General features: G+C 38.6%; 1 protein-coding gene across 1 annotated transcript; it reads right to left on the bottom strand.

Moving 5' to 3' along the window:
* Positions 1 to 14,635: 14,635 nt before the first annotated feature.
* Positions 14,636 to 55,740, bottom strand: LOC104086720 (chaperone protein ClpB4, mitochondrial-like). Its single transcript, XM_070196299.1, has 10 exons — positions 55,373 to 55,740; positions 50,473 to 50,691; positions 50,162 to 50,399; positions 29,213 to 29,408; positions 24,782 to 24,836; positions 19,011 to 19,161; positions 18,011 to 18,319; positions 17,443 to 17,708; positions 16,421 to 17,350; positions 14,636 to 15,340 (listed from the first exon to the last, which is right to left on the bottom strand). Exons 1-10 carry the CDS (start codon positions 55,598 to 55,600, stop codon positions 15,032 to 15,034), a joined length of 2,901 nt encoding a protein of 966 aa, XP_070052400.1. The 5' UTR covers positions 55,601 to 55,740; the 3' UTR covers positions 14,636 to 15,031.
* Positions 55,741 to 72,089: the final 16,349 nt, after the last annotated feature.

The raw sequence follows: 72,089 nt of genomic DNA, 5'->3' as shown, positions 1-72,089 counted from the left end.
TCTATAACAGAACAAACTTAAAAAATAGTAAGAAAATTTAGTTTACTGTGTCCTCTTTCGATTTGGCTGCCGCAAAATGACTCACATGCATTCTAATAGAAAGTTTGAAGAAGTGGGAAAGAAAAGATAAATTGGAATGTAGTTGGGAACTCTTGGAAGCAAATGGCAAAACACAACAGCTACAGCTGCACCTAAATTAAAGCTCATTTTAATTTTTTGAAATAGTTATAAGATGATGATTGGAAATTTGTGGAATGATATATATATAAGACCTCTATAACAGAATAAACTTAGAAAATAGTAAGAAAATTTAGTTTACTGTGTCCTCTTTCGATTTGGCTGCCGCAAAATGACTCACATGCATTCTAATAGAAAGCTTGAAGAACTAGGAAAGAAAAGATAAACTGGAATGTAGTTGGGAACTCTTGGAAGCAAATGGCAAAAGACAACAGCTACAGCTGCACCTAAATTAAAGCTCATTTTAATTTTTTGAAATAGTTATAAGATGATTATTGAAAATTTGTGGAATGATATATATAAGACCTCTATAACAGAATAAACTTAGAAAATAGTAAGAAAATTTAGTTTACTGTGTCCTCTTTCGATTTGGCTGCCGCAAAATGACTCACATGCATTCTAATAGAAAGCTTGAAGAATTGGGAAAGAAAAGATAAATTGGAATGTAGTTGGGAACTCTTGGAAGCAAATGGCAAAAGACGACAGCTACAGCTGCACCTAAATTAAAGCTCATTTCAATTTTTCGAAATAGTTATAAGATGATGATTGAAAATTTGTGGAATGATATATATAAGACCTCTATAACAGAACAAACTTAGAAAATAGTAAGAAAATTTAGTTTACTGTGTGTTCTTTCGATTTGGCTGCCGCAAAATGACTCACATGCATTTTAATAGAAAGCTTGAAGAACTGGGAAAGAAAAGATAAATTGGAATGTAGTTGGGAACTCTTGGAAGCAAATGGCAAAAGACGACAGCTACAGCTGCACCTAAATTAAAGCTCATTTTAATTTTTTGAAATAGTTATAAGATGATGATTGAAAATTTGTGGAATGATATATATAAGACCTCTATAACAGAACAAACTTAGAAAATAGTAAGAAAATTTAGTTTACTGTATCCTCTTTCGATTTGGCTAAATGACTCACATGCATTCTAATAGAAAGCTTGAAGAACTAGGAAAGAAAAGATAAATTGGAATGTAGTTGGGAACTCTTGGAAGCAAATGGCAAAAGACAACAGCTACATCTGCACCTAAATTAAAGCGCATTTCCATTTTTCGAAATAGTTATAAGATGATGATTGGAAATTTGTGGAATGATATATATAAGACCTCTATAATAGAATAAAGTTAGAAAATAGTAAGGAAATTTAGTTTACTGTGTCCTCTTTCGATTTGGCTGCTGCAAAATGACTCACATGCATTCTAATAGAAAGCTTGAAGAACTAGGAAAGAAAAGATAAATTGGAATGTAGTTGGGAACTCTTGGAAGCAAATGACAAAAGACGATAGCTACAGCTGCACCTAAATTAAAGCTCATTTTAATTTTTCGAAATAGTTATAAGATGATGATTGGAAATTTGTGGAATGATATATATAAGACCTCTATAACAGAACAAACTTAGAAAATAGTAAGGAAATTTAGTTTACTGTGTCCTCTTTCGATTTGGCTGCTGCAAAATGACTCACATGCATTCTAATAGAAAGCTTGAAGAACTGGGAATGAAAAGATAAATTGGAATGTAGTTGGGAACTCTTGGAAGCAAATGGCAAAAGACGACAGCTACAGCTGCACCTAAATTAAAGCTCATTTTAATTTTTCGAAATAGTTATAAGATGATGATTGGAAATTTATGGAATAATATATATAAGATCTCTATAACATAACAAACTTAGAAAATAGTAAGAAAATTTAGTTTACTGTGTCCTTTTTCGATTTGGCTGCCACAAAATGACTCACATGCATTCTAATAGAAAGCTTGAAGAACTGGAAAAGAAAAGATAAATTGGAATGTAGTTGGAAACTCTTGGAAACAAATGGTAAAAGACGACAGCTACAGGTGCACCTAAATTAAAGCTCATTTCAATTTTTCAAAATAGTTATAAGATGATGATTGGAAATTTGTGGAATGCTATATATAAGACCTCTATAAAAGAACAAACTTAAAAAATAGTAAGAAAATTTAGTTTACTGTGTCCTTTTTCGATTTGGCTGGCGCAAAATGACTCACATGCATTCTAATAGAAAGCTTGAAGAACTGGGAAAGAAAAGATAAATTGGAATGTAGTTGGAAACTCTTGGAAGCAAATGGCAAAAGACGACAGCTACAGCTGCACCTAAATTAAAGCTCATTTTAAATTTTTGAAATAGTTATAAGATGAAGATTGGAAATTTGTGGAATGATATATATAAGACCTCTATAACAGAATAAACTTAGAAAATAGTAAGGAAATTTAGTTTACTGTGTCCTCTTTCGATTTGGCTGCCGCAAAATGACTCACATGTATTCTAATAGAAAGCTTGAAGAACTGGGAAAGAAAAGATAAATTGGAATGTAGTTGGGAACTCTTGAAAGCAAATGGCAAAAGACGACAGCTACAGCTGCACCTAAATTAAAGCTCATTTTAATTATTCGAAATAGTTATAAAATGTTGATTGGAAATTTGTGGAATGATATATATAAGACCTCTATAACATAACAAACTTAGAAAATAGTAAGGAAATTTAGTTTACTGTGTCCTCTTTCGATTTGGCTGCCGCAAAAAAACTCACATGCATTCTAATAGAAAGCTTGAAGAACTGGGAAAGAAAAGATAAATTAGAATGTAGTTGGGAACTCTTGGAAGCAAATGGCAAAAGACGACAGCTACAGCTGCACCTAAATTAAAGCTCATTTGAATTTTTCGAAATAGTTATAAGATGATTATTGGAAATTTGTGGAATGATATATATAAGACCTCTATAATAGAACAAAGTTAGAAAATAGTAAGGAAATTTAGTTTACTGTGTCCTCTTTCGATTTGGCTGCCGCAAAATGACTCACATGCATTCTAATAGAAATCTTGAAGAATTGGGAAAGAAAAGATAAATTGGAATGTAGTTGGGAACTCTTGGAAGCAAATGGCAAAAGACGACAGCTACAGCTGCACCTAAATTAAAGCTCATTTCAATTTTTCAAAATAGTTATAAGATGATGATTGGAAATTTGTGGAATGATATATATAAGACCTCTATAATAGAACAAACTTAGAAAATAGTAAGAAAATTTAGTTTACTGTGTCCTCTTTCGATTTGACTGCCGCAAAATGACTCACATGCATTCTAATAGAAAGCTTGAAGAACTGGAAAAGAAAAGATAAATTGGAATGTAGTTGGGAACTCTTAGAAGCAAATGGCAAAAGACGAAAGCTACAGCTGCAGCTAAATTAAAGCTCATTTTAATTTTTCGAAATAGTTATAAGATGATGATTGGAAAATTGTGGAATGATATATGTAAGACCTCAATAACAGAACAAACTTAGAAAATAGTAAGAAAATTTAGTTTACTGTATCCTCTTTCGATTTGGCTGCCGCAAAATGACTCACATGCATTCTAATAGAAAGCTTGAAGAACTAGGAAAGAAAAGATAAATTGAAATGTAGTTGGGAACTCTTGGAAGCAAATGGCAAAAGACGACAGCTACAGCTGTATCTAAATTAAAGCTCATTTCAATTTTTCAAAATAGTTATAAGATGATGATTGGAAATTTGTGGAATGATATATATAAGACCTCTATAACAGAACAAACTTAGAAAATAGTAAGGAAATTTAGTTTACTGTGTCCTCTTTCGATTTGGCTGCCGCAAAATGACTCACATGCATTCTAATAGAAAGCTTGAAGAACTGGGAAAGAAAAGATAAATTGGAATGTCGTTGGGAACTCTTGGAAGCAAATGGCAAAAGACGACAGCTACAGCTGCACCTAAATTAAAGCTCATTTCAATTTTTCAAAATAGTTATAAGATGATGATTGGAAATTTGTGGAATGATATATATAAGACCTCTATAATAGAACAAACTTAGAAAATAGTAAGAAAATTTAGTTTACTGTGTCCTCTTTCGATTTGACTGCCGCAAAATGACTCACATGCATTCTAATAGAAAGCTTGAAGAACTGGAAAAGAAAAGATAAATTGGAATGTAGTTGGGAACTCTTAGAAGCAAATGGCAAAAGACGAAAGCTACAGCTGCACCTAAATTAAAGCTCATTTTAATTTTTTGAAATAGTTATAAGATGATGATTGAAAATTTGTGGAATGATATATATAAGACCTCTATAACAGAATAAACTTAGAAAATAGTAAGGAAATTTAGTTTAATGTGTCCTCTATCGATTTGGCTGCCGCAAAATGACTCACATGCATTCTAATAGAAAGCTTGAAGAACTGGGAAAGAAAAGATAAATTGGAATGTAGTTGGGAACCCTTGGAAGCAAATGGCAAAAGACGTCAGCTACAGCTGCACCTAAATTAAAGCTCATTTCAATTTTTCGAAATAGTTATAAGATGATGATTGGAAATTTGTGGAATGATATATATAAGACCTCTATAACAGAACAAACTTAGAAAATAGTAAAGAAATTTAGTTTACTGTGTCCTCTTTCGATTTGGCTGCCGCAAAAAAACTCACATGCATTCTAATAGAAAGCTTGAAGAACTGGGAAAGAAAAGATAAATTGGAATGTAGTTGGTATCTCATGGAAGCAAATGGCAAAAGATGACAGCTACAGCTGTACCTAAATTAAAGCTCATTTCAATTTTTCGAAATAGTTATAAGATGATGATTGGAAATTTGTGGAATGATATATATAAGACCTCAATAACAGAACAAACTTAGAAAATAGTAAGAAAATTTAGTTTACTGTGTCCTCTTTCGATTTGGCTGCCGCAAAATGACTCACATGCATTCTAATAGAAAGCTTGAAGAACTGGGAAAGAAAAGATAAATTGGAATGTAGTTGGGAACTCTTGGAAGCAAATAGCAAAAGACGACAGCTACAGCTGCACCTAAATTAAAGCTCATTTCAATTTTTCAAAATAGTTATAAGATGATGATAGGAAATTTGTGGAATGATATATATAAGACCTCTATAATAGAACAAACTTAGAAAATAGTAAGGAAATTTAGTTTACTGTATCCTCTTTCGATTTGGCCGCCGCAAAATGACTCACATGCATTCTAATAGAAAGCTTGAAGAACTGGAAAAGAAAAGATAAATTGGAATGTAGTTGGGAACTCTTGGAAGCAAATGGTAAAAGACGACAGCTACAGGTGCACCTAAATTAAAGCTCATTTCAATTTTTCAAAATAGATATAAGATGATGATTGGAAATTTGTGGAATGATATATATAAGACCTCTATAACAGAACAAACTTAAAAAATAGTAAGAAAATTTAGTTTACTGTGTCCTCTTTCGATTTGGCTGCCGCAAAATGACTCACATGCATTCTAATAGAAAGTTTGAAGAAGTGGGAAAGAAAAGATAAATTGGAATGTAGTTGGGAACTCTTGGAAGCAAATGGCAAAACACAACAGCTACAGCTGCACCTAAATTAAAGCTCATTTTAATTTTTTAAAATAGTTATAAGATGATGATTGGAAATTTGTGGAATGATATATATAAGACCTCTATAACAGAATAAACTTAGAAAATAGTAAGAAAATTTAGTTTACTGTGTCCTCTTTCGATTTGGCTGCCGCAAAATGACTCACATGCATTCTAATAGAAAGCTTGAAGAACTAGGAAAGAAAAGATAAACTGGAATGTAGTTGGGAACTCTTGGAAGCAAATGGCAAAAGACAACAGCTACAGCTGCACCTAAATTAAAGCTCATTTTAATTTTTTGAAATAGTTATAAGATGATTATTGAAAATTTGTGGAATGATATATATAAGACCTCTATAACAGAATAAACTTAGAAAATAGTAAGAAAATTTAGTTTACTGTGTCCTCTTTCGATTTGGCTGCCGCAAAATGACTCACATGCATTCTAATAGAAAGCTTGAAGAATTGGGAAAGAAAAGATAAATTGGAATGTAGTTGGGAACTCTTGGAAGCAAATGGCAAAAGACGACAGCTACAGCTGCACCTAAATTAAAGCTCATTTCAATTTTTCGAAATAGTTATAAGATGATGATTTAAAATTTGTGGAATGATATATATAAGACCTCTATAACAGAACAAACTTAGAAAATAGTAAGAAAACTTAGTTTACTGTGTGTTCTTTCGATTTGGCTGCCGCAAAATGACTCACATGCATTTTAATAGAAAGCTTGAAGAACTGGGAAAGAAAAGATAAATTGGAATGTAGTTGGGAACTCTTGGAAGCAAATGGCAAAAGACGACAGCTACAGCTGCACCTAAATTAAAGCTCATTTTAATTTTTTGAAATAGTTATAAGATGATGATTGAAAATTTGTGGAATGATATATATAAGACCTCTATAACAGAACAAACTTAGAAAATAGTAAGAAAATTTAGTTTACTGTATCCTCTTTCGATTTGGCTAAATGACTCACATGCATTCTAATAGAAAGCTTGAAGAACTAGGAAAGAAAAGATAAATTGGAATGTAGTTGGGAACTCTTGGAAGCAAATGGCAAAAGACAACAGCTACATCTGCACCTAAATTAAAGCGCATTTCCATTTTTCGAAATAGTTATAAGATGATGATTGGAAATTTGTGGAATGATATATATAAGACCTCTATAATAGAATAAAGTTAGAAAATAGTAAGGAAATTTAGTTTACTGTGTCCTCTTTCGATTTGGCTGCTGCAAAATGACTCACATGCATTCTAATAGAAAGCTTGAAGAACTAGGAAAGAAAAGATAAATTGGAATGTAGTTGGGAACTCTTGGAAGCAAATGACAAAAGACGATAGCTACAGCTGCACCTAAATTAAAGCTCATTTTAATTTTTCGAAATAGTTATAAGATGATGATTGGAAATTTGTGGAATGATATATATAAGACCTCTATAACAGAACAAACTTAGAAAATAGTAAGGAAATTTAGTTTACTGTGTCCTCTTTCGATTTGGCTGCTGCAAAATGACTCACATGCATTCTAATAGAAAGCTTGAAGAACTGGGAATGAAAAGATAAATTGGAATGTAGTTGGGAACTCTTGGAAGCAAATGGCAAAAGACGACAGCTACAGCTGCACCTAAATTAAAGCTCATTTTAATTTTTCGAAATAGTTATAAGATGATGATTGGAAATTTATGGAATAATATATATAAGATCTCTATAACATAACAAACTTAGAAAATAGTAAGAAAATTTAGTTTACTGTGTCCTTTTTCGATTTGGCTGCCACAAAATGACTCACATGCATTCTAATAGAAAGCTTGAAGAACTGGAAAAGAAAAGATAAATTGGAATGTAGTTGGAAACTCTTGGAAACAAATAGTAAAAGACGACAGCTACAGGTGCACCTAAATTAAAGCTCATTTCAATTTTTCAAAATAGTTATAAGATGATGATTGGAAATTTGTGGAATGCTATATATAAGACCTCTATAAAAGAACAAACTTAAAAAATAGTAAGAAAATTTAGTTTACTGTGTCCTTTTTCGATTTGGCTGGCGCAAAATGACTCACATGCATTCTAATAGAAAGCTTGAAGAACTGGGAAAGAAAAGATAAATTGGAATGTAGTTGGAAACTCTTGGAAGCAAATGGCAAAAGACGACAGCTACAGCTGCACCTAAATTAAAGCTCATTTTAAATTTTTGAAATAGTTATAAGATGAAGATTGAAAATTTGTGGAATGATATATATATAAGACCTCTATAACAGAATAAACTTAGAAAATAGTAAGAAAATTTAGTTTACTGTGTCCTCTTTCGATTTGGCTGCCGCAAAATGACTCACATGTATTCTAATAGAAAGCTTGAAGAACTGGGAAAGAAAAGATAAATTGGAATGTAGTTGGGAACTCTTGAAAGCAAATGGCAAAAGACGACAGCTACAGCTGCACCTAAATTAAAGCTCATTTTAATTATTCGAAATAGTTATAAAATGTTGATTGGAAATTTGTGGAATGATATATATAAGACCTCTATAACATAACAAACTTAGAAAATAGTAAGGAAATTTAGTTTACTGTGTCCTCTTTCGATTTGGCTGCCGCAAAAAAACTCACATGCATTCTAATAGAAAGCTTGAAGAACTGGGAAAGAAAAGATAAATTAGAATGTAGTTGGGAACTCTTGGAAGCAAATGGCAAAAGACGACAGCTACAGCTGCACCTAAATTAAAGCTCATTTCAATTTTTCGAAATAGTTATAAGATGATTATTGGAAATTTGTGGAATGATATATATAAGACCTCTATAATAGAACAAAGTTAGAAAATAGTAAGGAAATTTAGTTTACTGTGTCCTCTTTCGATTTGGCTGCCGCAAAATGACTCACATGCATTCTAATAGAAATCTTGAAGAATTGGGAAAGAAAAGATAAATTGGAATGTAGTTGGGAACTCTTGGAAGCAAATGACAAAAGACGACAGCTACAGCTGCACCTAAATTAAAGCTCATTTTAATTTTTCGAAATAGTTATAAGATGATGATTGAAAATTTGTGGAATGATATATATAAGACCTCTATAACAGAACAAACTTAGAAAATAGTAAGGAAATTTAGTTTACTGTGTCCTCTCTCGATTTGGCTGCCGCAAAATGACTCACATGCATTCTAATAGAAAGATTGAAGAACTGGGAAAGAAAAGATAAATTGGAATGTAGTTGGGAACTCTTGGAAGCAAATGGCAAAAGACGACAGCTACAGCTGCACCTAATTTAAAGCTCATTTCAATTTTTCGAAATAGTTATAAGATGATGATTGAAAATTTATGGAATGATATATATAAGACCTCTATAACAGAACAAACTTAGAAAATAGTAAGAAAATTTAGTTTACTGTGTCCTTTTTCGATTTGGCTGCCGCAAAATGACTCACATGCATTCTAATAGAAAGCTTGAAGAACTGGAAAAGAAAAGATAAATTGGAATGTAGTTGGAAACTCTTGGAAGCAAATGGTAAAAGACGACAGCTACAGGTGCACCTAAATTAAAGCTCATTTCAATTTTTCAAAATAGTTATAAGATGATGATTGGAAATTTGTGGAATGCTATATATAAGACCTCTATAATAGAACAAACTTAAAAAATAGTAAGAAAATTTAGTTTACTGTGTCCTTTTTCGATTTGGCTGCCGCAAAATGACTCACATGCATTCTAATAGAAAGCTTGAAGAATTGGGAAAGAAAAGATAAATTGGAATGTAGTTGGAAACTCTTGGAAGCAAATGGCAAAAGACGACAGCTACAGCTGCACCTAAATTAAAGCTCATTTTAATTTTTTGAAATAGTTATAAGATGATGATTGGAAATTTGTGGAATGATATATATAAGACCTCTATAACAGAATAAACTTAGAAAATAGTAAGGAAATTTAGTTTACTGTGTCCTCTTTCGATTTGGCTGCCGCAAAATGACTCACATGCATTCTAATAGAAAGCTTGAAGAACTGGGAAAGAAAAGATAAATTGGAATGTAGTTGGGAACTCTTGGAAGCAAATGGCATAAGACGACAGCTACAGCTGCACCTAAATTAAAGCTCATTTTAATTATTCGAAATAGTTATAAAATGTTAATTGGAAATTTGTGGAATGATATATATAAGACCTCTATAACAGAACAAACTTAGAAAATAGTAAGGAAATTTAGTTTACTGTGTCCTCTTTCGATTTGGCTGCCGCAAAAAAACTCACATGCATTCTAATAGAAAGCTTGAAGAACTGAGAAAGAAAAGATAAATTAGAATGTAGTTGGGAACTCTTGGAAGCAAATGGCAAAAGACGACAGCTACAGCTGCACCTAAATTAAAGCTCATTTCAATTTTTCGAAATAGTTATAAGATGATGATTGGAAATTTGTGGAATGATATATATAAGACCTCTATAATAGAACAAAGTTAGAAAATAGTAAGGAAATTTAGTTTACTGTGTCCTCTTTCGATTTGGATGCCGCAAAATGACTCACATGCATTCTAATAGAAATCTTGAAGAACTGGGAAAGAAAAGATAAATTGGAATGTAGTTGGGAACTCTTGGAAGAAAATGACAAAAGACGACAGCTACAGCTGCACCTAAATTAAAGCTCATTTTAATTTTTCGAAATAGTTATAAGATGATGATTGAATATTTGTGGAATGATATATATAAGACCTCTATAACAGAACAAACTTAGAAAATAGTAAGGAAATTTAGTTTACTGTGTCCTCTTTCGATTTGGCTGCCGCAAAATGACTCACATGCATTCTAATAGAAAGCTTGAAGAATTGGGAAAGAAAAGATAAATTGGAATGTAGTTGGGAACTCTTGGAAGCAAATGGCAAAAGACGACAGCTACAGCTGCACCTAATTTAAAGTTCATTTCTATTTTTCGAAATAGTTATAAGATGATGATTGAAAATTTATGGAATGATATATATAAGACCTCTATAACAAAACAAACTTAGAAAATAGTAAGAAAATTTAGTTTACTATATCCTCTTTCGATTTGGCTGCCGCAAAATTACTCACATGCATTCTAATAGAAAGCTTGAAGAACTGGGAAAGAAAAGATAAATTAAAATGTAGTTGGGAACTCTTGGAAGCAAATGGTAAAAGACGACAGCTGCAGGTGCACCTAAATTAAAGCTCATTTCAATTTTTCAAAATAGTTATAAGATGATGATTGGAAATTTTTGGAATGATATATATAAGACCTCTATAACAGAACAAACTTAGAAAATAGTAAGAAAATTTAGTTTACTGTGTCCTCTTTCGATTTGGCTGCCGCAAAATTACTCACATGCATTCTAATAGAAAGCTTGAAGAACTGGGAAAGAAAAGATAAATTAAAATGTAGTTGGGAACTCTTGGAAGCAAATGGTAAAAGACGACAGCTGCAGGTGCTCCTAAATTAAAGCTCATTTCAATTTTTCAAAATAGTTATAAGATGATGATTGGAAATTTGTGGAATGATATATATAAGACCTCTATAACAGAACAAACTTAGAAAATAGTAAGGAATTTTAGTTTACTGTGTCCTCTTTCGATTTGGCTGCCGCAAAATGACTCACATGCATTCTAATAGAAAGCTTGAAGAACTGAAAAAGAAAAGATAAATTAGAATGTAGTTGGGAACTCTTGGAAGCAAATGGCAAAAGACGACAGCTACAGCTGCACCTAAATTAAAGCTCATTTCAATTTTTCGAAATATTTATAAGATGATGATTGAAAATTTATGGAATAATATATATAAGACCTCTATAACAGAACAAACTTAGAAAATAGTAAGAAAATTTAGTTTACTGTGTCCTCTTTCGATTTGGCTGCCGCAAAATGACTCACATGCATTCTAATAGAAAGCTTGAAGAACTGGGAAAGAAAAGATAAATTGGAATGTAGTTGGGAACTCTTGGATACAAATGGTAAAAGACGACAGCTACAGGTGCACCTAAATTAAAGCTCATTTCAATTTTTCAAAATAGTTATAGGATGATGATTGAAAATTTGTGGAATGATATATATAAGACCTCTATAACAGAACAAACTTAGAAAATAGTAAGAAAATTTAGTTTACTGTGTCCTCTTTCGATTTGGCTGCCGCAAAATGACTCACATGCATTCTAATAGAAAGCTTGAAGAACTGGGAAAGAAAAGATAAATTGGAATGTAGTTGGGATCTCTTGGAAGCAAATGGCAAAAGACGACAGCTATAGCTGCACCTAAATCAAAGCTCATTTCAATTTTTCGAAATAGTTATAAGATGATGATTGAAAATTTATGGAATGATATATATAAGACCTCTATAATAGAACAAACTTAGAAAATAGTAAGAAAATTTAGTTTACTGTGTCCTCTTTCGATTTGGCTGCCGCAAAATGACTCACATGCATTCTAATAGAAAGCTTGAAGAACTGGAAAAGAAAAGATAAATGGGAATGTAGTTGGGAACTCTTGGAAGCAAATGGCAAAAGACGACATCTACAACTGCACCTAAATTAAAGCTCATTTCAATTTTTCAAAATAGTTATAAGATGATGATTGGAAATTTGTGGAATGATATATATATAAGACCTCTATAACAGAACAAACTTAGAAAATAGTAAGAAAATTTAGTTTACTGTATCCTCTTTCGATTTGGTTGCCGCAAAATGACTTACATGCATTCTAATAGAAAGCTTGAACAACTGGAAAAGAAAAGATAAATTGGAATGTAGTTGGGAACTCTTGGAAGCAAATGGCAAAAGACGACAGCTACAGCTGCACATAAATTAAAGCTCATTTTAATTTTTCGAAATAGTTATAAGATGATGATTGGAAATTTGTGGAATGATATATATAAGACCTCTATAACATAACAAACTTAGAAAATAGTAAGGAAATTTAGTTTATTGTGTCCTCTTTCGATTTGGCTGCCGCAAAATGACTCACATGCATTCTAATAGAAAGCTTGAAGAACTCGGAAAGAAAAGATAAATTGGAATGTAGTTGGGAACTCTTGGAAGTAAATGGCAAAAGACGACAGCTACAACTGCACCTAAATTAAAGCTCATTTCAATTTTTCGAAATAGGTATAAGATGATGATTGAAAATTTGTGGAATGATATATATAAGACCTCTATAACAGAACAAACTTAGAAAATAGTAAGGAAATTTAGTTTACTGTGTCCTCTTTCGATTTGGCTGCCGCAAAATGACTCACATGCATTCTAATAGAAAGCTTGAAGAACTGGGAAAGAAAAGATAAATTGGAATGTAGTTGGGAACTCTTGGATGCAAATGGTAAAAGACGACAGCTACAGGTGCACCTAAATTAAAGCTCATTTCAATTTTTCAAAATAGGTATAGGCTGATGATTGAAAATTTGTGGAATGATATATATAAGACCTCTATAACAGAACAAACTTAGAAAATAGTAAGAAAATTCAGTTTACTGTGTCCTCTTTCGATTTGGCTGCCGCAAAATGACTCACATGCATTCTAATAGAAAGCTTGAAGAACTGGGAAAGAAAAGATAAATTGGAATGTAGTTGGGAACTCTTGGAAGCAAATGGCAAAAGACGACAGCTACAGCTGCACCTAAATTAAAGCTCATTTCAATTTTTCGAAATAGTTATAAGATGATGATTGGAAATTTGTGGAATGATATATATAAGACCTCTATAACAGAACAAACTTAGAAAATAGTAAGAAAATTTAGTTTACTGTGTCCTCTTTCGATTTGGCTGCCGCAAAATGACTCACATGCATTCTAATAGAAAGCTTGAAGAACTGGAAAAGAAAAGATAAATGGGAATGTAGTTGGGAACTCTTGGAAGCAAATGGCAAAAGACGACAGCTACAACTGCACCTAAATTAAAGCTCATTTCAATTTTTCGAAATAGTTATAAGATGATGATTGGAAATTTGTGGAATGATATATATATAAGACCTCTATAACAGAACAAACTTAGAAAATAGTAAGAAAATTTAGTTTACTGTATCCTCTTTCGATTTGGTTGCCGCAAAATGACTTACATGCGTTCTAATAGAAAGCTTGAACAACTGGAAAAGAAAAGATAAATTGGAATGTAGTTGGGAACTCTTGGAAGCAAATGGCAAAAGACGACAGCTACAGCTGCACCTAAATTAAAGCTCATTTCAATTTTTCGAAATAGTTATAAGATGATGATTGGAAATTTGTGGAATGATATATATAAGACCTCTATAACATAACAAACTTAGAAAATAGTAAGGAAATTTAGTTTATTGTGTCCTCTTTCGATTTGGCTGCCGCAAAATGACTTACATGCATTCTAATAGAAAGCTTGAAGAACTAGGAAAGAAAAGATAAATTGGAATGTAGTTGGGAACTCTTGGAAGCAAATGGCAAAAGACGACAGCTACAACTGCACCTAAATTAAAGCTCATTTTAATTTTTCGAAATAGGTATAAGATGATGATTGAAAATTTGTGGAATGATATATATAAGACCTCTATAACAGAACAAACTTAGAAAATAGTAAGGAAATTTAGTTTACTGTGTCCTCTTTCGATTTGGCTGCCGCAAAATGACTCACATGCATTCTAATAGAAAGCTTGAAGAACTGGGAAAGAAAAGATAAATTGGAATGTAGTTGGGAACTCTTGGAAGCAAATGGCAAAAGACGTCAGCTACAGCTGCACCTAAATTAAAGCTCATTTCAATTTTTCGAAATAGTTATAAGATGATGATTGAAAATTTGTGGAATGATATATATAAGACCTCTATAACATAACATACTTAGAAAATAGTAAGGAAATTTAGTTTACGGTGTCCTCTTTCGATTTGGCTGCCGCAAAATGACTCACATGCATTCTAATAGGAAGCTTGAAGTACTGGGAAAGAAAAGATAAATTGAAATGTAGTTGGGAACTCTTGAAAGCAAATGGCAAAAAACGACAGCTACAACTGCACCTAAATTAGAGCTCATTTTCTTATAGTACTAAAAGTTAGAAGTAGGAACCATTATGAGGAATACTAATGGAATGATCAGTTACAATGAGGAGGAATATGAAAGGCTGGAATAGTAACTGGTGAGACATTTTTTACAACGTTTTTTACAATAAAGAATAGAAAAGAGAGTAAGATAAGATAAATAGAAATTAAGAAAAAATTCCAAAAAAAGGAGAAAAAAGATAAATAGGATCCTTGGCCAAAGAGAGGTGCCAACTCATCTTTTATTGTCCCAACTTTATATATATATATATATATATATATATATATATATATATATATATAGATATAGATAGATAGATAGATAGATATAGATTGCTATCACCCTCAGCTGGACAGAAACACGACAACTATACTATTTCATTTATTCATGTTAAATTTTACAAACTAGATCCACACCCAGGCATCTACATCATATATGTACACCTTCTGTGACGAAATGTCAATCGTTGGCAACCATGGCATCCATGTTGGAACCATTTTCAATTCTTCGTATCAACAGTCTCTTCTCGGGAGGAAGGTCCTTCCCCTGAGAAGCATCGGCATCAACGATAACCATGTCTTCCTCCGAAAAATCTCCTCTTAAAACACCCATTGCTACTTCGTTCTCAACCATCTGCTGAATCACTCGTTTAATAGGTCGAGCTCCATAGTTAGGGTCGAAACCCATATTCGCCAGTAGACTGATAGCTTCCTGCGTGTAATGAAGATCAATTTTCTTCTGTTTGAGTCTGTCTTTCACCCTTCTCATCTGCAAAGAGAAAAAGAGATAAACTTGTCAGGTTCTAAGAAACTCCAATATCAGCAGTATAACTTCAGAGGGAGACCTTCGCTTTCTCACGATAGAGAGAAGGTTTTATAGAAAATGAAATAGATAATCAGCCGCATGTAATACATAGCACTTAGTAGTTCCACCTCGAATTATCTCATGAAACAGAAGAAAAATCTCTTCAAACAGAGAAGATGGACGAAATAAAGATAAAAGAGAGCAACTAATATAGTATGATAATGAAAACACACACAGTTTTGTTCTACAAATATTTTCAGTTAACGATATTGTCAGGTAGCCTCAGTAACTTTCTTTCCCATGAACCTCACCAAGGTTATGCTATGGCTGCAGATGCGATGATAAGGTTAAAATAAAGAAATAGCCAAACACTTTCCCCAAATAAAGAACCAGAAAGAACAGATATCAAATTATATTTCATCTTGGAGAAAGCTTAACCACCAGATGAAATGATATATTTTACATCATACTCTGTTAGAAAACTACTGCAAGAGAAGACATTAGACAGCATGCGATGCAGTTCTCAAGCTTGACATACTCAACCATGCACTCATCAGAAAGCAGCAAGGAGGAAAAACTAGGACGACCACCACCAAGTGAATGAGATGTACTTTTGTGTAATGTTGAGATCTAATGCACAAAAAGGGCAGCCTGGTGCACTAAGCTCCCGCTATGCGCGGGATCCGGGGAAGGGCCGGACCACAAGGGTCTATTGTACGCAGTCTTACACTGCATTTCTACGAGAGGTTGTTTCCACGGCTTGAACCCGTGACCTCCTAATCACATGGCAGCAACTTTACCAGATACACCAAGGCTCCCTTTTCTGAGATCTAATGCACACTAAAACATTTTTTTGCTCTCACACTGAGAAACTGAAATTAACAGAGATAACGCACAAACAGTAAACTGCTGTAGTGCTTATAAAGCTCTTAAAGTCAAAGTAATCAAAAAGCAGATGACACTGCAGCAAACAGAAAACAACACAGAAGAAAAACGTATGAAGTCAGGAGAATCAGAATTCAACAGATTACAGATCTGTATTACCTGGAGCTCAACAATTCTGCTAACTTGCTTAAGGTCCAGAGGTTGGAAAACAATGTATTCATCAATCCGATTCATGAACTCAGGCCGGAAAGTCTGTCTTGCCAATTCAATAACCTGCTTTTTCATCGCATCATAAACTGCCTCCTGGCTATCTCGAGTGTTTTGCAGAGTCTCAAGAATGTAATGTGACCCAATGTTTGATGTCATTATTACAACAGTGTTTGTGAAACTAACAGTCCTCCCTTGAGAATCAGTTATTCTTCCGTCGTCCAACAACTGTAAGAGAATGTTAAAAACATCATGATGCGCTTTCTCAATTTCATCAAAAAGGACCACAGAGTAAGGCCTCCGACGGACCACTTCAGTGAGTTGCCCACCCTCTTCATATCCAACATAACCTGGTGGTGCACCAACCAACCTTGAAACAGCATGTTTTTCCATGTATTCACTCATGTCAATACGCACCAGAGCATTTTCAGTATTGAAAAGGTACGCAGCAAGAGCCTTTCCAAGTTCAGTTTTGCCAACTCCAGTGGGACCCATGAACATGAAGCTTGCAATGGGCCGATTTGGATCGGACAGGCCTGCCCGAGATCGCCTGATTGCATCAGCCACAGATTTTACTGCCATATCCTGACCAACAACTCTTTTGTGAAGTTCATTCTCTAAAAAGACAAGCTTGTCCCTCTCAGACTGCTGAAGGTTTGATAGTGGTATACCCGTCCACTTGCTAACAATTTCAGTAATATCAAGATCTGTTACTTCTTCACGAAGCAACGAACTCCCAGACTTCCGGTAGTCGGCCAGGTTTTTCTCTGCTTCTCCTAGCTGCCGTTGAAGGGAGATTAGGGTGCCATACTTGAGTTCAGCAGCACGATTCAGGTCATACTCACGTTCAGCAGCTTCCATCTCTAAGTTCACCCTGTCAATCTACACAACGAAAAAAAGTGAACAGTAATCATGAGAAAACAAAGAAAAACTGCAATTTTGATTTGACCTCATCAACGAAAGATGCAATTTACCTCCTCCTTTATAGAACGTATACGTGTCATCAGATCTTTCTCGCGTTCCCACTGTTCATTTAACTCTTTTTGCTTTGCCTTAAGGGACTTCAAATCATTTTCTAGCTTGTTAAGTCTTTCTTTAGATGCTTTATCCGTGTCGTTTTTCAGGGAGAGTTTCTCCATTTCCAACTTTAGCACTGCTCTATCTATCTCATCCAATTCAGTTGGCTTTGAAGTAATTTCCATTTTTAGTTTTGCAGCAGCTTCATCAACAAGATCAATGGCTGAAAAGCAAGAACTGAGTATAAGTGAAAAGCCCCAAGTAACGTATGCCAGATCACACACAGCTAAAAACATTTAGAAGAAGCTTGAAATCTGGATCAATTGATCCATTCAATGCAATAAAACATCTAAAGAAGCCATAAAAATAAGCTACTTGTACCCCTGTAACTTTCTTATTATGTAAAAGTAACACTAGGCTGTTGTATTAATTTGAAGATATCATGAAAAACGTTCACAAGAATTTTATAGGAATGAAAAGCAAGTATTTCAGACAACTTGCAGTTCTAAGGATAAGTTAGCCTACCCTTGTCCGGCAAAAATCGCTCGGTGATATATCGATCTGCAAGAACTGCAGCTGATACAAGAGCGCTGTCTGATATTTTAACACCATGATGCAGCTCATATCGTTCACGCAATCCACGGAGGATGGAAATTGCATCTTCCACAGATGGTTGGCCACAATATACTTGTTGAAATCTGCGCTCCAGAGCAGGGTCCTTCTCAATGTACTTCCTATATTCATTCAAAGTGGTTGCTCCGATACATCTAAGTTCACCCCGACCAAGCATGGGTTTCAACAAATTTCCTGCATCCATGGCCCCACTAGTAGCTCCTAGACACAAAGCATAAGCAAACACAATGATTAGGAAGGTATAAACAAATAATTCTTTTAGAATATAACATATCAACATAATTTAACCAAGTAACATTCGCTGAATTAGTTGCTAATATAAGCCAGCTACAAACAGAAACTATATCTTGGGTGTAAAGGTACCTTCTCCTTTACCCGGTTGCATACATAAAGGACATCATCAGTAATGTTTAATCAGCTTTATGGAACAGAAAAATAAACCTACTCCAATCATTTCCGAGGTCCAGGCTCAAATTAACAGAAAAGTAAACTTTAGTTCAAGCATTTCCTAGCTCCAGGCTCAAATTTAAAAATGGATCACCTAAAACACAATCACGAAGCAATAGTGCTTTTTAACCTCACTAGAGAAGAACTAGTGTTTCCCAGTGACATCAAATGAATTAACCCATGAACTTTGGATTGTTTAAGATTGAATTAAGCAAGGAGAAAAATCATCCAACAAAAAGAGCAGTCACTACTTGCTGTCCACAACCCATGAGATTTGAAAGCAGAGAAGCAGTTTGAGTCAGCACTTTTCTTTAATATCGAACTCAATAAATAATAGAGATTTGATCTTTGAGAGAAAGATTATAGTTGGCAAATTTTCTAACCAGTCGGTAGAAATAAACTTTTTCCTTCATGGGGAAATGGATATTAAAAAAAAGCACCAGACCTGCACCAACTACAGTGTGTATCTCATCAATAAACAATATTATCTGCCCATTGGATGAAGAGACTTCCTTTAAAACAGCTTTCAGCCTTTCCTCAAAATCTCCACGGTACTTTGCACCAGCAAGCAAGGCACCCATATCGAGAGATATCAACTAAATAAAATGAAAAGAAAAAGGAAATCAACTTACAGTATTAGCACTTAAAAGTCGAAATTAACAAATCCTAATAGACAATTAAGGTTCAAGCTACAGAAGGCTTTCCTCGGAATCCCACTCTCAAATTTGAAACTTCAGAAACTTATGTCCAACTACTTTACTTTAGGAGGCATCATAATTTAGTTCCACTCTTTTTTAGAGAATTAGGTGGTTCGTTTCCTTTTCTCCTACCCCTTTGCTGAGTGAGGGGTTGGGTTCAGAAAAGAGAGCTTTTTTAGAGAATGAGGTGGTTCGTTTCCTTTTCTCCTACCCCTTTGCTGAGAGAGGGGTTGGGGGGTTCAGAAAAGAGAATAGCTCATCGGACTAGCTTAGATGATCAATATTTAGTTTGACATTTGAGTGCAGTGTTATGCATATATGGCTTTTGGTGCTGTACCTTCTCGTTTATTGTGAGAAGGCACGGGAGAAAATATGTTATTGATATTAGATGAATAATACAATACAAGAGGTCCTTATTTATAGCTATACTATACAAGGACATACTACTCTTCTACCAATGTGGGACAATACTACGCTATATACATGCTGTAAACTAACACTCCCCCTCAAGCAGGTGCATACAAATCATATGTACCGAGCTTGTTACATATATAACCAATACGAGGACCAGTGAGAGACTTGGTAAAAATATCTACAAGTTGATCATTCGACCTCACAAACTTTGTAGCAATCTCTCCTGAAAGTATCTTTTCTCTGGCGAAGTGACAATCAATCTCAATGTGTTTAGTTCTCTCATGGAACACCGGATTTGATGCAATATGAAGGGCAGCTTGATTATCGCACACAAGTTCCATCCGACTGATTTTACCAAATTTCAACTCCTTGAGCAATTGTTTGGTCCTGACTAGCTCACATGTTGCCATAGCCATTGCTCGATATTCTGCTTCTGCACTAGACCGAGCAACTACATTTTGTTTCTTGCTCTTCCAGGACACCAAATTTCCTCATACTAAAACACAATATCCAGACGTAGAACGTCTATCAGAAGGTAATCCTGCCCAATCAGCATCTGAGTATCCAATGATCTGCTCATGACCTCGATCCTCAAAGAGTAACCCTTTGCCTGGAGCCGATTTTATATATCGAATAATGCGGACAGCTGCATCCCAATGACTATCACAGGGAGAATTCATAAACTGACTTACAACACTCACAGGATAAGAAATGTCGGGTCTAGTCACTGTGAGATAATTTAATTTCCCAACCAGCCGCCTATAGCTTGCAGGATCGCTAAGCGGCTCCCCCTATCCTGGCATAAGTTTAGAATTCGGATCCATCGGAGTGTCAACAGGTCTGGAACCTATCATCCCCGTCTTCTCAAGAATGTCTAAAGCATATTTTCTTTGAGAAATAACAATACCTGAGCTAGACTGGGCAACCTCAATACCTAGAAAGTACTTCAATCTGCCTAGATCCTTAGTTTGGAAGTGCTGGAAGAGATGCTGCTTCAGATTGGTAATACCATCCTGATCATTGCCAGTAATAACAATATCATCAACATAGACTACCAGATAAATACAGAGACTTGAAGCAGAGTGCCGATAAAACACAGAGTGATCAGCTTCACTACGAATCATGCCAAACTCCTGGATAACCGTGCTGAACTTACCAAACCAGGCTCGAGGAGACTGCTTTAGACCATAAAGTGACCGACGCAAGCGACATACAAGGCCACGAGACTCCCCCTGAGCAACAAAACCAGGTGGTTGCGCCATATAAACCTCATCCTCAAGATCACCGTGAAGAAAGACATTTTTAATGTCCAGTTGATAGAGGGGCCAATGACGAACCGCAGCCATGGATAGAAAAAGGCGGACTGAAGCCACTTTAGCCACGGGAGAGAAGGTATCACTGTAATCGAGCCCAAATATCTGAGTATATCCTTTGGCAACAAGACGGGCCTTAAGTCGATCAATTTGTCCATCGGGACCAACTTTGACTGCATAAACCCAACGACAACCAACAGTAGATTTACCTGAAGGAAGAGGAACAAGCTCCCAAGTACCACTTGTATGTAAAGCAGACATCTCGTCACTCATAGCCTGTCGCCATCCTGGATGAGACAACGCTTCACTTGTAGACTTAGGGATGGAAACCGAGGACAAAGAAGATATAAAAGCATAATGGGGAGATGACAGACGATGATAGCTCAAACCGACATAATGAGGATTAGGGTTAAGTGTGGTCCGTATACCTTTCCGAAGGCAATCGATGTACTAGGAGCAGGGTCCGCAGCAGGAGCAGGGTCAGGTGCAGGACGAGAACCAGTTGGGCTTGATGGAAGACACAAACGATGATGATAAGTCAAGAGTGGTGTTCCTGTGACTGGGGAACTAGGGGGAACAACACTAGACTCCTCAACGGTTGGTATGAATGAAACCTCTATGGTCGAAGGTAGAGGAGGAGCTATAGTAAACTCCTCAAAGGTCGGTATAGGTAAGACCTCAGATATATCATGGTGGTCAGCAGAGGTAAAGAAAGGTTTAGACTCAAAAAATATGACGTCAGCTGACGTAAGGTACCTACGAAGATCTGGAGAATAACAACGATATCCCTTCTGAACACGAGAATAACCAAGGAAGACACACTTGAGAGCACGAGGAGCTAACTTATCTTTCCCAGGGGCTAAGTTATGAACAAAACACGTGCTCCCAAAAACACGAGGTGGAAGAGAGTATAAGGGTGACTGGGGAAACAATACTGAATGCGGAATCTGATTTTTGATGGGAGATGAAGGCATCCGATTAATCAAATAACAAGCTGTGAGAACTGCATCGCCCCAAAAACGCAACGGAACACGAGATTCAATTAGAAGTGTACGAGCAGTCTCAATAAGGTGCCTATTATTTCTCTCAGCAACCCCATTTTGCTGAGGGGCATAAGGACAAGATGTCTGATGAATAATTCCTTGAGAAGTCATAAACTGCTGAAATTGAGAAGATAAATATTCTAAGGCATTATCACTGCGAAAAATGCGAATAGAAACACCAAATTGGTTTTTGATTTCAGCACAGAAACTCTGGAATATAGAAAATAACTCAGAACGATCTTTCATTAAGAAAAGCCAAGTACATCTTGAATAATCATCAATGAAACTGACAAAATAACGAAATCCCAAGGATGAACTGACTCTACTAGGACCCCATATATCAGAATGAACTAAGGAGAAGACAGACTCTGCATGACTCTCAACACTACGCGAAAAGGAGGCTCGGGTATGTTTCCCAAGTTGACACGACTCACAATCTAATGTAGACAAACTAGATAAACTAGGCACCATCTTCTGAAGTTTGGATAAACTCGGATGTCCTAAACGTCTGTGGATTAGATATGGAGGATCTGTAACTAGACATGTTGTGGAAGGACTGAGTGAGTTAAGGTAGTAAAGGCTTTCTGATTCACGTCCTGTACCAATTGTCTGTCCCGTACTGCAGTCCTGCATAATAAAAGAATCGTCAATAAAATATATACCACAATGGAGGGCACGACTAACAGATGCAAGACTAAAAGGACAGCCAGGGACATAAAGAACGGAATCTAGGGTGATAGAAGACAAGGGATTAGCTTGTCCAACTCCTTTTGCCTTAGTTTGACATCCATTGGCTAAAGTACCAGTGGGAAGAGACTGTGAATATACAATATTTGACAAAAGTGATATATTACCAGAGATGTGATCAGAAGCGCCGTAGTCCATGACCCATGGGCCAAGAGTGCTAGACTGGGAAACACAAGCAAAAGAATTACCAGTAACAGAAGTATCAGTCTGAGCAACTGAGGCTACTTGTGGAGATGTCTGCTTACTTGCTCGATACTGAAGGAGCTCATTATATTCTTCTTTAGATAAAGAAAATCCTTGGTTACCTGGAGTCTCGGTCTGAGCAATGTAAGCATTTTTGGGTGGACGACCATGTAAGAAATAGCACATTTCACGAGTGTGTCCAAGTTTGTGACAATAAGAACACTTGGGTCTAGATCTTCCAAAACGACCTCCTCCTCGTCTATGCTCCATAGTTTGAGATGCCCGAACATCCATTGTCTGAGATGCAAGAACAGAGGAATCAAGTATCTGTGATGAGATCACTGGTGGACTTGGTGCTGCAGCAAGGCGGAGTAATCGACAGAATAATTCAACTGTAGGGACAGACGGACTAGCCAAAATCTGGTCGCGTACTGAATCAAGATCATTAGGAAGTCCAGCGAGGGTAAGAACGAGAAACATCTTTTGTCGCTGCTCTTGTTGTTTTTCCACACTAGCAGAAACTGGCATCAACTTCTCAAATTCCTCCATGACTGCCTGTACTTGACCCAAGTAAGTAGACATATCCAATTCCTGCTTCTTTAAGTTTGTCATCCGTGATATCACATCATAGAAGCGAGATATGTCATTAGTGTATAAGGTCCGTGCCTTTGCCCAAACCAAATAACATGTCTGGAATGGACGAAACAAGGGCATCAACTTGGAATCAATAGATCGCCACAAGATGCTACACAACTGAGCATCGATTTTTGCCCAAAGTGCTATTGCCTTTTCATCTCCATCATTAGACTGTTTGATTAGATGATCTTGAACACCTTGACCTCTACACCATAACTCGACAGATGAAGCCCAAGCTAAGTAGTTTGAACCTCCCATTAAAGGTTCCGAGGTAATAATAGCACTAGAGCTTCCAGAACTCATGTTTCTAGACTCAAAAGCATCAAATCCCAAAGACATTGTTGCAAATTATTACCAAATAGGAGAAAGAATCAACTGTAATCCACTGAAGCAGTGTACGGAAACACAGAAACAGAATAATGAAATACTGTAGCTGCCGGAATCTACTGTAGCTGTCGGAATAGTACTGTAGCTGCCGGAAAAAACTCAAAATTTTCGGAATGAAATGAAAACAGTAGGGGTAGGATCGGAATTACCAAGCGACCCAACTGTTCTGAAGGAAGATTTTCAAAAAATGGCCGGAAGTGGTGCTTATGCTTTCCTGAGCCGAGGGTCTATTGGAAACAACCTCTCTATCCTCACAAGGTAGGGGTAAGGTCTGCGTACACAGTACACACTACCCTCCCCAGACCCCACAGTGTGGGATAATACTGGGTATGTTGTTGTTGTTGTTGTTGTTATGCATATCTCACTTAGTATCAAACTCGACTGAAATTGCTCCCAGAAATGATTAAAACAATATTTTACTTAGCCACGGTCGTTCATTTGAGTAAAGACTACATCAACTGTCTTTAGCAGACATATCTTGAAAAGAAAATTATGATCCAATAATACTGGCGTCATACAAATGAATCACTGCAACACGAGAAACAGAACTATTTGCAGTAAGCAACAAGTTACGGCTCATAATTCTCAAGAGAAAGGCAACAGGTTTTCAACCATTGATTTATTTCTTCAAGACATGCCTTTCCCAGATACTATCTTTTTCAAATTGAAGAGAAAGCAATCCAATGCACACTACGCAAAGGCCATCTTCCAAGCTCTTGCACATGCACAATCACTTGACCTTTTCACAATAAAATAAACTCAATCAAATTAAGACCAAGGAAGAAAAGTTATAACCTTCCGATTCATCAAAGGTTCAGGAACATCACCACGGACTATCCTTTGAGCTAACCTGCATGGATGAGGAGCAGAAAGCATAATCATTCCGAGGTTAAGTGTCATAGATTTGGCTGATACCATCTTTCACTTATCTTTTTCCTGATTTCTTTTAAAGACTAAAGACCATGTTAGAATACCAAAAGCATCAAAGTAATTATAGGTTAATGTTGCCTAGTCTCGTTGTATCTGAATAGGAGAATATGTAAAATATTTTATATGATATTTTGGAGTATTCTTTACTTAACTACAAGAGAAAAATCACTATTCATATCATTAGCATAATATAAATAATGAGCTTATATCACTAGAATAAGAATCCTTTATAAGAAACACTCTCGTTGTGTCAATAATCAAATCAATAAGTACTCTCTTCTTTTCTCATGATACCAAAACCTCTATTCTCTTAGTAGAGACTCAATAACTTCTGTCTACCGGCGGCCCAACCCGCCAACATTTTCTTTGGGTTGCTGCTCCACCCTCTCCGGAGGCTATTCTAGTCGTAATGTGCATCATTCCAGCCCTTGCTCTAGCAGCAGATTTTCCAGTGAGATCTGGATGACAATCATCTATGTTTTAATAAGCAAACTCAAGTTGATTTTCCATCTTCGAGTTTGAGCGGGCACTTTAGAGTATTAAGAGAAACGACTTCATTATAGGTTAGAATTGTCTAAATTCACCATATCTGAATAGGAGAATGTTGTAGCATATTCTATGTGATATTTGAGAATATTCTTAATCTAAAAGTAGGATATTATCACTTCCCTTATTGTTGGCGGAAAAATATTTTCTACCTTCGTTTACAAGATAAGACTCCTAGGTTCAATAAGAAGTATTCTCCTCTAATCCAACCACAGTGGGAAATTCTCTTCACTGATGTTAGACGCATGGTTAACCTTGACCTAGCTTCGTTTTCCTTAGTACCATGCATTAGGCAAACTGGAAACCAGCTCCACAAGTAAATTTATCTCAGGTTATTGAGTGCGCAGAGTGATTATACATAAACAATACTTCACTGTGTGGCTAAACGCCCAGTGATAATAATTCAGTGCAAAAGCAGGAAACTGTTACCATACTATTCACAAAAGGAAAAAGCAAGTCATGAGAAAGCTGCTAGCTAGAGTGTAATCCTCCCATAGAATCCAGGGTCCAAATGCCCGCTTCTATTAAATCTCTTGTCCTTTTGGATGTTAATCTTCTGACCTTTATGTTGACATGACCTCTGTGTAATATTTCTCCACATGCTCAAAAATATAAATAAAAGGATCAGAAAAGAAAAGATAAGTTTCGTCTTTGTCCAGAAACGAAAAAAGAATATACTGAAGCCTGCATCGGGCTGCTGGGGGTCACATGAAGCTTCTCCCTGCCTCGCTTTACTAAGAACTCCATAGTTTTTCATCCATCCAACATGTGCAGCTAAAGCCTGCATCGGGCTGCTGGGGGTCACATGAAGCTGCTCCCTGCCTCACTTTACTAAGAACTCCATGGTTCTTCATCCCTCCAACATGTGCGGCAGGGAGCCCTACTTGTGACACCTGGAGGCTGAAATTTATTCTTCTTCCCTTGTTGAAAAAGACAGCACTTCTTTTCGTACTGTTCTTACCTTCTTCTCCTTGCAGGATGGTGGGAAGAGAAATATCTTATATCAAAGAAAAGGAAAAACAATATCTTGTTCGTCTTCTTCTTAACATGTTAAGAGCATCTTTGCCTTAATTATAAGGTTGATTTTAAAATTTAGATAACTATATCAATCATTCTAATCTGTACCTCAAATCCAACCTAGTTGGGATCGTTATATGAATCCTCTATTTATTTTGCTCTCTTATAAGATAACTTAAGGGTGTTTGTTAAAACTAGAGGGTCTCTATATCTCACATTTGATATACAAATCTCTAACCAAATTAAAAGCTCCTGGCAAACACAAAACCTAATGTAAGAGCAATAGCGACTAAAGCTTCAACGCTAACTAATTACTATTGCATGCTTTTGATAGTTTGCTTTCATTGTGCTATGTTCATAATGAATCCACGCAGATTCTGAGAGATTGTAGGTGTTTCTAGATGACTTCTCTCCATGTAATTTTAGATCTACTTCATACCTTTTCAACAGCTTCAGTTATCATAGTCTCACCAATAAACCAATGCACTTGGAAAGCCTACGAAAGACATGATGGAAATGTGGCCATCTCTCAATTTACTATCAACATGTGCTACTTGCACCTTCACATGGACACAGCCATTTTTGGTGTGTATACATCCATCTGACACCACATATTTACCATGCTCATCTTGTCAATGTAGTGACTTGGACGCAACCATTTTTGGGTCGTATAGTACATCCATCTGACACCACATATTTATGATGCTCATCTTGTCGATATTGTGGGTCTTAAAAGTCCAGCGTTTACTCCTATATAACCCTGTTGATCTCACCAGTTTCCATAGACCTTATGTTCTACTTTAGTAGCTATCTCATTATCGCAAAGCATTTCCATGGGCTTCCTTCAATTCGGCCATCATATTATTGTGTTACATATTCATCTATCATGTCATTCTATTGAAAGATCGGGTCTAGATATCTGAATTTTTTGTCTAGACACTAGTATCCTATCTAACCTCACTTCAAAAGCTAAACTTGCATTGCACATCTTCTGTTTAACTTCTACCTATTGTAAAATCCTTATTCTCTAGTGTGCTTCTCTACAATTCCAACTTCTGATCGGCTCCTAACTAATTTTGTCAATTAACAATTGACTCTCTCGGGTATGATTGTTACTTTCTTGCCCTTCCCCTCGTCAAACAACAAAATATCATCGACGAATAGCATATCCCATAAACTTCATCCTATTTGCTACTGAATAACTCATTCCATAGCCAGGGTAAGCAACTATGGGGCAGATCCCTATTATGGACTAACGGTTAGAAGAAACTCCTCTATATCTCCGCGCACCGGTTCCTCACTTGTGACCACTCCTTCATATATATCCTTTATGGTACTTGTATATTTTGAGTAGAAATTTCTTTGTTCTCAAGCACCCACTAAACGACATTTTTTCCCAACTTATCATATGCTTTCTCTAGGTCTAAGCAAAAATATACCTCTATTGCAGATACACTCAAATAAGCCACTATCCAATATCAATTTAGAATTATTCACTTCCAGTGCAGAAACACATTCGTCCGGCAGTTAAACCAAACTAATTTTTCCGATATGTAAGATAAGTAAGTTACAACTAGCACAACTGATCTAATAAAAAGTAAGTATTGATTAACTTTTTAAATATCCAAACCACAAAGGCTCTAAATCTCATAACCTACTGGTAACAAGTAATAACTAAAAAGCCTCCTTTGCTGGAAAAAAGATCATTACAAGAGACGGAACTGATTGACTTTTATCAGTTAATATGTCAAAAACACCTCCCCATTTCACGAAGGCTGGAAACATAACATATTGCATAAAGTAGATGACGTGAAAAATGCCACCAATTGCATAGGATTCTTAAGTACAAGCAAATATTACAGCTAACACTACCTTGGACCTATGTAAAAAGTTAAAACGAGGTCACACAGAGGCTCTACAAGTTGCCACAATTTTGGCATTTTATTAATTATTAAATAGAAATTTGATCATTCAAAGGCTCTGCAAGCCACCTCAATTTTACAGGCTTACGGGCAAGGTAGTTTCAAATCATAGGGAAGTTAACACAAATTCAGTGATTCACTAATGACAACATTATTTTGATATATATTTTCAAGAAATGTTGAATGCATCCATCAGAACTCTTCACTAAACCTTGTCAACGATCCTGATTCTGCAACATATAGGCAAACCCCTTAGTAAGAAGTGCTATAACTACATTTCATTACCACACCAATGCTCATTAAAAATAAACATAAGGAACCATGGTAAACAAAAAAGATTATAATTGTTTCATTCCATCCTACAATTACTAATTTTCAACAACTCCACGTAACACACCCTGACCCATCTCACAATTCAAATAGTTAACAGGAATAATGTATTATCCAGAAACTATATGTATGAGCAATGATATTTTCCTGTAAATTACACATACAGTCTGCTAAATATCACAAACCTCTCTAAGCTGATAATCATGCTATTCCATGCACATATTTTCTAGAAACATAACTCTTTTAAAGTTCAATGTTTGGTTTGCCAGGCAGCATTATTCAACAAAACTAATTAAAACAGCATATCCAACCAAAAGAATATCAATGTAGACAAGTAATAATAAAAAATGTCCTCCACAAATCCGCTATTCCATTACTGTTTTTGGATTGTTTTCAACTGAACCAGGATCCAGACAAATAAATATAAGGAAAAACATGTCATACATCACCCCGTGAGACCACAAAAGGCTACAGATCATACCCTTCGGCAATTGCAGTTTTCCCCACTCCAGGCTCACCAATAATAACAGGATTATTCTTTGTCCTCCGACTTAATATTTGGATGCAGCGCCGTATTTCATCATCTCTTCCTATCACCGGGTCAAGTTTGCCACGTCTGGCAAGTTCAGTTAAGTCATTTCCATATTTCTCAAGTGCCTCATACTTTCCCTCTGGGTCTGAAAAGAATCAGAACGCTATGTATTAATAGCAGCAAGAAAAAATGAGTACAACAACAAGAACAACAACAATCCAGTATAATCCCACAAGTGAGGTCCGGGGAGGGTAGAGTGTACGCAAACCTTACCCCTACCCCAGAGGGGTAGAGAGGCTGTTTCCGAAAGACCCTCGGCTCGAGAAGAAGAAAAATAAACAATAGTCAATAGGTCAGTGACAGCAATAGAAGATAAAAAATATTAACAACATCGTAAGAAATAGAAAAATAGATGTAAAAGCAATAACTATAAACAACAATACTACCATAGAAAATAGTGAGGAAACTACATAAACAACTAACAACCCACAGCGAAACAACAACAGGCCAGCCCCGCCCCTGGAACATCCCTAACCTACAACCCTAATGCTCGACCTCCACCCCTTCCTATCCAGAGCCATGTCCTCGGAGATCTGAAGTCGCGTCATGTCTTGCCTGATCACCTCACCCCAATACTTCTTAGGTCGTCCTCTACCTCTCCTCGTACCTGCCAATGCTAACGTCTCGCACCTCCTAATCGGGGCATTTATGCTTCTCCTCCGCACGTGCCCGAACCATCTAAGCCTCGCTTCCCGCATCTTGTCGTCCATGGGAGCCACGTCCACCTTCTCCCGAATATCTACATTCCTAATCTTATCCAGCCTAGTGTGCCCGCACATCCATCTCAACATCCTCATTTCTGCCACTTTCATCTTCTGGGTATGGGAATTCTTGGCTGTCCAACACTCAGCCCCATACAACATGGCCGGTCTAACTACCGCTCTATAGAACTAGCAAGAAAAAATGAGTGACGCCTCAAAAAGCACTTTCAGCAGTTTGAGAAGGCACGGGAGAAAATATGTTATTGATATTGGATGATAAATACAATACAAGAGGTCCTTATTTATAGCTATACACTACAAGGAGATATTACTCCTCTTCCAATGTGGGACAAGACTACACTATACATATCTATAAACTAACACTCCCCCTCAAGCCGGTGCATACACATCATATGTACCGAGCTTGTTACACATGTAACTAATACGAGAACCAGTAAGAGACTTAGTGAAATATCTGCTAGTTGATCATTCGACTTTACAAACTTTGTAACAATATCTCCTGAAAGTATTTTTTCTCTGACAAAGTGACAGTCGATCTCAATGTGTTTAGTCCTCTCATGGAACACCGGATTTGACGCAATATGAAGAGCAGCTTGGTTATCACACACTAGTTCCATCTTGTTGATTTCTCCGAACTTTAACTCCTTGAGCAACTGCTTGACCCAAACTAACTCACACGTCGCCATAGTCATGGCCCGATATTCGGCTTCGGCGCTAGATCGAGCAACTACATTCTGTTTCTTGCTCTTCCACGAGACCAAATTACCTCCTACTAGAACACAATATCTAGACGTAGAACGTCTATCAAAAGGTGATCCTGCCCAATCAGCATCTGTGTACCCAACAATCTGCTCGTGGCATCGATCCTCGAATAGTAATCCTTTGCCTGGAGCTGACTTTATATACCGAAGAATGCGAACAACTGCATCCCAGTGACTATCACGGGGAGAATCCGTAAACTGACTTACAACACTCACCGGAAAAGAAATGCCAGGTCTAGTCACTGTGAGGTAATTCAATTTGCCAACCAACCTCCTATATCTCGTAGGGTCTCTAAGAGGCTCCCCCTGTCCAGGCAAAAACTTAGCATTCGGATCCATAGGAGAGTCAATAGGTCTGCAACCCATCATTCCAGTCTCCTCAAGAATGTCTAAGGCATACTTCCGCTGTGAAATAACAATACTTGAACTAGACTGAGCGACCTCAATACCTAGAAAATATTTCAATCTACCCAGATCCTTAGTCTGGAAGTGCTGAAAGAGATGTTCCTTCAGATTAGTAATATCATCCTGATCATTACCAGTAATAACAATATCATCAACATAAACCACTAGATAAATACACAGATTAGGAGCAGAATGCCGATAAAACACAGAGTGATCAGCCTCACTACGAGTCATGCCGAACTCCTGAATAATTGTGCTGAACTTACCAAACCAAGCTCGAGGGGATTGTTTCAAACCATATAGTGACTTGCGCAATCTGCACACACAACCATTAAACTCCCCCCGAGCAACAAAACCAGGTGGTTGCTCTATATAAACTTCTTCCTCAAGATCACCGTGGAGAAAAGCATTCTTAATGTCTAACTGATAAAGAGGCCAATGACGTACAACAGCCATGGACAAAAAGAGACGAACAGATGCTACTTTAGCCACGGGAGAGAAAGTATCACTATAATCAAGCCCAAAAATCTGAGTATATCCTTTTGCAACAAGACGAGCCTTAAGCCGATCAACCTGGCCATCCGGGCCGACTTTGACTGCATAAACCCAACGACAACCAACAGTAGACTTACCTGCAGGAAGAGGAACAAGCTCCCAAGTGTCACTCGCATGTAAAGCAGACATCTCGTCAATCATAGCATGTCGCCATCCTGGATGAGATAGTGCCTCACCTGTAGACTTAGGGATAGAAACAGTGGACAAAGAAGATATAAAAGCATAATATGGTGACGACAGACGATGATAACTTAAACCGACATAGTGGGGATTAGGATTAAGTGTGGATAGTACACCTTTGCAGAGTGCAATTGGTTGACTAAGAGGAGACAAGTCTGCAGTAGGTGCAGAATCTGATGCGGGGCGTGAATCACCTGGGCCTGATGCTGGATGTGGACGACGATGATAAGTCAAGTGTGGTGGAGCTGCAGAAGGTTGAACTGGATTATGTGGAGGAACTGGAGTTATAGGTGGTGGAGCTACAACCGGAGCTGTAGGTGGTACAACCGGAGCTATAGGTGGTAGAGCTACAACTGGAGCTATAGGTGGTGGAGCTACAACTGGAGCTGTAGGTGGTGGAGCTGGAGTGACTGAATCTCCAAGAGATGAAACTGGTAGTACCTCAGAGATATCTAAGTGATGACCTGAACCTGTGAAGTATGATTGGGTTTCAAAGAAGGTAACATCAGCGGACATAAGGTACCGCTGGAGGTCAGGAGAGTAGCATCGATACCCCTTTTGTGTTCTCGAGTAACCCAAATACGCACTTAAGAGCACGAGGAGCTAACTTATCTGTTCCTGGAGTAAGGTTATGGACAAAACAAGTACTTCCAAAGATACGGGGTGGAAGAGAGAACAAAGGTAAGTGGGGAAACATGACAGAGAATGGAACTTGGTTCTGGATAGCTGAAGATGGCATACGATTAATAAGATAGCAAGATGTAAGAACGGCATCCCCAAAAACGCAACGGAGCATGAGATTGTATGAGTAGGGTACGAGCAGTTTCAATAAGATGTCTATTCTTTCTTTCAGCTACCCCATTTTGTTGAGATGTGTACGGACAAGATGTTTGATGAATAATCCCATGAGATTTCATAAACTGCTGAAATGGGGAAGACAAATACTCTCGGGCATTATCACTACGAAATGTGCGAATAGAAACCCCAAATTGATTTTGAATTTCAGCGTGGAAGGTCTGGAAAATAGAAAACAGCTCAGATCGATTTTTTATCAAAAATATCCAAGTGCACCTGGAATAATCATCAATGAAACTGACAAAGTAGCGGAATCCTAAGGTGGAACTGACCCGACTAGGACCCCAAACATCTGAATGGACTAAAGTAAAAGGTGACTCTGCTCGATTATCAAGACACCGAGGGAAATGGGAGCGGGTATGCTTACCGAGCTGACATGACTCACACTCTAGAGCTGACAAGTGAGATAAACCAGATACCATTTTCTGAAGTTTTGACAAACTGGGATGTCCCAACCGTTTATGTAATAAATCTGGTGAATCAGTAACAGGACAAGTTGTAGAAGGAATACAAGATGTGAGTCCATGTGATTTAGCAAGGATAAGGTAATAAAGTCCGTTTGATTCACGCCCGGTACCAATGATCCGCCCCGTACTGCGTTCCTGTATAAAAACATGGTCATCAAGAAATAAAACAGTGCATTTAAGTGATTTGGCTAAGCGACTAACAGCTATGAGATTAAAAGGACTATTGGGAACATAAAGGACTGAATCTAAAGGTAAGGAAGGAAGTGGGCTTGCTTGACCTATTGCAGTTGCCATGGTTTGAGACCCATTGGCCATTGTGACTTTTGGAAGAGATTGAGAATACGAAATAGTAGTGAAAAGAGATTTGTTACCAGAAATATGATCTGATGCACCTGAATCAATGACCCAAGACTCAGAGGATGAAGATTGGGAGAAACAAGTCACGCTATTACCTGTTTGAACAACAGAAGCTATCTCAGAAGATGTCTGCTTACATGCTTTATACTGAAGGAACTCAATATACTCTGCTAAAGAAACCATCCGACTATTCAAAGCATCGGTTCCCATGTCGCTACAATTTGTAGTAGTAGGGTTAACTTGAAATAGTGGAAATAAGTAACTCCTGTGAGAAAACTGAAGAAATAGCTTGAAAAACACTGTTTACAGCAGGAAAACAGAACACTGTTCTGTGCCGGAAACACTGTTCACGCCAGAAACACTGTAGCTCGCCGGAAAATTCCAAAGTTGTCAAAATTTGTTGTAACCAGGATGGATAGACTCGGAATTCCTTTGCGAGCAAGCTGTCCTGAAGAAATATTTTCAAAAAATGGCCAGAAAGGTCACTGTTTACGCCGGAAAAATATAAAAGTGGCCGGAATTTGATTTGAATTAGATGGGTAGGCTCGGAATTTTGAGGAGAGCACACTGTCATGAAGAAGCTTCGCGAAAAAATGGCCGGAAAGTGGCCGGAACCCTCGTCGGAAAAGTTGTTGCCGGCGCATGGAGGAGCGTAGCGGCTTTTCTGCCGGATAAAATTTCAGGGGTTGGTAGTCGGAGGGTGGTCTACCTCGTGGTGGTGTTGGTTTTAGCACAACACCGACAGAAAGTGACTTTCACTTAGATAAGCCTTAGGTCACCGGAAAAATTACACGATGACTAAGTTCTTTCTTCCCGGTTAACGCTGGAATGACGCACAACGATCTTTTCTCGCTAATGCTCTGATACCATGTGAGAAGGCACGGGAGAAAATATGTTATTGATATTGGATTATAAATACAATACAAGATGTCCATATTTATAGCTATACACTACAAGGAGATATTACTCCTCTTCAAATGTGGGACAAGACTACACTATACATATCTATAAACAAACAAGCAGCAATTTCAGTATCTAGTAGCAGACATAACAAGGCAAAGGCACAAAGACCATTACATGTTTCATTATGTTATTAAGGTTTCACCCTGCATACAACTTTTTTCCGAGCCAATCAGATAACATTATGTCCATCCTCTACTTTTGGAGAGAACAGAATTTAGAAACTGAACATCAGGCATTGTCAAGGCTGCTCAACTTCATTGGACTTGGTAGGAAACCATAATCTACCATAGTGAACAGCTGTATGATGGCATAAATAAGAGCAACAGCAACTCTTTCAAATTCAATGACCATAACTTAAATATATTGTCACGATTAAGGCAGCAAAACTTGTTGAGATCGATAGACTTGGACTTGTCGAGATCGTCCAATCATTTGCATTTATTGGGTTAACTCAATTGCTATGAATGAGTCACATTAGGAGAATTACTTCACCATATTCTGTAATTTACCAAGATTGTAACTAGTTTAAGTTCTTAATCAAACTTGAGGAAATAATCAAGTTTTTCCATCATTTTTCAGTCTCTTATTTCTAGTCTTCATGACATTAAAGCCAGGGAAGAAACTACTTACTGAAAAGCTATAGAGTCGCAAAAAATTACAGAGGCTGACAGAATGAGTCTCACTTGACTGTACCACTCAATTCTCTTTGCATAGACTTCTAGACCTCACTGCCACTCGAGGAAGACTCATAGAGCCCCAACAACCCATCCACCCTAGAATCCTGCTGCTAGAAGCATTGTTATCAATGGCAAATGCATAAATCAATCTTTTCTATGTTGCAACTTTACCGTCCACACTAAAATTTCCAGATCAAAATCTCCACCATCTACAATTGGAAGTGTTTGGATGTACTTACTTCCTTCATGATCACACTACTGGAAAGGACAGACCTCAATCCTAATCAGAATTGTGTCTTTTTTTACTCACCCATTTTCAAGAAAAGTTGCAAATGTTTATAATCCCCCCAAAAGTAAAGTTCGTCTCAGCAAATGTAACCTCCCTTTGACTCATCTCTATACTTTTCACCAAATTCTATAAAATAAAATTTCCTTCCTGACATCTACTAGTCCCTAACTTCTTAAAACACAAGTTTGTCCTGTCCGAGTCTACTCAGTTCATAAACATCCTCCTACTAATAGAAATGAGATTTTTCTCAAGATACAAGTACATTGCCAGCTTTCAGTGACTTTCTCCTCCTCCTCCTCCTCCTCCTCCATCACTAATCCCAATCATGCCTTCAACAGACATAACAACTCCATTCATTACCCCACGCAAAGATATTCGTACTTCTCGTATCATTTTGTTACTTTCTTAATCAATGTGTCAACTTTTTCTAGTGTTTCCACATTTAAAAGACAGATGGAAAATTATTGATTCATCTAATACGGAGTCATGCCATGATAGAGGAGATTGTTGTTATTCATACCAATAATTCGTAGGGAATTTTTTTTAATAATCATGGTGTTCCGGCGCTTGCGCACACCTCCACTAATTCCACAGGATACCTGCTACCTCCCACCAGCGCAGATACGAGCTAACTCTTATTAGAATCTTGTCGACATTCTAGAATATTCTAGGATCTTGTAAATAGAGCATAGCTTGATTGTATTTTCATTGTGATTAATTCTCTTTCCTTTTAGTATAAATTCACACACAACTTTGGGATTGAATTTCTCTTCAATGTATTAATTCGGTACAGCAGTCGTACATTTATAGAGATGAGTATATACTATAGGATAGGGACTAAGGAGATCTAATTACATAAGAACTTCAAAGTATAACTAGGTTTAGGTATCCGACTCTATCCTAAGTATACTAGGACTCAAAGTTGATATAACACTCCCCTTGCAAGCTGAGGTGGAGAAACCACATTGAGCTTGGACCGAAGGAACTCAAATCTGGAGGAAGCTAGTGGCTTTGTGAAGACATCACCCAGCTGATCTTTGGAGGATAAAAATTGAACTTTGAGATCCTTTCGAGCTACTTTGTCTAACAAAGTGAAAATCAATTTCCGCGTGCTTGGTTCGTGCATGAAACACAGGATTTACTGAAAGATAGGCAGTCAAACCATAGAATTGGAGCTTTGGGAAGTTTAACACCAAGCTCAAACAAGAGAGACTGAATCCAAGTCAGCTCGGCAGCTGCATCTGCTAAAGCTTTATCTCTGATTCTGTGGAGGATCTAGCTATAATGCGTTGCTTTTTGAACGACCATGAGAGAATAGCTTCACCGAAGATAATGGCATAACCCTAGTGGACTTACGATCATCACCTGCCCAATCTGAGTGTGTGAAGGCTTGAAGAGGAGAATAAGAGACATAGGAATGTGAAAACACGTGTTGGGTGTGCTTCAAATAGCAGAGTATGCGCTTGACTGCTGCCCACTGATTCATAGTAGGATTGTGCATGAATTGACAAGCTTTATTCACTACAAAAGCTAAGTCCGGCCGAGTGAGAGTGACATACTGTAAGGCACCCACAATATGACAGTACAAGGTAGGATCATGAAAGCTAAGACTTTCTCCACTGTGAAGTTTGACATTCATTTCTGTGAGAAAGCAGGAGAGATAATATATTATTGATATTAGATACTCAATATAATACAAGAGGTCCTATTTATAGCTATAGTCTACAAAGTACATATTACTCCCATTCCAATGTGGGACTAGACATAACTAACACTCCCCCTCAAGCCGGTGCATACACATCATATGTACCGAGCTTGTTACACATGTAACTAATACGAGAACCAGTAAGAGACTTAGTGAAAATATCTGCTAATTGATCATTTGACTTTACAAACTTTGTAACAATATCTTCTGAAAGTATTTTTTTTCCCTGACAAAATGACAGTCGATCTCAATGTGTTTAGTCCTCTCATGGAACACCAGATTTGGCGCAATATGAAGAGCAGCTTGGTTATCACACCAGTTCCATCTTGTTGATTTCTCCGAATTTTAACTCCTTAAGCAACTGCTTGACCCAAACTAACTCACATGTTGCCATAGCCATGGCCCGATATTCGGCTTCGGCGCTAGATCGAGCAACTACATTCTGTTTTTTGCTCTTCCACGAGACCAAATTACCTCCTACTAGAACACAATATCCACACGTAGAACGTCTATCAAAAGGTGATCATGCCCAATCACAGAGGCAGAGCTAGGATTTGAAGTGTGGGGGTTCTAAATTTTAAAATAAAACACGGCTTTCAGCGGGAATCGAACCCCCATCTTTCCCAGCGAACCCACAGCCCTTACCGTTGAACCAAGACCCCTTTTATTACTGGGTTCGGCAGTATATATTTATATAGATTTAGTAAATATTTCAATACAAATACAGAGTTCCGGAAAAAGTGACTGGGTTCGCCCGAACCCGCACCTACTGTTGTAGCTCCGCCCCTGCCCAACCAGCATCTGTGTACCCAACAATCTGCTCGTGGCCTCGATCCTCGAATAGTAATCCTTTGCCTGGAGCTGACTTTATATACCGAATAATGCGAGCAACTGCATCCCAGTGACTATCACAGGGAGAATCCATAAACTGACTTACAACACTCGCCGGAAAAGAAATGTCAGGTCTAGTCACTGTGAGGTAATTCAATTTGCCAACCAACCTCCTATATCTCGTAGGGTCTCTAAGAGGCGCCCCCTGTTCAGGCAGAAGCTTAGCATTCGGATCCATAGGAGAGTCAATAGGTCTGCAACCCATCATTCCAGTCTCATCAAGAATGTCTAAGGCATACTTCCGCTGTGAAATAACAATACTTGAGCTAGACTGAGCGACTTCAATACCTAGAAAATACTTCAATCTGCCCAGATCCTTAGTTTGGAAGTGATGAAACAGATGATGCTTCAGATTAGTAATACCATCCTGATCATTGCTAGTAATAACTATATCATCAACATAAACCACTAGATAAATACACATATTAGGAGCAGAATGCTGATAAAACACAGAGTGATCAGCCTCACTACGAGTCATGTCGAACTCCTGAATAATTGTGCTGAACTTACCAAACCAAGCTCGAGGGGACTGTTTCAAACCATATAGTTACCTGCACAATCTGCACACACAACCATTAAACTCCCCCTGAGCAACAAAACCAGGTGGTTGCTCCGTATAAACTTCTTCCTCAAGATCACCGTGGAGAAAAGCATTCTTAATGTCTAACTGATAAAGAGGCCAATGACTTACAACATCCATGGACAAAAAGAGACGAACAGATGCTACTTTAGCCACGAGAAAGCCCAAAAATCTGAGTATATCCTTTTGCAACAAGACGAGCCTTAAGCCGATCAACCTGGCCATCCGGGCCGACTTTGACCGCATAAACCCAACGACAACTAACAGTAGACTTACCTGCAGAAGAGGAACAAGTTCCCAATTGCCACTCGCATGTAAAGCAGACATCTCGTCAATCATAGCCTGTCGCCATCCTGGATGAGATATTGCCTCACATGTAGACTTAGGGATAGAAACAGTGGACAAAGAAGATATAAAAGCATAATGAGGTGACGACAGACGATGATAACTTAAGCCGACATAGTGGGGATTAGGATTAAGTGTGGACCGTACACCTTAGCGGAGTTCAATTGGTTGACTAAGAGGAGACAAGTCCGCAGTAGGTGCAGAATCTGATGCAGGGCGTGAATCACATGGGCCTGATGCTGGATGTGGACGACGATGATAAGTCAAGAGTGATGGAGTTGCAGAAGGTTGAGCTGGATTATGCGGAGGAGCTGGAGCTATAGGTGGTGGAGCTACAACTGGAGTTGTAGATGGTAGAACTGGAGCTATAGGTGGTGGAGCTACAACTGGAGTTGTAAGTGGTGGAGCTAGAGATGTAGAGGAAGATGAATGGGAGATAGTGATTGAATCTCCAAATGATGAAACTGGTAGTACCTCAGAAATATCTAAGTGATGACCTGAACCTGTGAAGTATGATTGGATTTCAAAAAAGGTAACATTAGTGGACATAAGGTACCGCTGGAGGTCAGGAGAGTAGCATCGATACCCCTTTTGTGTTCTCGAGTAACCCAAATACGCACTTAAGAGCACGAGGAGCTAACTTATTTGTTCCTGGAGTAAGGTTATGGACAAAACAAGTGCTTCCAAAGATACGGGATGGAAAAGAGAACAAAGGCAAGTGAGGAAACATAACAGAGAATGGAACTTGGTCCTGGATAGCTGAAGATGGCATACGATTAATAAGATAGCAAGATGTAAGAACTGCATCCCCCCAGAAATGCAACGGAGCATGAGACTGTATGAGTAGGGTACGAGCATTTTAATAAGATGTCTATTCTTTCTTTCAGCTACCCCATTTTGTTGAGATGTGTACGGACAAGATGTTTGATGAATAATCCCATGAGATTTCATAAACTGCTGAAATGGGGAAGACAAATACTCTCGGGCATTATCACTGTGAAATGTGCGAATAGAAACCCCAAATTGATTTTGAATTTCAGCGTGGAAGGTCTGGAAAATAGAAAACAGCTCATATCGATTTTTTATCAAAAATATCCAAGTGCACCTGAAATAATTATCAATGAAACTGACAAAGTAGCGAAATCCCAAGGTGGAACTGACCCGACTAGGACCCCAAACATCTGAATGGACTAAAGTAAAAGGTGACTTTGCTCGATTATCAAGACGCCGAGGGAAATGGAAGTGAGCATGCTTATCGAGCTGACATGACTCACACTCTAGAGCTGACAAGTGAGATAAACCAGATACCATTTTCTGAAGTTTTGACAAACTGGAATGTCCCAACCGTTTATGTAATAAATCTGGTGACTTAGTAACAGGACAAGTTGTTGAAGGAAGACAAGATGTGAGTCCATGTGATTTAGCAAGGATAAGGTAATAAAGTCTGTTTGATTCACGCCCGGTACCAATGATCTGCCCCGTACTGTGTTCCTGTATAAAAACATGGTCATTAAGAAATAAAACAGCGCATTTAAGTGATTTGGCCAAGCGACTAACAGTTATGAGATTAAAAGGACTATTGGGAACATAAAGGACTGAATCTTAAGGTAAGGAAGGAAGTGGGCTTGCTTGACCTATTGCAGTTGCCATAGTTTGAGACCCATTGGCCATTGTGACTCTTGGAAGAGATTGAGAATACGAAATAGTAGTGAAAAGAGATTTGTTACCAGAAATATGATCTTATGCACCTAAATCAATGACCCAAAACACAGAGGATGAAGATTGGGAGAAACAAGTCACGCTATTACCTGATTGAACAACAGAAGCTATCTTAGAAAATGTCTGCTTACATGCTTTGTACTGAAGGAACTCAATATAATCTGCTATAGAAACCATCCGACTATTCAAAGTATCGGTTCCCATGTCGCTACAATTTGTAGTAGTAGGGTTAACTTGAAATAGTGGAAATAAGTAACTCCTGTGGAAAAACACTGCTCACAGCAGAAAACTATTTTATGCCGAAAACACTGTTCACACCAGACAACACTGTAGCTCGCCGGAAAATTGTAAAGTTGTCGGAATTTGTCATAACCAGGATGGATAGACTCGAAATTCCCTTGCGAGCAACCTGTCCTAAAGAAATGTTTTCAAAAAATGGACGGAAAGGTCACTGTTCACGCCGGAAAAATATAAAAGTGGTCGGAATTTAATTTGAATTAGATGGGTAGGCTTGGAATTGTGAGGAGAGAAGACTGTCCTGAAGAAGCTTCGCGAAAAAATGGCCGGAATGTGGCCGGAACCCTCTCCAGAAAAGTTGTTGTCGGCGCGTGGCAGCTTTTCTGCCGGATAAATTCTCAGGAGTTGGTCGTCGAAGGGTGATCTACCTCGTGGTGGTGTTGGTTTTAGCACAACACCTACAGAAAGTGACTTTTCACGTAGACAGGCCTTAGGTCACCGGAAAAATTGCACGATGACTAAGTTCTTTCTTCCCGGTTAACGCTGGAATGACGCACAACTATCTTTTTGCACTAATGCTCTGATATCATGTGAGAAAGCACGGGAGAAAATATATTATTGATATTAGATACTCAATATAATACAAGAGGTCATATTTATAGCTATAGTCTACATAGTACATATTACTCCCATTCCAATGTAGGACTACACATAACTAACAACTTCCATGGGAGTAATTAAAGGTTTGTAGTGCTCCATATGTGCTCTTCCAAGAATAGTCTTAATGTATTCAGCTTGGGACATAGAGATGCCATGGTGACCACGTGAAACCTGAACACTAAGAAAGAAACTGAGAGGACCAAGATTATGTATGGAAAAGACATCTCCAAGTTTGAGGATAATGGATTCTAAAGAGGAGGTACCACTGCCAGTGACTATGATATCATCAACGTATACTAAGAGGTAGGCGACAACACCATTTGAGTTGTAGACAAACAGGGAGGTGTCTGATCTAGAGGTGATGAAGCCTACGCTGTGCAAGAACTTATGGAGACGCATATACCATGCCTTGGGAGCCTATTTGAGCCCGTAAAGTGACTTCTTAAGCTGACAAACATGATGAGGAAAAAGAGGATGAATGAAACCTGAAGGCTGGCTCATGAACACATATTCTTGAAGCTCACCATGTAAAAATGCATTTTGCACATCAAATTGTTGGAGAGACCACCCATGTGAAGCTGCTAAAAATAGAAAAATGCAAATGGTAGTACGTTGAACAAGTGTATTGTTTTTGTGGAACGACGAGAATATTGTTTGAGTAGAGCTGGAGGTTCTGCTACGAAAGGTGAACCTGGAGATGTGCTTAATGGATTACTTGGCGAATTGCTAGGCTACTGAGATGAAGCATTGGGAGGTGAACTAGAACTGTTTTTCGGAGAAGGAGGACGATATGGACTAGGATTAGGGTCCAGAGGATGAACAGTTCGTAGAACGGGAGTGGGAGTAGGAGTAGGGCTAGGTTGTGAAGAAGAAGGAACAGGAGGGAAAGCTATTGGTCTTGAGAGCTGCAGTGTAGTAGATGTTGGCGAAAGAGCTACAAGGAGAGGAAGCCCATGGTGAAGTAAAATGACTTTGGTTTAGTGGAGGACCAAGAATTGAGGGCACATCGAAAGGAAAATTGATCTCGTCAAAGCGAACATGACGAGCAATATAGATTTTCCTAGTAGAACAATCAAGACAACAATACCCTAAGTGAGTTGGGCTATAACCAAGAAAGACGCAAGATTTGCTGCAATAATCAAACCTGTGCTTGTTGTAAGGACGTAAGTAAGGATAGCAGAGGCAGCCAAAGGCTTTAAGAAATCCATAGTCAGGTTTAGAATGGTGAAGCAACTCATGAGGTGAGATTCTTCGAGTAGTTGCTGATGGCAGACGATTGATAAGGAAACTGCAGATTCAAAAGCGTACTGCCAAAAAAGAGGCATAGAGCTTTGACTAAGGCCAGTTTCGATGATGTGTCGATGTTTTCTTTCAACTTTTCCTTGTTGTTCATGAATATGAGGACAAGAAATATTGTGAGCAATCCCAAGTTTGGCAACAACAGGATTAACTAATCTGAATTCCCCACCCCAGTCAGATTGTATTGCTTTAATGAATATATTAAATTGTCTTTCCACAAGAGTTCTAAACTGATTAAATGTGATTAATACATCAGTTTTACGATAGAGAGCGTATCCTCAGGTATAACTAGAATAATCATCTACAGACACCAAGAAGTATATGTGTTCTTGAGAGAAAAGAAAAGGTACAGGACCCCAAACATCAACATAAAGTAATTGAAGAATCAAAGTGCTTTTATTAATACTCAAAGGAAGAGATAATTTATGTGACTTGCCAAGTTGGCAAGCACAACAAATGTTATTCAAACTAGAACCACAACAAAGTAAATTGTAGGTCCTAAGAATCTGCCTAAGTACTCGTTGATGGGGGTGACCAATATGAAGATGCCAGCATGAAGGTGATGTGTTGATGGATAGAGAAGCTGTTGGAGAGGCTGGAACTGGCTGGGAGATGGAAGAAGAAAACTTGACTGGAAGTGTGTATAAATCACCATCACTCTGCCCTGTAAGAAGAGGTGTCCTGGATTGTAGATACTTGACAACAAAATGAAAGGGATGAAGTTCGAAGACATTATTGTGACGAGCAAAAGTTGAACTGAGAGTAAATGTTTGATAATTGAAGGAACATGGAAGGATATTCTTAAGATAGAGAGACCAAGAGGTGATCAGAGAGCGGAGTTACCAGTGCGATGGATAGTGGCACTGGTAATATTTGTGAGATCCAGAGTGATGTGGCAAGTGGCTAACCATTGCAAAGTTGAGGGTAAAGGAGCTTGGTGAGACAAATAAGCCATAGGGTTAATCAAGTGATTGTACCTCTGGAAGCAAGTTGATGCAAGATGGTTTAGAGAAATTCCTTGAGTATGAACAACCACCTCGACCCCCTCTTCCAAACGAAGATCTGCCTCGTCCCCTATTTGATTTGAAACCATTATTGCGATCAGATTTGTAGTTCGTTGACTGAGGTTAGCTGTGGGTATTGTTGAAGAGCAGGTGGTGTTGGGGTGGTTAAGGAAAGTGAGGAGAAAGAGGAATCATGTCTAGATTCATGGTTAAGCAAGAGGCTGTGAACTTCTGAGAATGTGATTGGTTCAGGTCGTGCTGAGAGAGCTGTAAATGTCCTTGAAATCAGATCTCAGTCCCTTAAAGATGTACACATTTTGATCGGCAAGACGAAGGGGCCTTCCAGCAGCTGCCAATTCGTTGGAGATGAGTTTGGCCTTGTGCTATTGAGTAACCGAAAGATCTTCTTGCTTCAAGTTTTAAAGTTGCATATGAAGATTGAGGATTCGTGCATTTGAAGGTTCGGGCTGCCTCAAGTGCATCACAAACTGCTTTGGAGGTATTTAAACCAATTTTCATGGGCAACATTTCTTCGAAAAGTGATGAAATCAACAGGCTAAGAATCAATTGGTCCTGTTGGATCCATTATGCATAGGTTGTATTTGGCATTTCTTTGCCTTCCACCATAGTGTGTGATGATGGGCAAGGATTAGTTTCATCAATATAGCCATGGAGATTTTGTCCTGGAAGAAAAGGTAATAGTTGTGTCTTCCAAGAAAGAAAAATTTCGTAGAAGTTAATTTTATTGAAATGAGTGATGAGCATGGTTAAGGGGAGCCTTGGCGCAGCTGGTAAAGTTGCTGCCATGTGACCAGGAGGTCACGGGTTCGAGCCGTGGAAACAGCCTCTTGCAGAAATGTAAGGTAAGGCTGCGTATAATAGACCCTAGTGGTCCGGCCCTTCCCGGACCCCGCGCATAGCAGGAGTTAAGTGCACCGGGCTGCCCTTCAAAGTGATGAGCATGGTTAAGCGGTGTGTAATATGGCCATTATTTTGTCAAATGGAGTCCATCTCACATAAGCATAAGCATCTTTGCAAAGTGTAAACTTTGTTGGCAATATTCTTTGGGACCCAAAAATATTGCATTGTGTGTTGGACATCATTTGCACAAGTTGTATCTCTTCTTTTACACCTAAGAGGTCAAGACTTTTTTGCCTATAAAAGGGAAGGTCATTAGGTCATTTTATACACACCAACAAGACTTGAGTCTTCATTTCTTGTTTCTTCCTTTCTTCCTTTATTAAGAGTGTTTTGTATGAGAGTTAGTGTTGGGAAGCACTTGTGTGAACCCTTTCTTTGGAGTGATCTTGTGAGGTTATTCCCTTAGGGTATTTGGGATTAATTAGAGTATTTACTCTAATTTTGTACTCTCTTTTGTACTCTTATTGTTATAGTAAATTGCCCCTCTCCGCTTGTGGACGTAGGTCACTTTGACCGAACTACGTTAAATTTGTGTCTTCTTTATCTACTTTAATTGTCGTTATCAACTTCAATTGTCTTTGTTATTGTCATTATACCGTTGTTTGGCTATATTCCGCACTACCCGGGTTCCCGATCCTAACAAATTGGTATCAGAGCCGGATCTAACCGGGTTAGTTTCAATAGCCAAAATGACTCTAACAAAGACCTATGTTGAGAAATTTGACCGAATAGCAAACTTCGGAATGTGGCAATTAAAGATGGAAGCTATCCTAATTCAGGATGGCTTAGACTTGGCGCTGCAAGGAAAGGAGAAGAAGCCGGATAAAATGACGGATGAGGAGTTTGCCATCATAGACAAAAAGACAAAAGCAGGTATTATTTTAAATCTCTCAAATGAGGTTTTACGTGAAGTTTCTGTAGAAACCACAGCTAAAGGCATGTGGGAAAAATTGAAAACCTTATATATGAAGAGGACGGTGGAAAATAGACTTTACCTGAAGCAGAAGCTTTATACAATTCGTATGGGTAAAGGTACCTCTATTCTCTCTCATCTTGACACATTTGATTCCATTCTTATGGATTTGAGTAATATAGATGCTGAAATTAAAAATAAGGATCAAGCTGTGTTACTGCTTTGTTCTCTACCCCCATCTTTTAAGCATATAAGAGATACTATGCTTTATGCAAAGGATAATATCTCTTATAAGGATATTAAATCTATCTTAAAATCAAAGGAACAGATAGATAGTGATATTACTGGGGAAGCTAGTGGAACTCAAGCGGAAGTTGGCTTGTTTGTTAGGGGCAACTCCGACTCCATATCCAGATACAATAATTTAGAATGTCGCTATTGTCATAAGAAAGGTCACATTATCTCCGAATACTATAAGCTGAAAAATAAAGAAAAGCATAAGGAAAGAAAAAATGAGCACAAAAATACTGACACCGCCGAAGCTAGAGTAGCAACTGATGAGATTGAGGGAACTATATTTTTAGCAACTGAAACTAGTTTCAGATTAGACAATGAGTGGATTTTAGATTCCGGTTGTTCATATCATATGTGTCCTAGAAGGGACTTGTTTTCTACATATGATTCAGTTGCAGGTGGAGTTGTCCAATTGGGTAACAATGTTACTTGTAACGTTATTGGCAAAGGTACAATTCGGGTCAGAATGCATGATGATGTGGTGAGAACTCTCACCGATGTTAGATATGTTCTTGAGTTGAAGAAAAATCTCATATCTTTGGGCACTTTAGAATCCCTTGAGTGCAAATTCACTGGTGAAGGTGGAGTTCTGAAAATTTTTCAAGGTGCTCGTGTGATCATGAAAGCACACAGATCTGGTTCGTTGTATACTTTATTGGGCTCCACTGTTATAGGCCCTACTACAGTTTCGGTATCAGACAACTTGTCTGATTTTGATGGCATTAAATTTTGACATATGCCCATTGGGGCTTTTGCGGAGAAGGTAGAGCAAATTTACTATATCATCTAAAATTAGGCCAAGGTGGAGATTTGTAATATTGCCATTATTTTGTCAAATGGAGTCCATCTCACATAAGTATAAGCATCTTTGCAAAGTGTAAACTTTGTTGGCAATATTCTTTGGGACCCAAAAATATTGCATTGTGTGTTGGACATCATTTGCACAAGTTGTATCTCTTCTTTTACACCTAAGAGGTCAAGACTTTTTTGCCTATAAAAGGGAAGGCCATTAGTTCATTTTATACACACCAACAAGACTTGAGTCTTCATTTCTTGTTTCTTCCTTTCTTCCTTTATTAAGAGTGTTTTGTATGAGAGTTAGTGTTGGGAAGCACTTGTGTGAACCCTTTCTTTGGAGTGATCTTGTGAGGTTATTCCCTTAGGGTATTTGGGATTAATTAGAGTATTTACTCTAATTTTGTACTCTCTTTTGACTTTTATTGTTATAGTAAATTGCCCTCTCCGCTTGTGGACGTAGGTCACTTTGACCGAACCACGTTAAATTTGTGTCTTCTTTATCTACTTTAATTGTCGTTGTTATCAACTTCCATTGTCCTTGTTATTGCCATTATACCGTTGTTTGGCTATATTCCGCACTACCCGGGTTCCCGTTCCTAACACGGTGCATGCGAGGAAGATGAAGAAGAAAGAGGGTTAACGAGTGTAGGTGATGGAGGAGAGGAGGAGGAAGATATCAACATGGCTTCTGATACCATATAAATTCACACACAACTTTGGGATTGAATTTCTCTTTAGCGTATTAATTTGGGACAGCACAGATGAGAATATACCATAGGATAGAGAGTGAGGAGATCTAATTACATAAGTGTGAGAATGAACGGGAGAAAAATCTATTTTTATTAACAATGATACAATGAGCCCTATATATAATACATATTCTACTCCTAATACATATAGGACTAGGACATATTCTACTCATACTATATATGGGACTAGAAGTTATCAGAATTTGATGTAATTTATATAGGTAGGCTCGGAATCATTGGACGAGTAAGTTGTCCTAAAGAAATTTTGTCAAAAAGTTGCCAGAATGGCTCATACGCGCCGGAAACGTTATTGTAGCTCACCGGAACCCTAGTTTTGGCGGCGCGTAGAGGCGAGCAAGTGACTTTATGCTGGAGCGATTGACTGGGGTTTTGTCGCCTGACTTTTCCGAACAAGATGGTAGTGTTGGTTTTCGCACAACACTTACCGATTAGGAGATAACACAAATCAATCTTGAGTCGTCAACCGGAAAGATGCACGGTGACTGACTTTTCTGTTCAGATGTGATTGGAATTTCTGGGGTTTGGTCGCACAAGGGTTTCGGATCTGATGGTGGTACTGGTATATGCACAGTACTACTGTAGCAGTGATGAACCCTGGGAACAAGACGAAGTTACCAGAAAATTGCACGGCGATGAGATCTTTCTTCCCGGATGTCACTGGAATGACGCACAATGATAATTTTCTCACTGAAGCTCCGATACCATGTGAGAATACACGGGAGAAAAATTTATTTTTATTAACAATGATACAATGACCCCTATATATAATATATATTCTACTCCTACTACATATGGGACTAGGACATATTCTACTCCTACTACATATGGAAATAGGACATATTATATTCCTATTATATATGGGACTAGGACTATTTACACATAATTATCTAACAATAATAACTTTAGAGTATAACTAGGTTTAGGTATCTGACTCTATCCTTTTTCCTGTGGAAGTTTACTAGGACTCAAACTTGATCTAATACTCAGAATATGTGCACTTAGCTATTTAAAGCCCACTGCTTAAGGGAATTATCAAGCTGAGTTCCCTCTCACTCTCTCTTATTTCTCACATATGTCCACCAAAACTTGGACATACAAGAAGAAATCACCTAGTGTCTTTTGCCTCTACTGGAATTTGAACCTGAAACTCATGATTCTCAACCCACTTCATTGAACACTAGTCCACACCCTTGGGTGCGGGAATTGGTTTTGTTCTGGTAAGTGTTTTTTTGACGTCGCTACTTATATGGTAGAGGTATGTTCTGGTCAACTGAGGGCCAACCTTGCCAAAGAGTACATTCAGATTTATGGCCTTGACTATAGTAACACGTCCTGTACTGCATCCACCCACCCAACTGTTTAACTTTTTGCGCCAATGTTTTAATGTACACTTTATAAACAGGATATCTGAAATGCCTTCTTGCATGAGGAATTAGCCATGGAGGTGTACATGAAGCAACCACTCTAGCTTGTTGCTCTAGGGAATTCAGGCTTAGTATGCTGTTGACGGTCACTTATATGGTCTAAAACACTTATAGGGAGTATGGCTTGGAATTTCTCTAATTCAGTTTGTGGTCCAATATCATGGGAAGTGTCCAAAGTGAAGCTGATCGTTCAATTTCCTTTCATTATAATGGTCATGGTTAATGTATTTACTAGTGGACTATGTTGATGACATTTTATTATAGAAGGCAATGACCAAATAGTTTCTTAACTCGAGCAACACTTGTTCAATCGCTGTCAGGCTCAGGATTTGAGAAAATTACAGGAGATTGAGGTAGCACAATCAAAGATAGGCATTGCTATCTCACAGAGCATGCTTTTGACAACTAGAGTAAACAAACGTGTCACATTGTAAACATGTTCACACCCTTAGGATCGGGATTTCAAACTCATTCCTAGACAGGAAGAGCCGCTGGAAGATCTTGACAAATATCGGAGCTATACTAAATTATCTATTTTGACACAATTAGATATCTTATTTGCACTGAGCATGGTCAGTCATTTTGGAACTCCATGATGTAGTCACTAAGAGACAGTAATATGCATTGTCATATATATCAAGGACATCCATACTCCCTTAATGCAATTTTGCTAACAGAATTCCTCATTCTACCTTTTGATATCAAAAGTCATTCTTCAAATTCAGATTTAATCTAAGTTCATGTGAATGGAGTATTATACCAGCTACTTGGAATTAGCCTTTTTTGCCAAGTACTTTTTGAAATATTATAAGCTCTAAGCCTCTAACCACCTTACAAGACTTCCCCCATCAATAAGCAAAATTTAATGTCCATGACAAACCAGAGAAACAATATTGCATGATCCACCCAATCAACCAAAGCAAGGATCATCTCATGCTGTGATAAAGTAAGATCCTTTAGCCAACTGGGATTTACCATTCAACCAGAACGAATGAAATCATAAGAGACATGGATACGAAACATGAGGCTATATACATATATACATACTTGGATCAGTTACTCTCTGACTTCCACGAACAGCATTGACAGCATCCTTCAAAGCCTTCTCCGTAAGCTGGAGATTCCTGAATAACTTTTTACCAAATCTAGTGTCTGACAAAAAAGATAACAACATATGCTCCACAGACACAAAGGAATCTCCCATTTCTTTCTTGTGCTTCTTCGCATTCTCTAGGAGAGAACTAAGATGTGACCCTAATATGGGGCCACTGGTATCACCTACTACCTGCAAGAAAAAATATCTGATTCTCTAGTCCAAGAACTCATCAGAATCCACAATCAGTCTCCATTTTTCATACCTTTGGCTGCTGAGATATAAATTGATCTGTTTCTTGCAGAACTGATGTGTTGTCCAACCCAGTCTTAGTGAATATTCTTCGAGCCAACCCATCCTTCTGCTCCAAAAGAGCTTTCATTAAGTGCTCAGTCTCAACTACTTGTTGCTTGCTAGTCCGTGCCGCCTCAACAGCACCAACAATACCCTCAAGAGCCATCTCAGTGTAGTCCATATTATTAATCTGTTAAATTTTCATACTAATTAACATAACAACAAATAATATGCCAAAACAATTTAAAATTATCCAAAATTAAAGATAAGTAATCATCAGGTCAAATCCAAGAGAATTGACAAATATCTACAATCATGGTACTCCTCATTTTAGAGAAGGCCAGGGAGACCAATGGACCTTTATAAATAGCTGTTTTTATCTGCACAAACCCCTTAGTATTGTTTGAGTACATCAAAACTTCTTGTTTAAGAAGATATAACACAGTTGAGGAAGGAGATGTCCTTTCAGTCACCCGTCCTTTCATTCACCCCATAAGTTCTTAGCATCAATAGTAAACACTAGAGTAGCTTTTATGGCAACACCAATAGCAGCCAAATGAAATGTGCAACCAAACAAAAAAAGAAGTAAACTGACAGCCTCAAGTGAAACAACTATCACAAAAGTCTAGTTTAGTGCATGTGTTTATACATAACTTTGATAAAGTGTACTCCACAAAGGGAAGCCCTCATGTAGGGTCCGAGAAAGGGTCGCACCCCAAGGGTGTGTGATGAAGGCAGCCTACCCTGCCCCAAGGATGATCCACGAAATTGTCAAAAAATAGTAGAATGAAACAGCCTGTCCAACAATTAGAAAATGACAACCTTTTTTTGGGGGGTAGCGGGGTAGGTATGAAATAGACTCTTAAATACATATATTTGGCTAAGCTATAAAAGGGTCCTTTAAGAGGATCATACTTGGCTTGTAAGCACATTTTGTCTTATCTACACGTTTGATAAACACCAAAAGTGCTCATATGAGAAGTGCTTGTAAGCCAAAATCAGTCATAAGTTATAGCTTATAAACATTTTTTGTTTGACCAAGCCTTTTACGATTTTATCCCTAAGATCTTTTGTAATCTCCAATAAATTCCTCTAACATAACTTTTAATTACCTCTATTTTTCGTCTTTTTATGTAATAAATTCTTTAAATTTATAGAATTTGTAAATAACTTTAAGGTCATTACAGTTATTTTAGCAAAAAAAGTGCTTATCAACAGTTTTTTTACCAAACATATTAATTGATTATTATCAGTTCTACTTCTCACTTAACACGTAACTGTCAATTTATAAAATCCACTTCAGCACCTAAAAGTGTTTTCCACCGTTTGACGCTTATCAGCTAAGCTAAGCAGGATCTATGTTTTCCACACATGAGCACTTTTAATCTTGTCAACTGTTTATCAAATTTTGGCTGTTAAATTTACCAAAACTATGAAAAAGAAAAGGATTTAACTAGAACCACTAGGAAAGACCCACTAAATCCCAAAAACTGCATCAGACACCAGAAATAGACCAAATATCACCAAATATGAAAAAGAAAAGGATTTAACTAAAACCACTATCAAATTCTTGTACTGGATGTGGTTCAAGAATCCAGGGATCTTTCTGAAAATGAGTTGGTGCAAAAGACTAGCCTAGTCATGGAATTGGAAGAGATTGCCAAAAATGAGGAGTTAATTTAGAGGCAGAAATCAAGAGTTCAATGGTTAAAAACAAGGGGATCGAAATACTAAATATTTTTAGAGGATTGCAAATGCCCACAGAAGATTCAACAACATTGACAAGCTCATCATTAATGAGATACAAGTGGATGATATGGAAGTTATAAAGGGGTAGATATTAGCCATATTTCAGCACTTATACACTGAATCTGAAGCATGGAGGCCAGAGTTCAATTCTCCAGATTGTCCTAGAATTAGTGAGGCAGGGGAGCAATGGCTACAGAGGGAGTTTGAAGAGCAAGAAATCATTGAGGGATTGAAGGCTTGTGCAGCGGTCAAAACTCCGGGTCCAGATGGCTACACCATGGGTTTTTTTATTCAATGTTGGGATGTGGTAAAAGAAGATTTGATGAATACTTTTCAAAACTTCCACTCAAAGGAATTGTTTGAGAAGAGCTTTAATGCTACTTATGTAGCATTAATTCCAAAGAAGACTGGGGCGATGGAGCTAAAAGATTATAGACCTATAAGTCTCATAAGTAGTGTGTATAAGATCATTTCAAAGGTGTTGACAGAGAGATTGAAGACAGCCATTCACAAACTGGTTGACACTCAACAAATGGCTTTTATCAAAGGTAGGGAGATCATGGATGCAGACCTAATAGCAAACGAATGTGTTGATTCCAGGGTTAAAAGTAAGATCCATGGGATCCTTGGCAAATTGGATATTGAGAAGGCATATGACCATATAAACTGGAACTATTTGCTGATAACTCTGAAGAATATGGGCTTTGCAAGCAAGTGGATCAAATGGATAGGTTTCTGCATCAGCACTGTTAAGTTTTCCATTCTAGTTAATGGTTCTCCAGAGGGTTTCTTTTCTTCAAAGAGAGGGCTAAGGCAAGGAAACCCTTTGTCTCCATTCCTTTTTATAATTGCAATGGAAGGTCTGAATAGTATGATTAAGAAGGCAAACCAGGAGAGGTGGATAAGGGGTTTCAAAGTAGTGAATAATGTCAGTAGCAATCTAGAGATTACTCATCTGCTTTATGCGGATGATTCTTTGATGTTTTGTGATGCTAATGAAGAGCAAGTTAGACATCTGAGGTTGATCTTATCTGTCTTTGAAGCTGTCTCAGGGTTACATGTCAACTGGAATAAGTCACAGGTGTACACAGTTAATGAGGTCACCAACATTCAAAGATTGGCAGGGGTGCTACGCTGTCAAGTGGGAAATCTCCCAACAACATATTTGGGGATGCCCTTGAGAGCAAAAAATAGATCTCAGGAGTTATGGAATGAGGTGCTGGAAAGGTGTGAAAAGAAACTTGCTATATGGAAAGGAAATTATCTTTCTTTGGGAGGGAGAATTAATTTAGTCAATAGTGTGCTAGATGCTCTTCCTACTTACATGATGTCTCTTTTCCCACTTCCTGTTAAAGTAGAGAAAAGGGTAGATGTTTTAAGGAGGAAATTCATATGGCAAGGGAATAAGGAAAAGAAGGCCTACAATTTGGTAAAATGGAGCACTTTGCTTAAAAGCAAGAGGGATGGAGGTTTGGGAATCAGAAATTTGAGACAACATAACAAGAGTTTACTTATGAAGTGGTTATGGAGATTTTCTCTGGAAGATCAAGCTTTATGGAGGAAGGTTATCTGTGAAAAATATGGGGCAGATGTAAGGTGGTGTATAGCAGGAGCTTCTGGATCCTATGGTGTAAGTGTATGAAAATCAATCAGAAATTTATGGCCAGGATTTATCAGCAATGTCAGTATCAAAGTGGGGAATGGCAATAAAACTTCTTTCTGGAATGATGATTGGATTGGTAATGGACCTTTTAAAGAGGCTTTTCCAAATTTGTTCACTATAGTGCAGCAACCCAAGCTACTGTGGCTGAGGTATAGAGTATGCAAGGATGGAATGTTACGTTCAGAAGGTTCCTCAATGACTGGGAGGTTACGAGAGTGATTGAATTCTACAAATTGTTGGATGGTTTTAATGGCATCACAGAAGAAGAGGATAGACTTAGGAAAGAAATTGCGGAAGAGTATATACTGTAAAGTCAGCATATGAAATTTTGAATAGCTCTGGCCACATGAACAACGAGACGTGGCACTGGAAGCACATCTGAAAGGTGAAAATCCCTTTTAAAGTGGCTTGCTTTTGTTGGCTTGTCGTCAAAGAGGTTGTTCTAACTCATGACTATTTAAAGAAGAGAGGAATGCTTATGTGTTCCAAATGTTTCTTGTGTGGAAAAGAGATTGAAACAAACAGTCACCTCTTTTTACATTGCAACGTAAATAGTAGGTTGTGGTATCTTTTCATGAGTATGAAAGGTGTGAAATTGGCAATACCTAGGACAACTGCAGAAATGTTAGCTTGCTGGAATAACCCAAATATTCTACTGAGGCAGAAGCATTGGTGGAGGTTGATCCCACCACGTATTTGGTGGACAATTTGGTTGGAGAGAAATTCAAGGTGCTTTGAAGATAGAGCTAACACTGAACAGAAGATCAAGACGAATTATATATTTTTGTTTCACTTTTGGTGTAAAGAAGCTCTGGTAGAGGATGTAGAGTCTATAGTGGATATTATTGGGTCTTTGTAACTATCACAAGTCTGGATTTGCGTTTTGCTTTTTTTCGGGGTTCTTGTAACTATCTTTAAACTATAGCATAATCTTTATGCTAAAGGTTTTTCTACTTATTTTATAAAACTTGTTACCTTCTCAAAAAAAAAAAAAAAAATAGATCAAATATATCATAAACTGCAAAAAATGCACCTCCAAATGTGACTTCGTATTCGTTAAATTAAACAATCAGAGTTTGTTAAAATAATTGACGACTACTAAAAATGCTCACTTTTTTGCAAACTTAAAGAACCAAAACTGCTCAGGAGTATAGTTAAGGGACTATTTTATTCTACCCCACATATAAGGGACCATTTTTTTTATTTTCTCGTCCAAAAATACAGAATTTAAGGCCTCCACTCTGCAAAGAAAGGCTGGAAATGGTGTTCCTTAACGTTGAGAAAATAGTTCTCTAACTGACAATATCTAAATAGAGATTACTTCACTTCGCAGCAAAAGCTAAATAAAAGAACCAAAAGCATTCATTCAAGTTTAATCTAAACGTCAATTAGAGTTAATTCTATTAGCACTTCCAATTGAACAGACAGAAGAATGCAATTAGGAAGAAGAAAGTCGTGCCTGTCCGGAGCTAGCAGCAGTAGTAGAGTAAGAGTGCACGAAATTTTTGGACAACGCGTTATAATTCGGCCAAACAAAAAATTCACTATTGGGAGGTGGACAGCTGCCGGCGCCAAGTAAAGTATTCTCAGAGAGACGAGAAACTGCAGGACGAAACCGAGAGAGTAGGCGGGAACGAGACGCCGCAAGGGCCGTGAGAGCAGAGCTAGAGCTTCTACGTGTTGCCATAGAGCTGATGATTGTGCAAATGAGACTCACTGTAACCTTAAGGAAGGGGCAAAATCAAACTGAAAGTGGAAGTGCGTGGAACAATCTAGAGTTATTTTCCTTGTGAAAAAAGCTCAAAATAGACTCGGCTCAAAATAATCCTATATCTTTTTTTTTTGGTTGAGCAGTCCATGTTCTTTGAGAAAGTGATATATTTTAAGAGCCTATTTGGATTAGCTTAAAAAGTGGCTTTTAAGTTAACTACTTAAAAGTACTTTATAAGTACCGGAGCTTATTTTATAAATAAGTAGTTACGTGTTTGGATAAAAGTGCTGAAACTAGAAAAAATCTGATAAAGTGTTTGGTAAACAAGTACTGGTAAGCACTTTTTCTTGTTAAAATGACTGAAATATCCTTAAAGTTATCGAGGATTAAGTAGCAATAGAGGTGGCCGGCGCCGGGGAAGGAAGCTATCCCAAAATCTTCTCTGATCTCCGTTCACTTCTATCATATCGCCGGACTTCACATTCTCGGATGGAAAATACAATAATTTCTCAGAGGTTAAGAGGTGAGCAAGAGAAAGGGCAATGGAAAATATATTTGATGAAAGAAAGGAAAGGAACACGTAAATATATTTTCAGTTCATAGCAGCACTAGGGAAGAAACAAAGGAAAGGAAAAAGATGGGAAAATAATAAATGAAAGTGTAAAGAAAGAAATGAAAAGAAAAGAGAGAAAAGCTATGGAAAATGACCAAGAAAAAAGCAGGGGTTGTTGTAACAAAGATGGAGAAAAGAAAAGGATAGTATGTTGTAGGGTTTTCTACTGAGGGGTAATTTCGGGATTAAGAAAAATTATAAGGGATAAGAATATAATATTTTTGGTCAAAGTAATATGGCTTTTACGCCAATTTCGAAAAGTTGGGTTTTTCAACTTATTGGTTTTGGCTTTTTTTAAGCAGATTTTAACTTTTTTAAACTCTTTTTTTTGGTTGCCAAACACTTCCACAAATTAAAAAGTATTTACCAGCTTTTAAGCCCATCCAAACAGGCTCTAAGTCCCAAACCTAGCCACCGTGAGTCCTTTAACGGAACAAAAATTCCCTCCAAACTCAAACTCTTGTTGCTGCAATATCCTTTGGGCTTCTCCTTGAAATGATCAGACTTCAGATCAGCAAAATCATAGCTTGGAAGTAACAATATCTATAAGGCATTATAGCGGCAGAGAATTGACTCCAATTTATGGTTAGCTTTTCTTTACTCTTGTCGGACCCCCTCCCACAAAAAAGTTAAGTACAAGAAACATGTTTATGAATAAGTAAAAAGAACCCTTAAAAGACACCTTTGCAACTTTGTTATTGTTTTTTTCTTTTCTTTTAAAAAGTATGACTTGATCCACACCCTAAAATCGGAAAGTTTTCGGATATGTACTATTGTTAATGTCATATTGTATATTATTTTTGCTAATCGTGTCATAATATACTTTTTGTGATTTGAAAATCGATAACCGAGGCATCATTTGTTAGTATCAAACTATTGTATAAAACATATGCTAGAAAAGCATTATGTTGGCGGCAAACATCAACTATATTGATTATATTAATATGAAAAAATCGAACCTTGATGAGTTCAAGAGATGACAGAGATTTGTGGATAGTCAAAGGATTCAATAACTTTTTGGCATAGGTATGGAAGATCTATTAGTAAATGAAGGTTGGTATCTACACATAATGAAGCCTATGCAGTTGGTAGAAACATCCCGAATGACAATGTGATTGAGATTTACTTTATACACTTGGACTCATATTTTAGTATAGACAATATGGATTCGGTATATAAATCAAATGATGGAGTCTGGAGATAATGACAAACATTAATTTGTGTGGGAAAATTCATTTAGTGATGATGTTAGTGACTCAAAGCTGATTTGTCTGGTGATCTACTTGTTGATAAACATGAAAATATTGCACAAAGCATTACGGATGAAAGAGAGATTCTTTGTGTCGAATGGAAGAGAAAGATGGCAGTTCCAGAAAGGGAATTTAATTCTGTTGATTCTACAGACACAAAAAGTTTGCATAGAGATTCTGAGATTGAGAAATCAAGTTTCCCTCAATTCAATCAACATACAGATAGAGATAATCCGATTTTAGCTCTGGAATATACTTTTTCAAGCAAGCAAGATTTTAAGAATACAATAACTACTCATGAGATTAAGTGTAACAACCCGCACGGTCATTTTGCGTATTGTAGTCATATTCTCCCATTTATTACTTATTTTTTGTTCGTTTGTGGTTATGTGACTTGCCGGGGTGGTTGGTTTGGTTCCGGGGATATTTCGGAATAAATTAGGACACTAAGTCCCTAGGTTGGAAGCGTAAGTTGAAAGAGTTTATCGAATATTGACTTATGTGTAAATGACTCTGGAATAGAGTTTTAATAGTTTTGATAGCTCTGTATGGTAATTTTGGACTTAGGAGTATGCCTGAATATTGATTTGGAGGTCCGTAGGTCGTTTTGGCTTGAATTGGCGAAAGTAGGAAAGTTGAAGGTTTGAAAAGTTGAGAAGTTTGACCGAGCGTTGACTTTGTTATTACCGGGCTCGGATTTTAGTTTCGGAAGTTGGAACAAGTCTGTTGTATCATTTATGACTTGTGTGCAAAATTTGAGGTCAATCGGAGTGGATTTGGTGTGTTTCGGCATTGGTGTTAGAAGTTGGAAATTCAATAGTTCATTAGGCTTGAATTGGGGTACGATTTGTGTTTTGATGTTGTTTGATGTGATTTGAGGGTTCGACTAAGTTCGTATGATATTTTTAGGATGTGTTGGTATGTTTGGATGGGGTCCCGTATGCCTCGGGTGAGATTCCGATTGATTTCGGATTGAGTTTGGCCTTGTAGACTTGCTGAATTTGCTGGTGTCTGGTTTCCTTATACGCGTTCACGAGAGAGGTCTCGCGTTCACGGTGTGTATCTAGGTGATTGGTGAAGTTTGTTCTTCGCGTTCGTGAAGGTTTAGGGAGTTTGTGCATCACGATCGTGAGAGGGGACTCGCGTTCGCGTAGAAGGTTGAGGCCGGATGGGCACCAGATATTTAAGCCTTTGCGTTCGCGGGAGATGAATTGCGTTCGTGTAGGCATTGGTTCAGTGATCATCGCGTTCGTGAGGGAGGTCTCGCCTTCGCGTACGAGGAATTTTGGCAGCTGAGGATTTTGTGCTTCGCGAACGTGAGGCACTTTTCGCGTTCGCGCAGAAGGACAACTAGGCAGCAGTATATTATTTCCAAATCGAGGGTTTTGTACCATTTTTCATCTTTTGAGATAAAGACCTCGATTTTGGCTGATTTTTGAAAAGATTTTCAAGGAGTTGATTGGGATAAGTTATTCTAACTCGGATTTGATTATTATACATGAATCCATCATTATTTTACCATTTAATTAGTGTTTTGGGTTGAAAAAATGAGAAATAAACTATATTTTGAGGATTTGAAAGGCAATTTGAGGCTGGAATTGGATGATTTAAGTGCGGTTGGACTCGTTATTGAATAGATGTTCTAATTTTTGTGAATTTTGTCGGGTTCCGAGACGTGAGCTCGGAGTTGACTTTTTGACTTTGGTTAAAGAACTTAGCTTTATCGTATGGAATCGATTCTTATAGCTTGTATTGATTGTATTAAGTTGTTTGTGGCTAGATTGGAGTCGTTCGCAGGCCGATTTGGAGGCAAGGGCTTGTTGGAGGTGTGATTTGCGCGTTTTGAGGTAAGTAACACTTCTAAACTTGGTACTGAGGGTATGAATCCTCAAATTTCGTGTTATATGGTTGGTGTTGAGGTGACGCACATGCTAGGTGACGGGCATGTGGCGTGCATCGTGGTAATTATGACCCGGTTGATTCCGTGGTACTGTGTAGTTATCAAATCTTGTTGCTATTCATGTAATCCCTACGTGTTAGAGTAATTGAGTTGTGATCCATGTTAGAAATCATGTTTAGGCTATATGCTTATTCTGTTGGGACCCACTGAGAACATTTTTGCTATTGAGTTATTTACTTAAATTGTAATTATGTACTTAGTCACATTCATCATTTGCATATCATATCTCAGTCTCTGTTATCATTTATTGTTATATCATATTATCCTTGTTTGGGCTGATTGGCATGAGATTTGTGAGCTCGAGAGACTCGAGAGATTGATGACTGAGTTGCGGCCTGAGGGTCGTCTTGTGCGTGATATTTATGGGATCGGGTTGCGGCCGCAGCAGCCTTTATTGACACATTTATGGGATCGGGATGCACGGTGCAGCATGCCATGCTGGCTTATATTAGCGCTTAGGTAGGATCCGCCCCTCTGGAGCCTGATATACCAGCAATGAGCACAGGTACCATTGAGTGTTGAGTGATTGAGAGTGCTGAGCGATTGAGAGTGTTGAGCAATTGAGTGTGCTGAGCGATTTGAGTGTGTTGAATGATTGAGCGTGCTGAGTGAGATTGATACTCTGAGAGTATGAGTACATGAGTTTATTACTGTGTTGCATTACATGTAACATGCATATTTGACATGTAGACATAGAGACGTAACATTCCTCGTGTTGACTATACTTGGCATATTTTATTAGTATCAGTCCCACCACAGCAGGGGTTGCCCTTATAGGCCTGCTCAGATGGCTTGTCCGGTTTATCGTGGTGCATCAGCTAGCCATGGTTCATACAGTGCTCGTCCGGGTCAGTCATCTCTCAGTGCCTTCCCAGCTCAAAGTTCATCTCGTACTTCATCAGTTCAGGGGTTCATCTGTACCAGGTCCTTCTAGTAGCTATTCTGGTTCTTGGGGTCCGATTCAGTCTCCACCACCATTGGCGAATCAGAGTTGCTTCGAGTATGGGGAGTTTGTACATGTGTGGAGGTAGTGTCCCCGTCGTTTTGGAGGTCTAGTTTAGGAGAGGAGTCAGATTATAACTTCCGCACCAGTTACTTCACCACCCGCTCAACCAGCTCGGGGTGGGGCTTAGGCAGCTAGAGGTCACCCTAGAGGGGGAGGCCGATAAGGTGGCGGTCAGGATCGATGCTATGTTTTTCCCGCCAGACCAGAGGCCGTTGCTTCAAACGCAGTGATCATAGGTATTGTTCAGTATGCCACAGGGATGCTTCCATATTATTTGACCCTGGTTCCACTTATTTATATGTAGCATCGTATTTTTCTCGTTATTTAGATATGCCCTATGAGTCCTTAGTTTTGCATATTCATGTATTTGCGTCAGTGGGTGATTCTATTATTGTGGACCGTGTGTACCGGTCGTGTGTTACAACCCAAATTCGCGTACCTTAGATCACGCCGTAAGTTAGTCGACGTAAATCCAAGAAGAGATTATCTTTGAGATGATAAGAAGTTAATCCTATTGGTCTTAAACGATACAAGGGTGTATAAGAGTGGTTAACAAGTATTAGAAGTTAAACGAATCAAGGATGTTGTAACCCGTATTTTCGGGTAACACTAGAGGTGATTAATTGTCCCAAGAGGTCATGTTTTAATGTATTTGAATCATATAATATCCGTATCATAAGTCTTGAAGTCAAGCGAGTTATGAAACAAAGTCGATAAAAGTTGTCGCAACTTACGTTTATAATTTTACTTAAACTTTAGGTCAAATGTTACTACATTTTTCTCCCAATATACTTGGAATTATGGGGTGATCTACCTATCAAATTGAATATCTATGAGTCTAGTTTCCAACGCATTAAACCGTTCGTCGATACGATCTCGGAATAGAGAGATATTCGTGTTTTTGTGAGAGTGCGCCAAGCAGCTCTCTATGGGGCCCACATAGGCGGTTTAAGACATATGGATATATATAAGATACCTCAACCCCGTTTTAAGTCATTATTTTTCAGTATATTCAGACCTTAGAACCCTAAAAACACTCTCTCAAGGTTCTCTCATGATCCAAGACCCAAACAAAGGGCAAACAACACAAATCAAGTGTCGGGAATCCCGTGGCGCTAGTAAGTTTCTTGTTCTTCTTGTTGTTGCTGATTTTTGTGTTGTTCCAGCTCGTGTGGGAGGTTGTTTTAAGTGTTTTATGTTCTGTAAATACTCCTTCAAGTTTTTAATATCAACCCTAGGTGATTTCAAGTCTTCTAAAGTAATTCTAGTGCCGAAAAACCCGAATTGATTGCTAGTTTCGCTTCCTTGTTCTTGTGGCAGAATTGGAGAGATATTTCGTGGAAAATTAAGGTCAAATTGGAGTTGTTATTTCTGTTTAAAGGTAAGGAACCTCTTACTCTATATATATATATTTAAGATTATCCAAGTTGTGGCTAAGTCGTTGAAGCTAGAACTTGTGAAATATATATCGAAAGGCTTAGTAGTAATGTTGTTGGTTGGTGGACTGTTTTGGGAGGCTCAATATGATTATTAATGATGTTGTTTGGGCTGTTTGGTGATTGTATTGACTTGTGGGAAGTCATATAAATAGGGGAGGTGCTGTCCGTTTCATCGTAAAATAGGTTGCGGTCGATACATAATAGTTACGACGCTTAAACGATAATGATAGTGTCATTTCTCTTATTGTAGACTAAGGAGTCGTGACATTTGCATAGCTTGAGGTTGGGCAGTATATACAAGGTATGTGAGGCTATCCCCTTCATTCTTTTGCACGACTCCGATTGTACATAATGTAATGAACGAGCTCCCAAAGATACTCTACTCTTAGAAGCTAGCAGTACTTACATTGCTGCCCTTCTTATGAAACGATTGATATTGATGTTACTTCTCTTATTCTTATATTATCAATGTTGTTGGTAGTTCCTGATTCTTATAAGATTCTTGATGAAGAGTTAATCCTAATAATGTGTACGAAGGATACCGACCTTACGTCACTCCGAAAGGTTCAAAATGTGATTCCAATGAGTCCAGCATGCATCATATATATGTATCTATTTTACTCTACCGAGCCGCGCTATAGTCGGCCGGGTATGGCACCTATTGTGCAACCACTGATCAGTTGGGTTTTACCGAGCTCCACGTGGCCGGGTATGATTCTACCGAGCCCTATGATGGCCGGGTACGTTTTACCGAGCCTATTACGGCCGGGTACGATATGATGATGGTGATGCCCACAAAGGCGTATGTTTTAAAAGTTTATGTATATATATGTATGTATCATGTGTTTCATGTCAGTAGCCCTCAGAGGTACCCAGATGTCACAGGTTGTATATTCCCTATCCCTGTTTACATTACTGTTCTTACTTATGCTTTCCTGCCTTACATACTCAGTACTTTATTTGTACTGACGTCCCTTTTATTTGTGGACGCTGCATGTCGTGCTGCAAGTCTTGATAGACGGGTAGACGCAGCTCCCCCACCACAGTAGGCTGTCCAGTTCAGCGGTTATTGGCGAGATCCCTTCTCCGAACTTGCCGTGGTCTTGGTATGCATTTTTGTTATAGACATTATGGGTATGTCGGGGCCCTGTTCCGGCAATGTTGTAGAACTTATGTTCCTTTAGAGGCTCATAGACAGGTGTCGACTCATGGTAGCTCGTACCTTATATATAGTTTCTTGACAGTCTTGTCGTCCCATGTTATGTATGTTCATGACATTATCTTTCATTGTTGGATGTTCATGATCCATGTCTACCATTTATATTGATCTTGTCGGCCCTTAAAGATAATAAGGAAGGTTAGATAAAATGTACGTTGGTGCTCGGCAAGTATGGCCCGGGTGCTAGTCATGACCCTCCAGTTGGGTCGTGACAAACTTGGTATCAGAGCAAGTCTGTCCTAGGGGTTGTCTATGAGCCGTGTCTAGTAGAGTTTTGATTATGGATGTGTAGCGCGCCACATTTATAATCAGGAGGCTACGTGACATCTAGGGTTGTTACCTTCTTCCTGAATCTAGATCGTGCGTAGAGTTGAGTCGTAAGTGTTCATATCTAATATTCACCTTGTTTTCTTTTAGCGATGCCTTCGACTAGGAAGCAAGCGATTAGTAAACGGCTTGATACAGCTGTAGGAGAGGGTAACATTCAGGTGCCTCCAGCCATAGCAGGCCAAAGTGAGCCTCAGAGTGAGATGCCGTCTCATACCTCTCTGTCTCCTCCAGAGGATATTAGGAGGCACCCAGTACATCCAGTTCCTCCGTCTGGCACTACAGACCACGATATGCGCAGTGCAGTGCAGTTGTTGAGTAGCTTAGTAGCTGCTCAGGCTCAGAGGCAGAATACCGGTGCTGCTGATAAACCGGTTAGTGCAGGAGTTCGTGATTTTATTAATCTAGACCCTCCAGTGTTTACCGGATCAAGCCCCAAGGAGGACCCGCAAACATTTATTGATCAGGTTCATTGTACATTGCGTGTTATGCATGCTAGTGATACAGAGGCAGTAGAGTTGGCTTCTTATCGGTTATGGGATTTAGCGATTTTATGGTATGATAGTTGGGAGAGATCTAGGGGTCCGAACGCTCCTCCAGCCGTGTGGAAGGAATTTTCTGAGGCCTTTCTTCATCACTACTTACCAGCTGAGATACGATGAGCTAGAGCTGATAAGTTCTTGAACCTTCGACAGGGTAATATGAGTGCATGAGAGTATAGTATATAGTTTGATTCTTTATCAAGGTATACTCCCCATATGGTGGCCGAGATGAGTGATAGGGTGACCACATCTGATAAATGAGTGCACAACAGCCTCCTTGGTAGAGGGCATGGATATTTCCCGTATTCAGGCTTATGCCCAGACCCTTCAGGATCATAAGTTATATGCTAAGCTCTCTAAATGTGAATTCTTGCTGAACTCAGTAGCATTCCTTGGCCATGTGATATCTGATGCGGGTATTAGTGTCGACACTCAGAAGATCGATGCAGTGAAGAATTGGCCGAGACCTACAACACCGTCAGAAGTCCGCAGCTTCCTGGGGCTAGCAGGATATTATAGGCGGTTTGTAGAAGGGTTTTCCTCTATATCAGCACCATTGACTAAGTTAACACAGAAAGCTACCAAGTTCCAGTGGTCTGATGCTTGTGAACATAGTTTTCAGGAGCTAAAGAATCGATTGACATCCGCGCCAGTGCTCACTCTCCCAGAAGGAACAGAAGGTTATGTGGTATATTGTGATGCCTCAGGTATAGGTTTGGGGTGCGTATTGATGCAACGTGGGAAGGTGATTGCTTATGCATCAAGACAATTGAAGAAGCATGAAAAGAATTACCCGACTCATGATTTGGAATTGGCTGCAGTAATATATGCTTTGAAGATATGGCGGCACTACTTATACGGCGTCCATGTTGACATCTACACAGATCACAAGAGTTTACAATACATCTTCAAGCAGAAGGAGTTGAATTTGAGGCAGCGTAGGTGGCTTGAATTACTGAAAGACTACGATGTCGAGATATTGTACCATCCCGGTAAAGCTAATGTTGTGGCAGACGCTCTCAGCCGTAAGTCAATGGGAAGCTTAATACATATTGAGGCAGGTAGACAAGGGTTGACCAAAGAGCTTCACCAGCTGGCCAATATGAGAATCAGATTGTTGGACTCTGATGACGGAGGTGTTACTGTACAGAATACAGCAGAATCATCTTTGGTAGCCGAGGTAAAAGCACGGCAATATGAAGATCCTACCTTAGTAAGATTGAGAGAGGGAATTCAGCAGTGTAAGATTACAGCTTTCAAGATCGGAGGAGATGGGACACTGAGATACCAGGGCCGATTATGTGTGCCTAGTGTGGCAGGGTTGCGAGAGAAGATTATGATTGAGATTCATCAGTCCCGATATTCTATCCATCCCGGCTCGACAAAGATGTATTATGACGTTAAGGAGCAGTATTTGTGGGATAACATGAAGGAGTCTATTGCAGAATTTGTAGCTCAGTGTCCTAATTGTCAACAAGTAAAGATCGAGCATCAGAAACCCAGTGGATTGATTCAGAATATAGAGATTCCGACCTGGAAATGGGAGGTGATTAATATGGACTTCATTATTGGATTACCTCGCTCTTATCATAAGTTTGACTCCATCTGGGTGATAGTTCATCGACTTACAAAATCTGCCCATTTTCTGCCAGTTAAGACAACTTACACGGCTGAAGATTATGTGAAGTTGTATATCAAGGAGATTGTTAGGCTTCATGGTGTGCCGGTATCTATTATATCAGACTGAGGAGCTCAATTTACGGCTAACTTTTGGAGGTCTTTTCAGAAGTGTTTAGGCACACAAGTAAATCTCAGCACTGCATTCCATCCGCAGACTGACGGACAGGCTGAACGTACCATTCAGATGCTTGAAGATATGCTACGAGCATATGTTCTAGATTTCAAGGGGAATTGGGATGACCATCTGGCACTTATAGAATTCGCCTACAATAATAGCTACCATTCCAGTATTAAAATGGCCATGTATGAGGCACTGTACGTAAGGAGATGTAGATCACCAGTTGGATGGTTCGAAGTCGGTGAGACAGAATTATATGGGCAAGATTTGATTCACCAAGCCATTGAGAAGGTGAAAGTGATACAAGAGCGACTGAGGACGGCACAAAGCAGGCAAAAGTCTTATTCCGATGTCTGACGTCGTGATCTGGAATTTGAGGTTGGTGATTGGGTTTTCCTGAAGATCTCGCCGATGAAGGGTGTTATGCGTTTTGGGAAGAAGGGTAAGTTGAGTCCGCGGTATATTGGGCCGTACAAAATTCTTCGACGAATTGGAAAGGTTGCTTATGAGTTAGAATTGCCATCCGAATTGGAATTTGTACACCCGGTATTCCATGTATCTATGTTGAGGAAATGTATTGGAGACCCTTCTCGGGTCGTCCCTATCAAAGATGTACAAGTTACAGAGGATGTATCATATGATGAAGTGCCAGTGGCTATATTAGATCGACAAGTCCGCAAGCTGAGAATAAAGGATGTAGCTTCCGTCAAAGTATTATGGAGGAACAATAATATAGAAGAAATGACATGGGAAGTAGAAGAGATGATGAAGTCTAAATACCCTTACCTATTCTAGAGTGAAGATAACGAGGATGCCGGGGGAAAGAAGGACGCATTATAAGGTGGAACGGCTCTATGAGGTAAGCAATAGCTTGTGAATACTTTTTTTTAATACAAAATGGTGATATGCAGATAATGTACATATCCATAATGCTTTGTATAGTCTTGTAAGGCCATAGGTTGGGTTTAACTGCTTGCAAGTTTGGCTAGTGTCCATTTTATAGGGGAAGCTCATCCGGAAATTTCCGTCGGAATCCACGATGAGTTAGACACCCCATAAACCCTTACATTCGAGGACGAATGTTCCTAAGGGGGAGAGGGTGTTACAATCCAAATTCGCGTACCTTAGATCACGCCGTAAGTTAGTCGACGTAAATCCAAGAAGAGATTATCTTTGAGATGATAAGAAGTTAATCCTATTGGTCTTAAACGATACAAGGGTGTATAAGAGTGGTTAACAAGTATTAGAAGTTAAACGAATCAAGGATGTTGTAACCCGTATTTTCGGGTAACACTAGAGGTGATTAATTGTCCCAAGAGGTCATGTTTTAATGTATTTGAATCATATAATATCCGTATCATAAGTCTTGAAGTCAAGCGAGTTATGAAACAAAGTCGATAAAAGTTGTCGCAACTTACGTTTATAATTTTACTTAAACTTTAGGTCAAATGTTACTACATTTTTCTCCCAATATACTTGGAATTATGGGGTGATCTACCTATCAAATTGAATATCTATGAGTCTAGTTTCCAACGCATTAAACCGTTCGTCGATACGATCTCGGAATAGAGAGATATTCGTATTTTTGTGAGAGTGCGCCAAGCAGCTCTCTATGGGGCCCACATAGGCGGTTTAAGACATATGGATATATATAAGATACCTCAACCCCGTTTTAAGTCATTATTTTTCAGTATATTCAGACCTTAGAACCCTAAAAACACTCTCTCAAGGTTCTCTCATGATCCAAGACCCAAACAAAGGGCAAACAACACAAATCAAGTGTCGGGAATCCCGTGGCGCTAGTAAGTTTCTTGTTCTTCTTGTTGTTGCTGATTTTTGTGTTGTTACAGCTCGTGTGGGAGGTTGTTTTAAGTGTTTTATGTTCTGTAAATACTCCTTCAAGTTTTTAATATCAACCCTAGGTGATTTCAAGTCTTCTAAAGTAATTCTAGTGCCGAAAAACCCGAATTGATTGCTAGTTTCGCTTCCTTGTTCTTGTGGCAGAATTGGAGAGATATTTCGTGGAAAATTAAGGTCAAATTGGAGTTGTTATTTCTGTTTAAAGGTAAGGAACCTCTTACTCTATATATATATATATATATATTTAAGATTATCCAAGTTGCGGCTAAGTCGTTGAAGCTAGAACTTGTGAAATATATATCGAAAGGCTTGGTAGTAATGTTGTTGGTTGGTGGACTGTTTTGGGAGGCTCAATATGATTATTAATGATGTTGTTTGGGCTGTTTGGTGATTGTATTGACTTGTGTGAATTCATATAAATAGGGAAGGTGCTGTCCGTTTCATCATAAAATAGGTTGCGGTCGACACATAATAGTTACGACGCTTAAACGATAATGATAGTGTCATTTCTCTTATTGTAGACTAAGGAGTCGTGACATTTGCATAGCTTGAGGTTGGGCAGTATATACAAGGTATGTGAGGCTATCCCCTTTATTCTTTTGCAGGACTCCGATTGTACATAATGTATTGAACGAGCTCCTATAGATACTCTACTCTTAGAAGCTAGCAGTACTTACATTGCTGCCCTTCTTATGAAACGATTGATATTGATGTTACTTCTCTTATTCTTATATTATCAATGTTGTTGGTAGTTCCTGATTCTTATAAGATTCTTGATGAAGAGTTAATCCTAATAACGTGTACGAAGGATACCGACCTTACGTCACTCCGAAAGGTTCAAAATATGATTCCAATGAGTCCAGCATGCATCATATATATGTATCTATTTTACTCTACCGAGCCGCGTTATAGTCGGCTGGGTATGGCACCTATTGTGCAACCACTGATCAGTTGGGTTTTACCGAGCTCCACGTGGCCGGGTATGATTCTACCGAGCCCTATGATGGCCGGGTATGTTTTACCGAGCCTATTACGGCCGGGTACGATATGATGATGGTGATGCCCACAAAGGCGTATGTTTTAAAAGTTTATGTATATATATGTATGTATCATGTGTTTCATGTCAGTAGCCCTCAGAGGTACCCAGATGTCACAGGTTGTATATTCCCTATCCCTGTTTACATTACTGTTCTTACTTATGCTTTCCTGCCTTACATACTCAGTACTTTATTTGTACTGACGTCCCTTTTATTTGTGGACGCTGCATGTCGTGCTGCAAGTCCTGATAGACGGGTAGACGCAGCTCCCCCACCACAGTAGGCTGTCCAGTTCAGCGGTTATTGGCGAGATCCCTTCTCCGGACTTGCCGTGGTCTTGGTATGCATTTTTGTTATAGACATTATGGGTATGTCGGGGCCCTGTTCCGGCAATGTTGTAGAACTTATGTTCCTTTAGAGGCTCATAGACAGGTGTCGACTCATGGTAGCTCGTACCTTATATATAGTTTCTTGACAGTCTTGTCGTCCCATGTTATGTATGTTCATGACATTATCTTTCATTGTTGGATGTTCATGATCCATGTCTACCATTTATATTGATCTTGTCGGCCCTTAAAGATAATAAGGAAGGTTAGATAAAATGTACGTTGGTGTTCGGCAAGTATGGCCCGGGTGCTAGTCATGACCCTCCAGTTGGGTCGTGACATCGTGTGTGGTGACCATTGGGGGGATTGGATACGAGTGTTGATCTCGTATTATTTAGTATGGTTGATTTTGACGTGATTCTGTTCATGGATTGGTTGTCCCCATATCATGCTATTCTGGATTATAACGCTAAAACTGTGAGGTTGGCGATGCCTAGATCACCTAGGATCGAGTGGAGAGGTTCTCTGGACTATATTCCCAGTAGGGTGATTTCATATCTGAAGGCCCAATGGATGGTTGGGAAAGGGTACTTGTCATATTTGGCTTTTGTGAGGGATGGTGTTGGTGCGATACTTCTACCATTGATTCTGTTCCGGTAGTGTGAGACTTTATGAATGTTTTTCCTGTAGACCTGTCGGGCATGCCACCCGACATGGACATTGATTTTGGTATTGACTTGGTGCTGGGCACTCAGCCTATTTCTATTACTCCGTATCGCATGGCACCAACAGAGTTGAAGGAATTGAAATAGCAGCTTTAGGAGCTTCTTGATAAGGGGTTCATTAAGACTAGTGTGTCACATTGGGATGCATCGGTTCTGTTTGTGAAGAAGAAAGATGGTACTATGCAGATGTGCATTGACTATAGGCAGTTGAACAAAGTTACAATTAAGAACAAGTATCCTTTACCGCGAATTGATGACTTATTTGACCAGATTCAGGGAGCTAGAGTGTTCTCTAAGATTGATTTGAGGTCTGGGTATCACCAGCTGAAGATTCGGGACTCTGATATTCTGAAGATGACATTCAAGACCCGCTATGGTCACTACGAGTTCCTTGTGAGGTCTTTTAGGTTGACCAATGCCCCAACAACATTCATGCATCTGATGAACAATGTATTCCAGCCATATATCTTGGTGCACTCACGTAGCTAGGAGGAGCATGCACATCATTTGAGGAATGTACTACAGACGTTGAGAGAGGAGAAGCTTTGTGATAAGTTCTCCAAGTGTGAGTTTTGGCTCAGTTCGATGGCGTTCTTGGGGACACGTGGTGTCTAGTGAGGGGATCAAGGTAGATTTGAAGAAGATTGAGGCGGTTCAGAGTTAGCCCAGACCGTCTTCAGCTACTGAGATTCAGAGTTTTCTTGGCTTGGCCGAATATTATCATTGCTTTGTGGATGGTTTCTCGTCGATTGCAGCGCCTTTGAGTAGGTTGACCCAGAAGGGTGCCCCATTCAGGTGGTCTAATGAGTGTGAGGAGAGCTTTTAGAAGCTCAAGATTGCCTTGACCATAGCTCCAGTTCTAGTTTTGCCTTCAACATCGGGTTATTATACAGTGTATTGTGATGCTTCTCGGATTAGTATTGGGTGTGTCTTGATGTAGGAGGGTAGAGTGATTGCTTATGCTTCACTCTAGTTGAAGCCTCATGAGAAGAACTACCCCGTTCATGATTTAGAGTTGGCATCCATAGTTCATGCATTGAAGATTTGGAGGCATGTTCTCTACGGCGTGTCTTGTGAGGTATTTACAGATCATCGGAGTCTTCAGCACTTGGTCAAGTAAAAGGATCTAAATTTGAGTCAGCGGAGACGGCTGGAGCTGTTAAAGGACTATGATATTACCATTTTGTATCATTCCGGGAAGGCCAATATAGTGGACGATGCTTGAGTAGAAAGGCAGTGAGTATGGGTAGCCTTGCATATGTTCCTGTTAGTGAGAGACCACTTGCATCAAATTTTCAGGCCTTAGCCAATCAGTTCGTGAGGTTAAATGTTTCAGAGCCTAGTCAGGTTCTTGCTTGCATGGTTTCTCGGTCTTCTTTATATGATCGCATCAGAGAGCGCAAGTCTTACGATCCCCATTTGCTTGTCCTTAAGGACACAGTTCAACATTGTGATGCTAAGGAGGTTTCTATTGGAGATGATGGGGTGTTGCGGATGCAGGGTTGGATTTATGTGCCCAATGTGGATGGGTTACATGAGTTGATTCTTGAGGAGGACCGCAGTTCGCGGTATTCCATTCATCCGGATGCCACGAAGATGTATAAGGACTTGAGGCAGCATTATTGGTGGAGCAAAATGAAGAAAGATATAGTGGAGTTTGTAGCTCAGTGCTTGAATTGTCAACAGGTGAAGTACGAGCATTAGAGGTCGGGCGGTTTGCTTCAGAGGCTTGAGATTCCTGGGTGGAAATGGGAGCGTATCACCATGGACTTCGTAGTTGGGCTCCCAGGGACTTTGAAGAAATTTGATGCTATTTGGGTGATTATGGACCGGTTGACTAAGTCTGTGCACTTCATTCCAGTTGGGATACCTATTCTTTGGAGCGGTTGGATGAGATCTATATCTGCGAGATTGTTCGCCTTCACGGTGTACCGGTGTCTATTATTTCAGACCGGGGCACGCAATTCACATGGTAGTTTTAGAGAGCAGTGTAACGAGATTTAGGCACACGGGTTGAGTTGAGTATATCATTCCACCCTCAAACGGATGGACAGTCCGAGCGCACCATTCAGATATTGGAGGATATGTTATGTGCTTGTGTCATGGATTTTGGGGGTTCTTGGGATCAGTTTCTACCGCTTCATATCTACCAATCGAGTATTCAGATGGCTCTGTATGAGTCCTTGTATGGGAGGAAGTGTTGGTCTCTGTTTGGTTGGTTTGAGCCGGTGAGGCTCGGCTATTTGGTACTGACTTGGTTCAGGATGCTTTGGAAAAGGTTAAGTTGATTCAGGATCGGCTTCGTACGTCACAGTCTAAACAGAAGAGTTACGCCGATCGAAAGGTTCGTAATGTTGCCTATA

Source organism: Nicotiana tomentosiformis, chromosome 2 (genome assembly GCF_000390325.3).
Source record: "Nicotiana tomentosiformis chromosome 2, ASM39032v3, whole genome shotgun sequence".
Lineage (NCBI taxonomy): Eukaryota > Viridiplantae > Streptophyta > Magnoliopsida > Solanales > Solanaceae > Nicotiana > Nicotiana tomentosiformis.
The sequence above is the reverse complement of the archived record's forward strand: the minus strand, read 5'-3'. Positions and strand labels throughout refer to the sequence as shown.

Excerpts from the sequence above, each read along its gene's own strand:
- LOC104086720 (XM_070196299.1), bottom strand. The coding sequence starts at position 55,600 with ATGGCAACACGTAGAAGCTCTAGCTCTGCTCTCACGGCCCTTGCGGCG. Across the intron at positions 17,351-17,442 it reads TACGTTCTATAAAGGAGGAG|ATTGACAGGGTGAACTTAGA; the intron begins GTAAATTGCATC and ends TTCGTTGTGTAG. Across the intron at positions 15,341-16,420 it reads GCAGAATTGTTGAGCTCCAG|ATGAGAAGGGTGAAAGACAG; the intron begins GTAATACAGATC and ends TTCTCTTTGCAG.